Genomic DNA, 60,948 nt, shown 5'->3' on the forward strand with positions numbered 1-60,948 from the left:
TTACTTTTGCAGATGCCTGTAAATATTTTGTAATAATTAATTTTGTATTTGTTTCTGCTATTAACCCATATGCAATAAATCATTAATTTATTCATTCATTCACTGCTCTCAAAAGTGACGATGCAGTATCACCAACGAAATGTCTAATTTCATTCAAAATACATCAAAAAGACACATTAAAATAACACAATTGTAACAACAATGCGGTATGGTATGGCGTCCTTTTTACTTACCGCAGTTATTTTATATCTTTCATATCGTATTACAGAATATAGGAAACCAATAAATATGTTCCCGTATAGTCAGCAAAACACGCGGCTTTACTCAAACAACATCATTCGTCAGCATAAAACAAAGACCACCAACTAATTTCACTAAACTCATACCATTTTATAACACAGGGCCTACCACGAACACCAAAATTGCGGGCATCTTTCTCTGTCACTCTAATTACGCCTTAATTGTAGTAAATAATATTGTAGAATTGTTGATGGAGTCGCCATTGCCGGATACGGCAAGGAAGGAGTATAATTGTAGTAAAAGAGAAAGATGCGCGTAATTTGCGAAGTTCGGTATTCGCGGTAGGCCCCCAGAATATAAGTTTCATCGGAATATGAACCTTATTTACTTGTATTAAGGTTCGGTGTTTGTGGTTCGTTATAAAGTTTAAGTTACACTGTTCACATGGTTGGTGAAATGACGCCATGTGAAATGCCTTATCGGGGTGTTAGGTTACACAATGTGAATTCCGTATCTAACTGGCTTTGAAGAATCTTCACATAAGTCTCGTATTATACATACTTATGAGCGAGTTCCTATGTAGAAATACACAAATAATTATGTTCACGATACCAATCATGGGACATTTAAGAGAAAATTTGGAGTATTTTTGATATTTCACCGACACCTGCAAAATTTCTACCGCTTTATGCGTTAAAAGTTGAATCTCCTATTCGCCCTTCATGTTTTCTATGTATTTAATTAAAGCTACTGCAATTGGTTTTAATATTATTAACTAATTAAAACTATGGTTTTATTTTATGTTATTATTTTAATGGTTCTATTAAGTACTTGTATATTATATATATCGTTGTCAGAGCACCCACAACACAAGCCTTCTTGGCATACCTTGGGAATTAGTCAATTTGTGTAAGAATGTCCCTATAATATTTAGTTATTTATTTAAATATCAAAGTAAAGTATCGTCCTTAAACTACGTCCACAAGAGAGGTACGGGCATTGTGAATGTCATCTCGCTTTGTCTGGTAGGGCACAGCACAGCGGATGTCATTCCAGATCTAGAGCAGAGCCCAACTGGGGAAGTACCTCCACCTTACAGAAAATCGCAGCCAAATAACACTAGACCCTACTCATAGTGTTGTGTTCTTGCCGATGAGTAAGGTTGCCAGAGCTCAACGAGGGGCGGGAGGGGGTTAGCGTCGGCAACGCGCATGTAACTCCTCTGGAGTATAGGCTACGCATACTGCTTACCATCAGGCGGGCCGTATGCTTGTTTGCCACCGACGTAGTATAAAAAAAAACAGTACGTAACTAGGTAATAATTTTAAGACTATTAGTAATATTTCTGTATATAATCGTAAGTCTTATTTTCGAGCGTAGGGCGCGTAGAGTATTCTTATATACAACCAGCATAGCTAAGTGGATAATATGAGATTACCGTTTCGTTCACTGCGGCGGTAAACTATTGGGATCTTAGCTAGGCCCTCTGCTGTTACAAAGATGTCTGGACGGAGATGATCATCTTATAACAAATTGTCGACCTATTTCCTAACAATCTTATTAGTCATAACACGACAATAATAGACCATCCGGTTCACGCTCCACCGGCCGCCGACGGCGCGCGAAATGCAACTGTCCAGTCAAAATCATTTGACATGTCAGACATGTGACACGAGCTATTAATATTGACTTTAAAACAGTTGAGATTATGGGTAATAATTTTAAACGTATTAATTATTTTTTCAATTTGTTGTGATGACTTGTCAAAGAATACCAACACGTTCATCGTACAATAAAGTGTAATGCCGAAACTTAACTAGTGCCATGCTTCGAATTTCGAAATTTTATTTTTCATACAACATCGGATCGGGCCTTCAAAATGAGGACTACGTTGTTTAAAAAGACGATTTCGCGCGGGTAAGGGACCCGTCCTAATTTTAGCACAGTTTTACGTCCGTAATTCACTTATGATTAGGCGTAGTCGGTGTCCTACTAATAACTACTTTTCTATACAACTAGTATGACGACTTGGGTAGACTTTGGGTAAGAAAACAAATAAAACCTCACCCTTTTCTTGACAAATTAACACAAAATACTTCAAGTATTTTAAATGCAAAAAAATTGCAAATATCCATAATTAGTATGGATCGCAAAACATAAATTATGTTTTGCGATCCATAATATTGCCAAGAAAAGCGTAACAGTCAGACCAAGATAAGTTGGTAGCGATTTTGGCAGCCCAGACAGTGCGAGTGTTATTTTAAACGTCAAACTTCTATAAAATCTGACGTCTACTTAACACTTGCACAAGCTGGGCTATCAAAATTTCTACCAACTTATTTTGGTCAAGTCTATACTATTTGTGACTTTTCATACACTTAGGTTAATAAAATAAAATAGCTAAAAGTCAAACCTAACTAAAAAATAAAAAAACCCTAAAACCTACCTTCTAACTTAGAGGGAGGTAGACACCTAGCCAAGGTGCCTAGGCTTAGAAGTTTTAAGCCTAGGCCCCTTGGCTAGGTGCCCATCACGCACGCAGCGTTCCCGCGCTGAATAGCGATAGCAATCCTTTGCGCGAGAATTTGCTTATTATTATTTAATTACATACCTACCTAGTATGTAGGTAAATTTGAGTATGATGTACAGGACCGTGTCATGTCAATACCTCAATAAAACATGTACTAAAATCTTCTTTTCAGAGTTACAATGTTTTTCATGTGCAACCGATTGCTACTTATATGTAAAGCTTGACCAGAAATATATGATCACGCGCCATATTGCGGAATTTCATTGGAACTAAATTTTTCATACTAAACTGAACTGTCACCCTATACATGAGAATAACAGCGCCCTCTTGACAATGATCATATATTTCAGGTCGGGCTTTAAGAATGAAGGGAGCAACCTAAAAATGTACTTATTACAAAATTATAAATCATATTCAACGCAAAACACCACTAAAACTTAAAACCAAATTTCAAAACATATTCCCAACGTTTTAATCATAATTAACTCCAAATATGTGACAGAAATGAGGTGTGAGGACAATTTCAAAATGGCCGCAAAAACTAGAGACAAATTAGCAAAAAACTAACACGCTATTTCGCATTCCTTACATGACATGGAGATTCTTTAGGAATTTATACAAAAAACTACACTTTTTGGAGGAATTATTCTTTTTGTGGTATTTTTTTAATGTTCTATTGACACTTGACACCGACAACTCATTATAGCTACTGGGTAGGTTTTTTAGGAATGGGGTGGAAAGTTATTAATGATGATATTAAAGGGGATAAGCGCTGTAAATTATGTATGTATTACCGTTATATCCTTTCCGTCCGTCCGTCCGTTTATGTTGTATCCTTTGTCTTTTTGGTACCTTGTTGTACATTTTGCTGCATTTGTCACCCTCTTTTCACTCTCCTCTCATCTACTCAAAGGTTAACTGGAAGAAATCCCTCAAAGAGATAAGTTCGCCTTTGTACTTCTTACTAATTGTATGTTACTTTTAATTATGTATTTTTGTACAATAAAGAGTTTACTACTACTACTACTCATTTTTTTCATTTTTCATGATCTAAAAGTGACTTGTTGTTCTATATAGTGTGCAGAAAGAGATACGTTTTTGCTCTAGAGCATTGTTCTTTGCAAATACGTTTATTTATTTTACAACAAGCGATTAAAATTAGGTTTTAAATCGATTTGTTGTACAATTTCCATTCTAATGTTTAACTCACCATTCCATAAATAACAATACTTTTTAAATTGTTAATTGAAAGAACCCTTAAGAAACACTATAAAAGTTTATACTTAGACATGTTTTTTTAAACACATGTATTTTACTTTCCTCGTATTCAAAATGAAAATCATTTCAGCCTTGGACTATTGGATACGGTAAATATTTTTACACAATTCATTGTATATTAACCATATATATGACCTTTCGTTTGAGTTTTTTCGATTTTTTTATTATAAAAAGGGATAGGAGCGAAAAACTAATTCCATACTTAAAAGCTCATTATAATAAAAACGATTTCCTATAATATTCAGAGAGGAAAATTAGGACTACGTTTATATAGAGAAAGCTACACGAGCGAGAGCTCAACGAGGGGGGGGGGCGGGTTTAGGGTCGGCAACGCGAGTTCTGCGAGCTCTGGAGTTGCAGGCGTACATAAGGCTACGGAGACTGCTTACCATCAGGCGGGCCGTATGCTTGTTTGCCACCGACGTAGTATTAAAAAAAATATATATAAAGAAACGGTCGTACCCTTTCCTCTTAAGTAATGTCCACACTACGCTAACGCTCGAAAGTGCTTTTTGTGGCAATAAATCTATCACGCATGCGCCTGCGCACCAATTAAAGGTTAAACGTTATTTTCGTAGTTACTACATCCGGACGGATTTTAAAATACTATATAAATATTATAGGACATTATTGCACAAATTGACTAAGTTCCAAAGTAAGCTCATTAAGGCTTGTGTTGTGTAAATACTTACATACATAGAAAACACCCATGACTCAGGAACAAATATCTGTGTTCATCACACAAATAAATGCCCTTACCAGGATTTGAACCCGGGACCATCGGCTTCATAGGCAGGGTCCCTACCCACTAGGCCAGACCGGTCGTCAAAAATTGTATGTTTTGACTATTTTTAAAATTATTATTCGACTTATGTAATACAGTCAGACCAAGATAAGTTATTTTAAACGTCAAATTTCTACGAAATTATGACGTTTACTTAACACTTGCACAGGCTAGTCTATCAAAATCGCTGCCAACTTATCTTGGTCTGACTCTAATAGTTGTTTTACAAGGTGGCAAAGTTGTTATGTAAGCCCTCGTGCTAATATTGATACCCGAGCAAGCGAAAGATTCCAATATTGAACCTTCACCACGCCAACGTCAGGAACAACTATGGGCCCATAGATAAAATAGATAAATACCTTAAAACTAGCATACATATCATAAAATATATCTTAAAAACTAACACACGCTATCAAGGGCCTATTTTAGATTTTAGCTAGTTAAAGTAATCCTCTGTATATATCCATTATGTATTGTTGTTAATAAATATTTTATAAGACTATACAATACCCATATTTTAATATGTAGTAAGGAACCCTTTGTTAACATACTAAAATCAGGTAACGAAAACAATTACAAATTTCACGCCACAAGAGACAGTTCATTATAAAAAGCACATCCCAAACGCACTTGTCGTCAAAAGAGCTAATTAAATTAATGATCTGCAATTTCATGCCCAATTTCACGCCAAACAACCCCCATGCAGTGCTTCTCAAACATTAAGAGGGTGAACGTTCCTCAATACAGAAGGGTGAATGGTAATAAAATCATTGGTGCCAATGTGGCTATGGGGTAATGCACTAACCAGTCAAATCAACAACTGTTACCTTCTTTCATGCCTAAAAAATATATAATAAGTTTTTGCCAAAAAATTCATTTTTGGTAAAAGCTTTTATCGCTGACTGTACTTTTCTTTCCACAAGTAACTAATACTCATCGATACAATTCTAAAAACCCCAAACACAATTAGGTTACGTTGTTTTATCATAGAGTTCCTATGGCCACCTCCTGTCTCCATCATCAGGATCATCTCGATGGTACCATAATATGGCATTGTCACCCGACTTACATATGTATGCAAATTTTCAGCTTCATTGGAAACCGGGAAGTGGGTCAAATTTAACTTGCAAGATTTGATTACAAACAGACAACGGTCCGGTGAAAGTAAATAAAGGTGTGTAAAAAAGGTCAAGTACTTATTGAAAGATAGGACCATAAAATTTATAATTATTATTAAAATTTTCTAAAAGTTATGCGCAAAAGGGTTAAAACCCATTCGTATATATTTCGTTGTATATTTAAAACAAGTGATTAACAGAGATTATCTGTGCCATGAAAGAAATATGATACAACAATTGAACTTTTATTACTACGTTTAGAACCGGGACAGAGAACCCGTATTTTGCGCCATGAGTTGTTGTTTTGACAACAAACCATAGAAGCGGAGCGTGAATCTCGGGATCTAAACGCGTACGCGCCATGAATTTCTCGGCGCTTACGACGTTTTTGTCGCGTGGTACATTCGGCTCGCATAGAGTCGGCCGAATGTTAGCCGAAAGTGGCCGAAACGTTAATACAATTAACAATTATTCCCCATTAACCAATAATGGTTTATAAAAATTGAACCATAAACTGTAACCGTCCGTTACACTTATACTGATTAATTCTACATTGAATTTATAATTTGCATTTTTATTTTATTTCTGTATTCATTTATAATTTATAATAATAGTTTATAATAATTTAGTCAGCTTTATTTTAATCTGTTTCTGTACAATATTATGTTGTAAATAATTATCAAGAATACATTTTTTGACAGATTTGCATTTACAATGTCATCATTAATGTCATATTTCTAAGATGACAAAATAATGATGTTTATAATGACACATCCTCACTTTGTTCTGTTCAAGTCAGTGCAAAATTAGCTTAGACGGAGTCTAGTAATAGTTATTTGTTTTACAAGGGTCAAAGTTGTTGTTTAAACGCTCGTACAAATTTTGATACCCGAGCAAGCGAAAGATTCCATAATCGAAAAGTAGAATCTTGAGCGTTACGAGACTTGCGAGGGTTTCAAGGCACGAGGGTTAAAATTTGGCCACCGAGTGAAACAAAAATGTTCACTACACCAATACAAGGAAAATACTAATCGTAAAGTATCAAACAAAATCAAAGCAAATCAATTCAAAATTAATGTTATTAAATATTCATCATTCAAAATCATTATTTAAAAGTCAATTCTACCAGCCAACATGAGGAAACAACTCAAAATATGCATCAAATTACTTTACAGTACATATGGTGCTACTTTACCGCACTAGTGCGAAAATTAGCATATTACGTTACTGTGTCGAACATTTAAAGGGCCATATGTACTGTAAAACGTTGTATGATACATGTGCGAATAGGTAATTCGCAACTCGTGTCGATTTAAAACACTCCCTTCGGTCGTGTTTTAATTTATCGCCACTCGTTTCGAATTTCCTATTTTTCGCACTTGTATCGTAATGTACTATTTTCAGTAGTCTGGTACTTTTCCGCACTAGTGCGTAAATTAGCACATTATTTAACTAAGTGCCGAAACTTTAAAGAGCCATAGTATTAAAAATAAACTCGTGTCGATTTATCGCCACTCATTACGAATTTCCCATTTTTGTCGTACCTAATAACATCTTAGAAATGTTGAAAAACTGTATTTATATTTAAATTATCAAACTAATAAGTAATCATTAAGGTTGCCAACACCAACTAACAAACAAGCAATTTGGTGAATTTTCCGCGTAATTTCCAATTTTAACCCTTATTAGAGCATATGTTGGGCCTTAATCCTCAAAGGGATGAGCCCCAGTCTTATTATCCCGAGGGATGCAATGGTTGTCAAACTGTTAGACATTGTTATAAATATGTAAGTTTGTATATTGGCTGTTTATTCCTCTATCATGCATAAACAACTTTCCATAAAATTTTACATGCAAATAGTTTAAATCCTGGAACATGATATCACGGTATAGAAAATATCTTTGGCAATAAATAATGTTGAATCATATTTCAGTACTTAAAGTCAATACCGCGAAGAGCATACCAGGGCATGGTACCGTAATCGCTATTTAAACTTATATTTTACTAACTAAACTCCAAAAAATAAATATACCTGCATATGTCCCGTGTCTATCGAAAATCGTCTGTTACACTAACACGAACATCTATAGTTATTTGTGCCACAAGAGAGGAAAGTTGGTTTTTCTTGCGAGTGCCTCAAAAACACGAGATGTAAAATAACTTTGCTTTCTTGTGACACATACAACTTTTAACCTCAGTAGTGAGAACATATTAAAAGTTAAAAAAATCAAGATCAAGTAAAGTTAACCATATTTATTTACATTCATGAATGAAAGGCATCATCATTATGACAAAAGCTTGTTTCACTCCCTGGAGTGAGGAAAGTCGCACTTTCGTTACTCCCCGGAGTGACGAAAGAAGACTTATTCGAGCTGCTGAGGTGAAAAATGTATTTTCTTCTCTATCACTCTTGCATTTCGTGCATTCGAGTAAGTAACAGAGATAAATTCCAAGATTTTCGATTCTTCGGGCCCTCTGGTTCTACAACACTAAAATCAAGTTACAATAGCAATAAAGACGAAGCGATAAAAAACTCAACTGTCCCCCGGGAGCCAATTATAATTAGCGGACTGACAACCCATAAATCATGGCGTCGGGCGGCCGGGTCGGGTTGCGGGACTCTTTGGTTGCGGGTACAGAAGCTACTGACGAAAATGTACATAATGCCTTCCCTAAAATAAATCAATAAATATTTGGGGACAATCTTACTCAGATCGACCTTGCCCCAAACTAAGCCAAGCTTGTATTATGGGTACTAGGCAACGATATACATACGTAAAAATACACGATACAGTACGATATAAATACATACTTATATACATAGAAAACACCCATGACTCAGGAACAAATATCTGTGTTCGTCATACAAATAAATAAATGCCCTTAGGCAGGATCACTACCCACTAGGCCACACCGGTCGGTAAATAAATACTAACCCCCTGATTCAAAAACCTTTGCAAAGCCTCAAATAATTTGTACTTTATTGAGTTTTTTGTGAACTAAAGTTTTAAATAAATAAATACAAACGATTAATAGCTAATTCCGGCTTATAGCGTGTCTATGAATAAAAGGGTTAGTGTTTCCTTCAAGATGATCGGAAATGTTCGACTTATTGTAGCAAAAATACCCTGGTCAAGTCAACGGCAGAACCTACACTTGCAAAGTTTACATGTAAAATCATACAGTGACAGAGATTCACGTAAAAGAATTGCACAACCTTATTCCTCCGTCCCCATTTCACCATCGGCCTACCAAAGAATCGGCACTTCGGCATCGCTTCATGGTAGGTATTCCACAAATGGAGTGGAATGCCCTGCCCGAGTCTGTGTTTCCGCATGAGTACAATCTGAATCTCTTCAAGGCTAGAGTAAATAGATAAGCGTGCTCCACCATAGACCGCATCATCACTTACCATCAGGTGTGATCGTGGTCAAACGCCTGCCTACCCTCCATTGAAAAAAAGAGCTCATATTCTAATTACCGAATTTGTGGATTGCATATTTGTATGTACCCCTAATTAAAGAATAAATGGTCAAGCTTTCCAATGGTGGAGACCGGAATCAAACCGAATCGGATAGTAGTGCGCAGTGTTGGCCGAACGTTAATTAGAATTGACAATTAACCATTACAAATTGAACCGTAAATGTTTAGTATTAAGATACATTTACAATGGGTGCCATCTCATACCGGTCAAACTGGGAACAAATCTGCTGATAGATTTGCTAGGGAAGCTGTAACAGAGGGAATAGTTTGTAATTATTTACTGACTGTCTAATCATAGTAACGTTCTAAATTTCGAGATTTATCGAAGGAGCACTTCGATGAGAGGTCTCTGAACAAAGGAATATGGTACAGAACAATTCAACCTAATCTGTGTCAAGTGCCATGGTTTAGAGGATCTGGTATAGGTAGGTTAAAGATTGTAACAGCCCTCAGACTTCGATCTAGACACAAGTCAAGTAAATATTTAATAGGCCTAGCAACAAGCACTTTTAAATCGTAAAATTTTATAAATAGCATCTTAACCTAAATATCAGAGCAATTTATTGATGCAGCATATTATTATTGTTCTCAAAAACATTGAATTATTATAGATATGGCAAACTTAATAATAAGAATTTCACAAAAGGATCGTCAAACACCAACATTGTATTAAAAAACTAGTCTAGAAACTTTCTAGGATAAAATCTAAATGTCAAAAAATACGGTATACATACATTAAATTATCAACTTCATCATTATTAACATAACAATAAATAATTCATTTTTTACAATCACACTTAATCCCATGGTATTTCATCATTCATATCACATTCCACTTAACTGCTTTGCTTTCTTAAGGCGCAAGAGTCATTTACAAAACTATATGGAATGTGGGACAAGAGAAGATGCTACTCACATTATGATGGAATGTATCCGAAACCACAACGAAGCTGAAAAGCAAGCTATTATAATCAAGCATAAAATTAACATATTAAATTTGGGTACATATAACGATATTTTAGCACACCCTTTGTCTAAAATAACTAAAGATTTATACAAATTTAGGAATTAAGCGACGGTAAAATTGTGATTTTGATTTGTAACAATGGGGGTGACATCATCAAACATCATCAAATATGAACCCTTTTATTTAAATAATGATTTTTAAAAAATTGAACCGTAAATTGTAACCGTCCATTACGGTTTACGGTTCAATTTTAACGGTTCATGGTCAATTCTAATTAACGTTCGGCCATCACTAGTAGTGTGACTACTTAAACACAATTTATTCCCTAGGTTGTATATAACACTTATCACTTTACGGCTTTGTAAGAAAGCCTTAAGATTCATCAATAATCAATTATATTTACTGTTCAGGGCCTAGTTAACCTATGCAGCCCCCTCCACCCCCTAAATTCCAAGTGCTGTACCAAGTGCCTAGAGCCCCTAGCTCCCTAAATTCCGTGGCTGAGAGTATTGCTGCTAGAATATCACCCAATATCAAAGTAACCGAAACAAAAGGAGTTACGTTCTTGTACGTGCTTACCCTACGCACTCAAGTTTGCTCTTTCATTTCTAAGATTGTTAATAAAAATAAAATTACCGAAAGAAAGGAATATTAATTCTGTAACCTATCTGAAATATCATACTTAGTAACAATTTTTACTTCTTAGGGCTTGAAAACTGAATTAGTGATGTGCACGTTTTGCCTCATCGATACTATTCGGTTCTAGTCACGTACTACAGATGGCGCTGTTTTACATGTCAAATTATAAAATAAATATTTCTAACATTTAAGAATACTTTATGGATAATCACTAATTGTACCATTCCTAATATTTTGGACTAGTTAATTAGGTTCTATCATCATTTCGTATCCATGTTTTCACCTTAGATGCCCTTAGTATCTTCGTATTAGCTTTCAATACTCATGTTAAAGTATTTTTTAAACACGACAGATGTCATCAGTCATCACCATATAATTTATAACATATTTTCTTATTTAGATGAAATCTGTCAGCGTAGGTGCCTTTCGTGTTTCAAAAATACTATAGTAGGATTAATTGGTATAAGAAAAATTAACAACAACAAGTAATTTCGACGTCATTTATTCATAAAGACAATTCAATAAATGAACGCACTAAATTACAATAATTTGAGATATGTCACTTAGATATTATTTAGTGGTGAATGTTATGCTTTTACCAAAATATCTGTAATTGGTGTTTTGAGTTTATTACACTTCTTATAATTTAGAGTATTTAGACACGACTAAAGTCAATGAAGCGCCAATCACATCTACACTTCAAATCAGTCCCAATTTTGGGTCTGATGATCGTTTTCCGTTTCACGGAATATCAGAACATCGTTAACAATATTCGAAATGTAAAAAATACTTTGTCTCTAATTACCAAAAATGTTAAATGTTTGATATTTTTGCATATGAATTTTTTACATTTCAAGTATTGTAAACGATGTGCTAATGTTTGGTGAAACGGAAAAATACCCTTGCTCGGGCTCGAATTCGGGCCTGATTTCAGGCCTGATAAAGTGTGGATGTAAATGGCACTTAAGTCTTGCTCCGTCCTATCTTAGCAATCTACCATAACACCACCACCTTTGATTATGACCATAATTATGTATATGTATAATAAGCTACAATACTTTACGCTATTGTTAAGATCAATGTTACTGGAAGACAAATCGTATGGCATATAATATTTTTAGTACAACATTATTTTTTAAATACAAATGCACCGATACCTTCGTAATGCTATCAAACTATTGAGGAAAGAAACTACAGGAGTCCCATACAAAACCATTAGGAAAATAGAATATCTTTCTACTAGAAAATGTTTCAGAAATATTCAGAGTTTCTTAAAATGATAATTTGAAATACAAACCATAGTGCGATTCAAATCGAAAAATTCGAAAAGTGGCTTACGAGAGAAGAAATATTTACATTAGACGAAAAAAGCATCATGCCTGTATGTATAAATATATCGAAAAATCCAAGTAGATTAAATATAAAAGTGTAATTCTGTATTCGGCGAAACGAAAGCTCTCCCTATGTACAGCAAGCAAGACTGAGTGACTATATATCTAACTTAAGCTAAATGCAACCCTAGATGCATACAAACAAGATACAAACTTACACGACAGTGATCACAAAACGCATGTTACATTAACTTATATTAAACGATATGTATAATAGTAATTGATGAGTATTAGGTTACGATAAACAATAGCCATTAGATTCAAGCTTTAACACATAGCGCTTAACTAACAAAACTTGGCCACTAGTGTCTTTAACAGAGGCCGGAATTTTCGTGGCACTTTTGAAATGTCGTAATAACCTTTCATTTATCGAATTCCGATATACAATATATTGATACAATATAGAACACAACATATTAAAAAATTAATGGATATTTGACTGAAAAATATGAACACTTGTCACTACACCTAATAAAACAAAGACACCCGCCCCGTCTGTCGGTCTGTTCGCGATAAACTCAAAAACCCCTGAACGGATTTTCATGCAGTTTTCACCTATCAATAGAATGATTCTTGAGGAAGGTTTACATGTATAACTTGTTAAGGTTTTGTGTAACCCGTGCGAAGCCTGAGCGGGTCGCTAGTTAGCACTAAAACAGACTTTAACATGAATTAAATGTGACATTGTTAAGTATTAAGTTTTCATTGTTTTGTACTCAAAAGATATCTGGAAGAGCTCGCTCTTTAATCATAAAACCGTCAGTTGATTACCTCTACTTTTAATCTTCTTTAATATGTCGTGTTCTACATTGTATCGATATATGTAGGTATATCGGATGTCGATAATTTAGAAGTCACTATGGCAATTCAAAAATGCCACGAAAATTCCGGTATCTGGTCTTTAATACTAGTTATTTCTCTTTTGCTTATAAATACTTTTGAGTATAATATTACAAATAAGATATAATATAAAGTATAATTGTTAGAGCCTGTATGCCTCGTAATAAATACAGTTGTACAAAAAAGCGATGCTACTTTGCAGAGGTATACTGGAAGTATGGGGTTCAATGTTACGAAGTAAATATAAGACAAAAATGATACATTTTTGTCAAAACTATATACGTATGTTTGTATATTTTAGTCAATTATATAAAGTAGACACGTTAGTTTTATAATCAATTCAATCTTAAATAGATAAAGCACGTACAAAATAAAATTATATTGAACAAAATTATAACAGCAGGTCCAGGGATCCAAGAAAAATATCATCGTAATTTATTATTTCAAAGAAAAACGTTGCCAGCTGGTAACTACAGTTACCAAAAGCAATTGAGTGGTTATGCTGAGAGGAAAAACATATAAAGAAGCAGTTCATTATATAAAATTATTTCCTTACGAAAACTGAGTGACAAAGCTGTTTTTAACTCATCAAGGCTGGTAATGGCCACGTTTAACTTTTTAAAGTTTGCCATTTAGTTTTCGAGGTCTTCATAAACGCTGTGCGTAAATATATTCAAATTCCAGGTCTTTGTAATATAAATATTACAGTGATACTCTTGCATTTTGAATCCGAACTCAATCTGTGATATCCTAAGCTGCTGCTGTGATTGCTGCTGTGATATGCTAAATGCTTATTCTAAAGGACCACATTTAAGTTTCAGGCATTCATAAATTATGGTGTTCGTTACATATCTTGTTCACCAAGTAGTATACAAAAACTGTGAGCATGTAAGTCAAGAAAATCACTGTCCTAGAAACATATTATAATTGTTACCAGCACTGATATGCATTTTTTTAGATTCTTGATAAAAAGTTACAGATTTTTAGTATACTCTTGTCACACTGATGAAATTGATTCAGGCCCCTGAAGTACATAACCTTAACTCTAAAATACGATATGCGACACTAGTAACCCCAAGTTTTGCGCACAATACAACATCGATTCAGCCATGTGTCATACGACGGGCATAATAAAAACGTACTTATTGCTTGTACACGTACTCGTTATAGTGTCCGCTACCGCAAACAAATTATATATCATATATTCTCCATATAATTACAATGAACGCTAAATTATATAATTATTATCATGTGATATGTACCTATTATAATGATTATGATGCACTAATTATAGTCCTCAAGTAAATTGACTCTAAATTATAATTCCAATGAGTGTAAGCCAATTTTCTTAGTTCTTTTTTTTGTAAATAAAAGGATCTAACCTATGGGAACTTTGGGGTTATATAGGATGGGGATTAAATATTTTTTACATTAATAATCAACCGTCAACAACATTTTTAAATAACTATTACTAACTTTCTCGCAGACGTACTGCCTTTTTAGTTCATTTTTCGTCCATTATACTATTATATGTAGATGAAAATCTTTTAATTATAATATCATCCTTAGACGCCCTCGCTTTTAATTTTGTTTACAAAAAAAAATGGGTCAAAAACGATTTAGTAAAATCGATATTTCATTTCACATCACTAGAGGAACTGCGCTAAGGAAATTATATCGCATGTATGATATGGACATTTCAAATTCTTATTTAAAATACAGGCCTACCAACTTTAACGTGTAATTAAATTATGATATGGCAACAATGAATTTGCGCTTAGCGTTGGTAGCCATGCGAACCATATATTTACTTATCTCACTTGCGTACGTCAAATCTGACAACTTGTCAAACGTCAAATTGACATCAATTTGGTCTACCGCTCTAAAAAGGTATCGACATTGGCATAATTAGTTTTGAGATCTCACTAGCTTAGCTTACATACAATGCGTTCTGAACTTCTTCCACAAAAAACTACGGCCACAAAAAGTATTAAATCGTAAAATATCACACACGCATCAAAAAATAAAGTGTGAGATTAAAAAGTAACTCCTCCTTTTAACTCGTTTAACGAAGTTAAACATACCATTAGAACCGTTTCCAAACACTTACCTAAAGTTCCATCATTTTGCTAGCAATTATACAACATCAAACACAAAAAGCAAGTCATCATAACAACTAAAGATGTAAATCCACCAATAAGGGTTTTCAAAAACTTAGGTTTGCCTTAGATTGACGATGAAATATCAAGCTCATATGAAAGAGCGATTGACATCTCCGGTCAGTTAGTGAAAAAACTCCTGTCAAAAAACCCTTAAACTTGTTAAACTTTTTGCATCGTTTCACCTAGCTATCGATAATAAAAAAGCAGCAACAAAAACGTCCAGAACGCACCTAGCCTCTTCACTCCATCGTGTCATATTGTACCTTCTTGACCTTCAAATAGCGCCAGATAGCGTAACAGACCAGGGTACCAGCGGTGGCTATCGCGAGCGCAGCGCCAACGGCGACGGGAGCGGTCTCGGAGCGCGCTCGGGCCGAATCCGAACAGTGCCAGGGGGGACCGAATTCGCCATCGCGTTTGAACATGAAGGCTTGGAGACGCATTTGGCGGAGGTACAGCTTGGCTTTGTGGGCCGTCGCAGGACTGGAAAATTAAAAATGTAAAATTAGCAACATACAATGAAGATGTCACATAGTACAGGACAAATTAAAGGTAATAGAAACCCAGTAACGTTTTTTTACGATAAGGTATAGGAGGCAAACGAGCAGACAAATCACCTGGTAAGCGATTATCGTCGCCTATGGAAACCCGCAACACCGTTTCGTTTGCTACGGAGCGATAACGATTGGCGTGTTGTCTACGCGAAACTTACCTAAGTAGTCTCGTCCTTAGTGAGATCTATATAACTAAGTTCGGGAATTAGTTGAAAAAACTAAATCTAAATCTCACTTAGTTTCAACCTCAATGAGTTCTATAACCGTTTCCTCAGGGCAGAAGAACGATTTGCCGACCGGTGTAGGAAACAGAATATTTCGCGAATTGGTTGACAGAACGATTATTCTTCCTCTAGAAATTGCGCAATTCTGTTTAGTGTTTAGATTAGAAACTTATCTAAATAGTCTCCTTAGTGAGACCTATAACCCTCTGCTCAAGGCAGAACGATTTCCCAACTGGTGTACAGAGCAACTGATTTCGCGAGTTGATTGAAAATATTAAATCTAAATCTTACCTAGTTTCATCCTCGGTGAGTTCTATAACCGTCTTTTTAGGACAGAAGAACTTGTTAACTGTTGTAGTGAACACAAGATTTCGCGAATTGGTTGACGGAACGACTATCCTTCCCAGTAAAGCTGAGTACTCTAATTATTGCGCAATTCTGTCGATGTTTAGATGAGAAGCTTACCTAAATAGTCTTGTCTTTAGTGAGATCGACATATAACCATCTGCTCAAGGAAGAAGAACGATATTGCAACTGGTGTAGAGGAACAACTACTTAATTTCTCGAGTTGGTTGAAAAAACTAAATCTAAATCTTACCTAGTTTCATTTTCAGTGAGTTCTATGACCGTTTCCTCAGGGCAGAAGAACTTGCCAACTCGTGTAGGGAACAGAAGATTTCGTGAATTGGTTGACAGAACGACTATTCTTCCCAGTTAAGCTGAATAGTTCTAGTAATTGTGAAATCTGTTGATGTTTAGATTAGAAACTTACCTAAATAGTCTCTTCCTTAGTGAGATCTAAAACTAATTTCGCGAGTAAGTTGAAAAAACTAAATCTAAATCTTACCTAGTTTCATCCTCAGTGAGTTCTATAACCGTTTCCTCAGGACAGAAGAATGATTTTCCGACTGGAGTAGGAAACAGAAGATTTCGATAGTTAGTTGTCAGAACGACCCGTCGGCCTTGCTTGGCAGCGTGTTCTAAAATCCTGGCACTGGAGTTGTAGCTCAGTTTGATGTTGCCGGAATACCAACGCTCACCGCCTGGTGTCTGGAAAGATGATAGAAATTATGTTACGGCTTTTTTATAACCAGAGATCGGCGCGGGTGAGCTGTTTTCAGGTTTTGCATAACATGGACATACCTTGTCATTTAATTATTATGTGTAAATAATAATTATAAACGATTAATTGTAATTAATAATTATAAATGAAATTATTTTATTTCAGCTGCCTTCACGTCTTGCGACGTGACGCAATCTATGGAATGTGATTAATCTATTTTGCACAGCTTTCTGCTTAAGTGAGAAAAAAGTTTCATCTAGTATTAAAGCAAGCTTCCTTAGATAATATAAATACATTGTATATTCATTTCACTCGACTCACATCAATGGATGTAGAAAGATCTTTTTCTATATACAAATAAAGCTCAAATAAAACTCAAGGCGAAATCGTCTCTCGCCATGCCTGTGGGTTCTAAAGTAGCAGGTACAGAGACGGTAGCAAGCGACCGCCGAACCAGATCATTAATAGTGCCGTGGCGATATAATCGGCCGGCGCTTTTGGTGCATGAGAGGCCATGTTGGCCTAGCTGGTCCACGTCCTTGCCGCATGCACAGGTATGAGCGGAGCATATTTTGGCTCCAATTCGCAGGCGTTCAGCCAGTGTCCCGGTTCGTTAGTAGAGACAGCTAGTAGGCGGGCGCGATCTGAGTCGTCCGGACTATTTTCTATGATAGACTCAGTCGTCAATTCGCTCCGTGCAACCGCACCAGCTAAAGGGCCCTTAATGGAAAACGATGGAAGTTACCTTAGCGAACGAAAATTCGAGTGTGAAGTCCTTAAAGGAGATGACGAGCTGCTCGGCGTCCCCCTCCTTGCACACGCCCCCCACGTTCGCGTTGTTCGGCACGAATGTGTTCGCGTCCTGTAATGACAAATATTATTATTAATCGTATGGTATGCATAATGTAGGATGATCAGAGAGCTTTGAGATTGTTAAACCAGGTAACCAGGTTAGCCGTGAGGCCAAATCTTCAGCTAGTCCAGAATACGAGTGGAAGGGATACGGAAGAATATAATCGGTGGTGTGCTCTTCACCGCACTCGCTGAGTTGAGAATCCTATACCATCTAATTTGTGTTGTATGTGTTTATTTTATAATATTGTAGCCAAATTGTGATGTTAAATAAATTTATTTTCTTTCTTTCTTTCCTTCCAAACCCATTTGTGAGAATTGCAGAGGCCCAATTCTCACCCTATTTACACCCTATTTGCGGTGGAGGTCAAACCCTTTTGGTTGACAAATACAAATATAAGAACACCATAATCAGTCGAACACGCAGACAAAAAAGGATACTGGAACTTAAATTCTTTATTTTCAATTACTTCCTTGCACAAACGTTCTTAAGGATTTCTTGATTTATGGATGACTGACGCTGGAACGGTCCGGGTGCGAGCCGAGGCTTCTGACAACAGGTGATTCTATGACGGTTCTATAGCGTGAAAAGTGTCTCCCCGCCGCTGCCCTGCAGACGATATGTTGATAAACTCCGTTCTGTCGCCGCCTTCTATCTTTTGTATGTTGATGTGAGTTGAAGAAACAAGAGAACTTACTACTCGCTCGTTCAGCTTGGTAAGATAAGAGATATCATAAGCGCGTCTACTGTGGGCAGGATGCATGTCTCCCCACTACTGCTAGGCGATATGTCGCCGTCTGCTGTAAGTTTATCTTAGTGTGTTGATGTAAACTGGAACTTAAGAGTACTTACCGCTCGCTCGTTCAGCTTCGTAAGATAAGAGATATCTATAAGCGCGTCTACTGTGAGCAGGATGCATGTCTCCCCGCCGCTGCCCTGCAGGCGATATGTAGCTGTTGACAAACTCCGTTCTGTCACCGCCTCCTGAAAGTTTAGAAAGTCATTAGAATTAAAAGGAGTTTCGAAAGTTCCAACACGGGAATCAACGTTGTTCCAGACGTCTATTGAAACGACTAAAGACTGAGTGGGCGTAAAAATATTCGTTTGGAACTTTTCACCCTCTGTTTGTATTTATTTCATAATAAGAATGATTAAGAAAATTAATCGTAAAGGTGGCTAAATACATTGTCTCTTTTGTACGCAGGAAGCCAAGTAAAGGGTTGAATTTTTAAAAGAATTAGCGAGCGGCCCCGGCTTCGCAGGGGCAAAGAGAATTGAGTATAGAGGCGTATTGTCAAAGTAAGTTTTTTATTGAACTCACTTTACTGCCATCTTTCGACACAGGACTAAAACTCTTAGAATGACCAATGGCTATTTGACCCATGTTCTTTCACTGATATGTGTTAAATATCAAACGGTGTTGCCGTAAGCCCTCGATAAGACTCGAGTACGTTTAAGCCAAAGGTATATCGCCATCTATTCGAGCATAATTTTTTCTTGATTTTATTAGGCATCTTTTTCCTTAGACTTTATTTATCTTATACGAGTAGGTACGAAGTTACATACCTATATATTTGGCACGAGTTACTCAAAACCTTAATCAATTATACACTTAAACCTTCCTCAAGAATCAGTCTATTAATAGCTGAAAACCGCATGAAAATCCGTTCAGTAATTTTTGAGTTTATCGCGAATATTCGCGAACATGCAAACAGACAGACACGGTGGGGGACTTTATTTTATAAGACGTAGTGATCATTTGTACTTTTATAAAATGAGGTCTACTTCAACACCCGTAAAACAATATTACTTATTTTGTACTCTTTGTGAATAAAAGTAATTAGAATTCTTAAAGTTGTACCTTGTACCACATAAAAGGGGGTTAAAGTGAGAAACTTTTGAAACAAACAAATTGCTCTACTCGCTTGGGAAATTTCGTTGAGATTGCTTACTGTTTTTAGTGGTTAAGTGGTCGAACACTAATTTAAGCTAAACCCACTGTTCAACAATATTTACCAAAAGCTTTAGTTTCAGAGGATTTTCCCTAAATATCACATCTGCAATTCATTGATGAAAAAAATCAACATATAATTACTAACAACGCACCTGCTCCCGTAAACGATCACTAAAAGGAGTCGGAGCGGGACGTAAAATCAAAATTACATAGAATCGATCCACGCCAAGTTTTCATGCCAAGTGCTAGATCAAGTATGAAGGTATTTGTAAAATTGAAAATGTATGCATTCTTACTATACTGAATGTAGCCAGGACCTTTCCACAGGGAGGGACTTTTTTTTTGTTTTAAGTTAGTTTTTATTTAATTGTAATTTATTCTATAAGTCTAATTTTGGATATTAAGACATTATTGAATTAAAATAAATAAATACACAATTGCTCATCAGAAATGTTAATATTAAAATATAGAATTGATCCTTTATTACAATTGTTCTTCAGACATTGTCAATAGCGATATCGCAGGTTTTATATGCATGGTAACTCTAAAAAGTCTCCCTTGCGTAACCTAAATTCTAACTCTAAATACTGATGTACTTCTAAAGTAATTTGCATTTAAATGAGCAAGCTTTGGCTTGATCGGCCCAGGGCTTACCGAAGCTATTTGTAGTAAGTGAATATTACTAGTTACTAGTATAACTATAATCTTATTTACTAAATGTATAAAGTAAGTTAATAATATTCCTTTAATCAAAATTTAATAAAAAAACATTAATAAAATAATGCAAATTCATATCCCCACCGCAGGCTCCGTTAGGAGGGTACAACCATAAATCCGCAACAGGCGTCGTCATTGCACACAAACAATAAAGCTATCCGCAACAGGTTTCATCATTTTTAATTCACAGTCATTTCATTTAAAAAGGACCACCCCGAATCACATCCGATCCAAAAGTTCCTATTACGCTAGTAGCATTTCCACGTTGTATAGCCAATGAAATCCCCTGCACCAGATACGACCCGGAGCGTAATCACAGCCCGTATCCCTAAGTCCGCGACCAAGTTCTTTTATAAACACCTTAGCCTCTGTTCCCCACGGTCCCGCAGTCTCCAATGCAAGCACAAAATCGTACATTGATTCCAGGGCACTGTACTTAGCGTGCTTCAGTTTGACCGCATATTCAGCAGCTGCCCCAGCAGATATAAGCGTGAGGCTAAGGTGGGACGGTGCAAACGTGCTGACACACGTGGCGTCCCACAAGAGGCACCGTCCCTTTTGCCATGAAACCAATATGAGTCCGGCCGGCCTTTTGCCATGAGTGCGAGACAATCCTGGAGTCTCCAAGACACACGGAATGTTACAAGTGTTTTTATGTATTAGATCTCTGTATGTCACTGATAAAACTAAGTATAATAAGTAGCATTAGTAAGGGATTGAGAACTTTTTATTAGAAGTCATTACATGGCGAAAATGGCGACATCGATTGTGATCTCAAACTTTAATGGGCTGGACTTACCCTTGGTTTTTAAGGTTCCGTACCCAAAGGGTAAAACGGGACCCTATATTACCCTATTAATAAGACTCCGCTGTGCGTCCGTCTGTCTGTCTGTCTGTCTGTCCGTCTGTCCGTCTGTCCGTCTGTCCGTCAGTCACCAGGCTGTATGTTATGAAGACAGTTGAAATTTTCACAGATGATGTAATTTCTGTAGGCGGTATAACAACAAGTACTAAAAAGTACGGAACCCTCGGTGGGCGAGTCCGACTCGCACTTGTCCGGTTTTTTATAATCGACTTTAATTTTATGAAGAAGGTGATTAGGTGGTAGCTTTTCATTTGCAATTCGGCTAAATAAAGGTCTAAACTACCTTCTCTTTGATCAGCCACCTAACAATTCTAATGATTCTGATTAGGAATAAATAATTAATGAAAATAAAAAAATAAAAACACTACTCTAATCATAAGATTTTAAACCACTTTATGCCAAAAATACCTTATATAATTTTGGAAATGAGCAGGCTGCCTAGCCAAGATGCCACTCGTTCGCGCCGTAGCGAACAAAACACTAATGTGTCTCTGTCGCACTTATATGTATAGACGAGTGATAGAGAGACATTACCGTTTCGTTCGCTACGGCGCAAACGATTGGCATCTTGGCTAGGCCCTCTGATACTCGTCAAACTGCTGGATCGGCGTTTAACTTGCAAGATTTGATCCGTACGGAATTTTATACATGAAACATTGCAAGTTAAATAAAAGCTTGTAAGAATAGGTACTCACCGTCGTGCCTCCCGGAGCGACGGTCGTTCTGCTGTACTTCGTGACCCTCGGCCTTCGTGTGGAGGCCTGGCTGTCCAGCTGCAGGCCCTGCACCGAGCACACCAGCAGCGCTGCCGACACAAACCACATTAACACTTCCACATCACAATCGAGGGCCAAATTAACATTATAGGGCCAAAAATATCTTATATGTATTTTTGAAGTTTTTGTTCACAGAGTCCAAGGATTGGTTTGAAATGATCACTTAACTTGATGATTATATACTTCCGCTCTAGACCTTACAAGATGTGATGCTAAGTGGGTAAGTAGACCCAAATTTCTATTTCCACATCACAATCGAGAACCAAATTAACACATTATAGGGCCAAAAAAGTCTTTCAAGTCTTTTTCGAAGTCTTTGTTTACAAGGATTGATTGAGTCAAGGATTGATTTAAATGATCACATAACTTGATGTTTCTATAACTCCACTCTAGAATATTTGAAGGCGGTATGTTAACTGGAGTTAAACGCCACAAATTTCTATTTTCACATCACAATCGAGGGCCAAATTAACACATTATAGGGCCAAAAAAGACTTTCAAGTCTTTTACGAAGTCTTTGTTCACAGAGTCCAAGGGTTTAAATAATTATCACAAAACTTGATGGTTTCATAATCCGCTCAAGATATGTGATGATAACTGATGGAGTTAAAAGCCACTTTCTATTTAAACAGTCAACTAGTCATCATGAATCTTCAAATAGTCCAGAAAATACACAGTTGAAAAAAATTTAATAAAAAAATAGTGTCAAGTGAACTTTAAAACAATATGAGTCGAGTTTTGCTAATAATCAGACACCGAACAGCGAAGCGTTCCACATATGTTGCATTATATGACACACTGTGTTTGATAGATCGCACTTTAATGAGAAGTAATGGTCGATCCTCAATCTCATTTTAGTCACATGACATCATGTGAGGATTGACTACAGGATTGCTCACAAGTAAATGAAAATATCCGCAATATTTTATGAAATAATCAAGTTGCCTTGCCAATATTAGCTAAAATTAGGCTACAGAAATGCGCATAAGTGGATGAATATATCCGCAATTGTTTATGAATCAATTAAACACTTGGCTTGGGGCTATACGGACTAAAATCACAATATACGGTATCACTTATTATAAAACTAGCAGAAAAGCTTGTATGGAACTGATGCAAAAATGTATGTTGTATGTAGTTTGGATCGTTGTGAACTGGAGCAGGCATTGTTTGGTGACCAAGACGTCCAAGGCGGCTGCACAATTTAGTTGATTTGTGTAGTGATGGGAGTTTATATATCGACATTTGTTTCAATTGGGTCAATGTCTAGTCATTATGATTGAAAAAAATTCAAAAATCTTTCAATATAAACATTAAAATACTTTACTATATTAATGTTTTTTTATAATATTTGAATTGTTTACTTATTTTATAATTTAAGCAATGATTCTTTAATATGTAAGAATAGTCCCTTGTAATATTTAATCGGAATGCAATAAATAACTTTTATTTTCCTTGGAAACACCTACATGTGTAATAGCTCGAATTATCCTTTAGTAATTTTGCTTGCTCAAGCGGGACCCTGTAACTATATGTTGTAATAATGATGCATATAAGGCATACGTTGTAAGTAAAATGAAATTGAAATATTAATAATGACTACTTAGGAATAAGATAAGAAAAATATAACGGTATTTGGTAATGGATTTATAAAAAGAATAAAAAGAATATCTTTATTACTTAATTAAAAAATATTACTTATAAAAGATCTAGACTGAAAATGTACACTGCGTGAATATTAATTCAGGATCAATCAAGTACCTGTTTCTTGTTGTTATTCTGTCCTGTCAGCCAAGGATATGAGCAGTTTGTTAGAACTGTTGTACCGCATTCTACTAATGTGCTTAGTAGATAGCCCATTATGGAAAGGGTTTTTAAAATACCACAAAATAGAAACATGTTTGGTGATTTGTATATACCATAAAACCCGAGGTTTAAGAGTCCGGACTCCGCAGGAAGCTCAGTTCTCCATACAAAACAAACGTAGTTACGCTCTCATTTTAAACTACTAGCTAAACAACTTGCTAGATTTCTCTACTTTGTAATTATAATAGGTTAAGGTATGTCTATGCCTGTAAGTAGTTTATGTAGCTTCAGATACTACAGTAAAAAAAATATAGTGATTTTAGTTTGTCATACAAAACGAATTACAGGCATAGATGTACCTCATGTAATTGTGTGTGCAAAGTTTCATTACAAATCAACCCGTAGTTTTAAAATGAGAACGAAACTCCGTTTGTATGGAAAGGTGAAATTCGGCCGAGCTTGCTGCGGACTCTTAAGAGTGATCCAATGGTAACCATGGCAACGAGTGACAAGAAAAAGTTGTTTTACCCTTACATACGTGGTGTTCTCTTTTATAATTACTATTTTTATAAATAAAACTATCGATGTCGATAAAGTAAATTGCTCAGCACTACTGGCTGCTTCACCAATGGAAAATTATGACTGTGATATTCATCTGCTATTGTTGACATCCTAGAATTGGAATTATCCTATACCTACTTTGATATAAGATAAGATAAAATACACTTACTGGTAACTACCACAAAATATGTACGAACATGTACAGACAAAACTTGCAGAAAAAACAGAACATTTAAGTGTGCATCAAGTGTAAGATAAATTAAATACTGAAGACCGGTCTGGCCCAGTACCCTGCCTATGAAGCCGATGGTCCTGGGTTCGAATCCCGGTAAGGTCATCAATTGTGTGATGAACACAGATATTTGTTCCTGAGTCATGGGCGTTTTATATGTATTTAAGTATTTATATATTATATCGTTGTCTGAGTACCCACAACACAAGCCTTCTAGAGCTTACCGTGGGACTTAGTCAATTTGTGTAAGAATGTCCATATAATATTATTATTTAAATATATCTTTATTACAGATCCAGAAGGCCATGGAATGGACCCACCTCAACACTAGTGACCCTGTGAGCTGAGCTGTAGACCTCGCGAGCATAGTCGCGAGCATAATCGAACTTGAATTTTGACTTTCATTTTTTAATTATAATGATGATGATTTCCATTCGACTAATTTAATTAATACATCCATATTTTTGTTATAATAAACACAAATGGGTGGAATAACAATTAAAAACTTAAATTAAAAACTTATAAATAAAAAAATTGTCCCAGATCGAGACCGCTTGGCAGGGTGCCCAGAAGGCTGGCTGCATTGCCCCTCTGGATAGCAATGCTTATCCGCTGGGCGAAGTACAGGCCAGCCCTCTGATCACCCGAAGCCTCTATAAGGCGTTTTGCTAACTCCTTATAGAGGCGGCGCGCGCTAGGCCCCCACGGCCCTTCAACCCCAAACGCCGCAAATATGTAACTACTGCCGAGGTTGACATACTTGCGATGCTTGAGGCTTTCGGCCGAGGATGCAGCCGCACCAGCGTCAACTTTGGTGCCTGGAATATGGGACGGTGCCAGGGTATCTACGCATGTAGCATCCCAGACAAGGGGCCGTCCCATACTCCAAGGCACCAACGTTATTCCATCAGGCCTCTTGCCATCATCCCTGACCAGGCCGTTTGGCTCGAGGAGCGCCGGCACCTTGGCACTAACAAAGGCCCTACGGATGACGTCATTGATGCTGGCGTGCCGAGGTATCCTCCCAGCACTTCGGCTAATTTAATTTAATTTATTTAATAATCCTATATTTAATATTTCTGTTAATAATGAACTGTGTTTTAATGTACATAATGTAATTTGTATTGTAAATCCTACTGTAATCTTTAGCTAGTTTGTAAGCGATTTAGTGTACCTGTTAAGCTTATAAATGTCTAATAAATAAAATAAAAAAACAAAACAAACACTCAATAAATGTATGCTCCGCCATTTTGAAAAAAAAAAACAAGAACTAGATCGACATAAAAATCTACTTGTCTAAACATCGAACCTGCTCACAAAATGTCATGAGAATTGCTTGAGAATTGCCATCTGTAAAAATGAACATACGGACATACAAAACCATTTTCACCCAAGCTGAAAAGGAGACCTTCGCTAGCGCTCGGTCGATGAAGCCAGCGCTGGTTTTCCGTAGGTGTATATTTATTTTGTAAAGCGAGACATGACAGCATTTGAATTCGACCACCATGCCTGGGAAACCTTAGCAGGAAACCGTGATGGATGGCGTAAGCGTGTTGTGGAGGGGAGAAGGCTATGCGATCAAGCCTGGTTTGATGCGTTAGATAGCAGAAGGTGTCGCAGAAAGCAAACCGGGACTGGAACCTCGGTGACATGAGCTTTCTCTGTCAAAAATGTGGGAGGTCGTGCCGCTCACGCATCGGCCTCCACAGTCACCAAACCCGTTGTCAAAACAGTAATGCATAAATCGTCTGCAATAGACGCAAAAGTGTGATGATATTTATTTATAGATCTGTTAACCCTTTAACCGCTTAGAATTTTTCATCGAGCATCGAGTGTGCTCGTGTCGCCGCCGGCACGAAGTTACACGAATATTGTCTTATTAATCCGACTGCAGCGAAGTGAACTGGATATTGTATGTCTTACATATAATATTAGTCTACAGCGGTCAAAAGGTTAATTCGCATAATTTTAAAGATTTATGTGTTTTACTGTTGGAGTACGAACATATTTTCAACATATCACTCTAGTGTTATGGATGGCTTTATCCACGTGATAAAATTTAAAGGATAACTCACGCTGGACGGGACGACAGACCGGGACTAGGCCGGAGCTTCCGGCGCTTCGTTTTCTTAGATCAGCCGTCGTAGAAAATAACGTAACGGCTCCGGCCCGGGCCCGGGCCAGTCTAGCGCGAGTCATCCTTAACAAGTGCTACACTGAAAGTAATGTTTGCTTAATTACAGTTTAACAAACATATTTTTTTATACTCGTCGACTGAGATTTCGTATGCCACAAGTGCGTATCTTTTATGTATAGGCTCCAAACTCAACTATAATATTCATTTCCATACGCTGTAGTCAACTATTAAAAAATGACCAATCACGTGCCGCCGCGCTCCCATAGAACGGGGGACGGGCAGGCGGGGAACTTTGCGCGTTTATGTCTTTTTTTTTTAGTGCATTAGAATATTAGATTTAAGTACTCTACTAAGTAATTATATATGTGATTTAAGTACTCTATTAAGTACTAGTACTAAGTAAGTTGCATGTTTTTTTTATATAATATTTAGGTACTTTTATAATAATTTTGCATGCCAGTTTCTGGTGGAATGTGTGTGACTACTATATATTTTAAACATCTTTTGTACCACATTTTAAAGCGAAATAAAGATATTTGTATTTGTATTTGTATTTGTATATTACATTTTTGTCTACTGAGATACTTTTCATTAATCATTTCGTTTTTCATTAATCATTTAGATTTTATGCTAAAAATAATACTTTTTTTTATATGACTCGTAGAAAAAGTATTGTATACAATAGTGATACAAACAAGCTTTTCGATCTCGTACCTTACTTAGGCAACTCAGTAAGCTTCGTTGCCTAAACACGGTACTCGACTGAAAAGCGCTCCTATTATATTACGATTGTATACAATACTATTGTTAGGTACTACTTACAGTAAAAAGAGAGTAGAAATAGGTAACCCAAAAGTTGTTATGTTTTCGAAAAAAAAATGGTTTACTCTTTTCGGAAAACCCCCATCAATAACCAGTTGAGTTACCATTTTAGAAGTTCAAAAGGGCCTTTTTAAACCAGCAAGGTTAAAGTTTAAATCGCAATCAGTTCCATCCAATACTTTCTTTTCTGTTTCAAAACGAACAAAAAAGCCACTTCTGATTGGCTCAAACTAGAGCCTCGGTAAAGTTAATTAAATCAACTCAGTTATTCGTTTATGGGACTCGGTTGACTGCAGCCTGGAAGGCCTATTTGAACGTTTTTAACATCAAAATGATATCTAAAATGCCAGTCGCCCCTCGCGCCAATAGAAGTACGGACAGGTACCAGCGAAATGCACGCACGACTGACATCAATTAGATATCATTCTGATGTCGCAATGAAATTTTGAATTGGCCTCTGGGTCGAGTTAGGCATTTCATGTTCTTTCCACTACTATGCATTTAAATTCTACTAATAGAATTGAAAACTAGTGGTAGATTCCCAATTTCTACTGCTCGTATTTCAAAAAGCAATTCGCCATTTTCCACAAGATTTTCGAGTGACGAAATCGAGCGCTCGAAATTCAAAAATCGGCCCCCAGTTCATTGGTGCTTTGTTTAAGTTAATTAGGTGCTTTAATAGTCAAGGTTAGGGTGAAAAAAAGGATAAGAATGTTCAAATAATCATTAAAAGAAGAACTCTTTATTACGAGCAAATGTTCGAGCAGAAGTTCGTTAATAATTATTTATAGGAATGAACTACTTAAGACTATCTCCTAAAATGATTATGGTAGACTTTTTGTGTGTGACACAGAGTGTGGAATGGTTATAATAAATGTCAAACTTCTATGAAATTATGACGTTTAAAATATTTAACACTTGCACATGCACAGTCTGTGCTACTAAACACTCTGCAGAGTTAGCGTAGCTTGACATAAGAGGATTTATACACGAATTTCATAAAATCCAAGTGTATTTTCTATTTCAGTTCAATCATCATAATTTATGTAAGTAATAAAACATAATTATTCCTATGTAAATAGGCCTACTTAGGAGCTTACATGCTAATTTCTTACACGGGCGAAATATAACATATTCCGACAAAGTAGCAAATCTTATGCGGCCGTTAAGTTTAACAATGCCGTAAAACTCTTTACTGTGCCCTTACCATGAGTTTGCTGCGACTAGGGCTGCCATCTCGAATTTCGCCAAACCCGGACGAGTCCGAAAATAATATTTTTAAAAAACAAGACCTTTAATTTTACATGAAGTTTTACACTTCTTGACACCCACCCCCACCCCCACCCCCCCGGACGGCCCCCGGACGGCCTCCAAACTAGGACAAATCCGGGAAAACCCGGACGGATGGCAGCCCTAGCTGCGACCATTTCTCTACGGATTGTGTAAACTCACTCAACTCATATTTAAATAGCCTTAAAATGATTACTAAAAAAACCAACAACTGAATCCATTAACGGAATCGAGAAAAAGACATATACCTGGTGAACCCCCTATGGAACCGCTATTTTGAAAATGTTCCGAATCTAAATCGATAAAAAAGATCGATTTCATTCTTAAACGTCACAAAATTTCACGAGAATCGGTTGTGAACATCCGGACATACGAAAGCGTTTTTGTCCACGCTGAAATTCATCGAACCTACAGCTTACCTGAAATTATGTCGGCAAATTAAGAGCTTATGGGACATATTTTTAAGTAAGTTGTGTGGATCCAAATTTTTACACTTGACTGTGCCTAGCTTAGGTTAATTTCACGGAAATCCGGCTCGGAAAGAGATCCGACTTATAAAGCCGGACAGACACGGAAGTTTTTTTTTTATCCAAGGTGAAACAGAGATGCTTCACGGTCAAATATCATATCATTTTAAAAATAATAATATTTCTACATTACTTAAATTGACTTATATTTTGAATTACTCAATGTTTTTTTTTCTGTGTTGGTACACGACTATTATACGAGCGCTAGCGATCGACTATAATCGCAGTACCCATGGTAAGGGTCCTGGCGAGGATATGTTGAAGGTTAATCCTTACTTTCATTGCGACCTTTAGCGTTCAAGCAGCAGTTTTTTTTACAGGAATATGATAAACTCTGGTTTTGTACTACCTTAGCTAGAACGAGTACGACTACGAATAATTGGCCTAGGAATCATAAGCCCCCTCCAGACTATGCGCGTGAATCGCGGCGCGACTTCGCGGAGCGAACATACCGCGATGTTGACGTAGACTCCACACTCGCACAACTTCACGGTGATTTCGCAGTTTGGTTCGCGGAAAAATGGCGCCGAAGCGTCAGCTGATCGGATTTAGTTTGCGGCAGGGCACTGATTCAAACTGGGAACTGTCAAATTGATTTTTGGGTTATCAAGTTCGCACCCAATATAACCAAGTAACTGCCATAGAAGGTAATGACAGTTCAGATTAACCGACTCGTGAGCGAATCGCGACGCGAAGCGATCGCGAGTGTGGGGTCTTGCAAATTCGCGCTTCGCGTCTCCTTTGACGCGGGCCAAATACCGACAAAAAACGGGGAATAAGGGTCTCCCCAAACTAGTCGACGCCGTTTCGGCAAATCGCGTACGGAAAAATCTGTATGTCAACGCAATAAGAGCGAATAAGTCGTAAATCGGCTCGGCCCACGCGAAACGACGTCTTTCGACGGGAAAACGGCGTTTTGCCGTAAAGCTGTTCGCATTCGTACGACGCTGTTTGCAGCCTACCGCACACGTTCGCATTCATAAATCTCCTTATACCGCCGTACGGTGCCGGCAAGAGTTGAACGGCTCCGATCACGGCCGAGTACCTACGATAAGGACCGGTCAGAGCTGGCGGAAGCCGATCAGCGTCTTCGACGGCCGAAGATAGCTGACGACGGCCGAACAGAGCCGATGACGGCCATAATAATCGTAAAACATTTTTGGATCGAGTCTCAAACGAGGATATCGTAAATTAAATTCACCTTCACTTAATCTATATTGTCACAAAGAATCAACCCACGGTCGCCTCCGCTTTTTCTGGTGTAGGTGCTTTTCTCTTCCAACAAGTAGGCTACGATAAAAATGCTGGTAAGCCTTTTTTTCCATGCCCGTCTACGTAAAATATCCATCATCACAGGTTATTATATAATATGTAACAATTACCAAGGAAAATAATCTTACAGGTCTGTTCAATTTCAAACTCAGGTTGTTACTAACAACCAGTCTCCAAAAATGAGATTTACGATTGCCGATCACCCGCTGTCCTACATCTGTTCGTCGGACTCAACGGCTGTTGTACGTGTGCTGTCTGACGTCTCGACGGCAGGACGGAGCACGGGAGAGCCGACCGTCGTTTACAACTGTTGCGATAGCAAGTCGCAGGCGATCGGGCGTCTCTACGGCCGCAAGGAGGATGAGACTGCTAAACGCAGGTGTCCAACCGCGGAGACGGTCGATCGGCTAAATGCGAATAGTGTGGTGTAAAACACTCGGCGAAAGCCGACTCCGCGTCGACTGGTTTGGGGAGACCCTAAGGCGCGAAGGCGTGAACAATCTGCGAAATCGACGCGAGGGCCCTCCACACTCGCGTTCGCGGCTTCGCGAAACTATTTTTGAAAAGAAAATCCCTGGAATTTACCCCGCATAGAGTCTATGAATCTTTCATATGCAACTTTTACTATCACAGCCTAAATATCGCGTGAGGGATTTCCGAGCCTCACTCGAGAATCGCTAAGTGAATAAGTTGCTCTAACTTTGTCCATTTTAGGTTTTTTCAGGATTTATGGGACCAAAATATTTAAGTTTATTGTTGTGTAAGCTGCGGTTCGTTTTGTTTCTAGCGATATTTATGCGTTTCAACCGATTTCAAATTTTAACACGGCATTCTTGTCACGTAAAATAGTTATTTGTTTTACAAGGGGGCAACGTTTTTGTTTAAACCCTTGTACTTATATTGACACCTGAGTAAATTAAAGATTCCTAAGTAGAAACCATGAGCTTGTAGTTCGAGAGTTAAACAAACATTGCTATCGAGTGAAATACAAAAATGTTCAGCACACTGACGCGAGGAAAATAGTAACTGTAAAATCCAAATCAACGCTTAAATATTTATCATTCAAAATCATCATCAATCAATAAAAGTCAATTATAGCAGTCAATATGAGGAAACCGACCGACCGACAAAATAATAACAACACAGTGTACCTACAGTGAGCTGCGAAATGTCTTTCTGCGAAATTCATTGATAAAGTCGCCATATTATATTGATTTTTATATTAATATTTCCAGTGCAACTTTTTTGATGTTTTCTGCAGTAATGCGACCGGTGGCAATATAGCAGCGTGACATTACTGGCGACTGCATTGCTGCCGCAAATGTCAAATGTCGCAGAGTAATGTCGCGCTGCAAAAATTCTGTCGATTACATTGCCTGCAATGTAATAAATCTGGACCCGGGTACGTCCTTAAACTACGTCCACAAGAGAGATATGGGCATTGTGAATGTCATTTCGCTTTGTGTGGTAGGGCACAACATAGCGGATGTCATTCCAGATCTAGAGCAGAGCCCAACTGGGGAAGTACCTCCACCTTACAGAAAACCGCACCCAAATAACACTAGACCCTACTCATAGTGTTGTGTTCCTGCCGATGAGTAAGAGTCAGAGATCAACGAGGTGAGGGAGGGGTGCTAGGGTCGGCAACGCGCATGTAACTCCTCTGGAGTTGCAGGCGTACATAGGCTACGGAGACTGATTACCATCAGACGGGCCGTATGCTTGTTTGCCACCGACGTAGTATAAAAAAATATATATTTCCTGAAACATTAAGAGGGAAGTATACCACGGGATCGTCCATACAAAAGGAGAAAACGTTTTTTCACTTCTAAATATTTTCCATGCTCCATGATTTTTTTAGTATGTTATTGAGTTCTAGCGTGAGTTATCCTTTAATGATGACGTTACCACCTACATTTTGTCATTGAAAACGCATGCAATTATACGAGGGTTAAATAATAGTTATTTGTTTTACAAGGGGGCAAAGTTGTTGTTTAAACGCTCGTGCTAATATTGATACCCGAGCAAGAGAAAGATTCCAAAATTGAACGAGTGATTCGAAAAGTGGAATCTTGAGCGTTGCGAGGGTTTCAATGCACGAGGGTTAAACAAACTTTGCCTCCGAGTGAAACATAAAAATTTTCACCACACCAACACGAGGAAACTACTAACTATGAAAAACCAAAAATTGAAATGAAATTAAATCCAAATGAACGTAATAAAAAAATAAGCATTCAAAATCATCATTTAAAAGTCAATTCTACTAGCTAACATAAGGAAACAACTCAAAATTTGGATCTGATTACTTTGCCCCACATGTGGATAAAATGCAACTTTCTCATTCGTTTTTGAACAATCAAGAGGGCCTTTACCAGTTGGTGTGGTGAAAAGTATATTATGTCCACATGCTCATAAAAAAATGGAAACCTTCGAATTTAACCTAAATAATTGTTTAAAAACATTTTATTCGTGTAATTGGGGCTTAATTAAAGTAATTATCTAAATTAACTATGAGGCCGCCTGTGTGACGTAATCATGTGGACATGTGTGACATTTAACTGTAACTATAAGAACAATTCGAAATTGTGTCTTTTGACACTCGACATAATGCTATTAAAATTCGTAAACATTAGTAAAGACCGCAAAAAGTGTAACATACGGCATGCTTCATAAGCGCACCCACTTGCAAGACTGAAACCGTAAGAAATTAATCGCAGTGCGTTCTAAGCCTTAAGAAGATATGACAGATATGCCTCCGTGACGTGGGCCAAAGGTAAAGACCAGATTCGGCCCGCGGGCTGTAGTTTGGAAATCGATCTATGCTACGCCGTAGACCGTAGCGGATATTTTTCGTTACGTAGCGGAAATATCGCTTTCCGCTGGTGACCTTTTAGCGGTAAAAGCGTGTGACTTGCAATCCGGAGGGCGCGGGTTCAAACCCCGGCTCGTACCAATGAGTTTTTCAGAACTTATGTACGAAATATCATTTTATATTTACCAGTCGCTTTAATTTACTATCGTTACCTAAGCATTAATATAACTTTAGAAGCGAAAGGGATCGTAGCTTACACAACAATAAACTTAAATATTCCCATATAAATCCGAAAAAAACCTGAAATGGTCAAGGTTAGTGTAATTTACGGCCCAATTCGAACTTTAAGATACGTCAAATACTGTATATTTTGTTTGTCACTTTTGACACTAACATATCCAATACCTATCATATCTAAGTAGACCTAATATTTGACGTATCGGGCCGTTATTCGCTTACCCCCTTATTCATAAACGTGTACTAAAGTTAATGATCGTTTGTCCCTTTCCATCATACCTATACGTCGGAAAGGGACAAACGATGATTAGCGGCATCGTAACTTTAGTACACGTTTATGAATAAGGGGGTTAGCTATTCTCGAGTGAGGCTCAGAAATCCCAAACGAGACATTTAGGCTGTGATAATAAAAGTTACATAGGATATAGGTTTTCTATAACACAGAAAAACCATTAGAGAAATTAAATGAATGTGTGGACCCAAGGCATCTTTGAACACATGATTTATTTTGCAAAATGACGACAAAATTAATTAATTAAAAGTGAATGGTTTTTCAAAGAAATGTTAGCTATTAATTCATGTTACTACTTCTACTACTATCTCCCGTTCTACTACGCTAAGGCAAAGGCAAAAGTACTTTTGCAGCGGCATCAAATAAACCCCTAGTATCTTTGTGTTCCTCGTACACAAGAAATGCTTCCTCATCAACATAACGGTAAATTTGGTCGAAACTATTCATCAAGTAATTGAAGCATCCAAAATTCTTTATACAGGTATTTTCCGCGTAGCCGTAAGCCCAGTACAGCACTACATCTTGACAATTGCAGGACATTAAATCGTAATAAAACCTCCCCGTAGTTCCATTTACAGTGCACTCGATACGATTAAGAATTTCATCCAACTTCAGATCTGATTCCGTGTCATCGCCTTTTTCATCATCAATTTCATCAGCTCTTAACATTACTCGGTTCTCGTGATACAAACACTCCGTTGAATTGTAGTATGTTGAATTTCTGAACGAAACCTTGATGATAACACCGTTATGCGTCGACTTGCCGTTCACCACCGCAACTTCGAGAACCTTGTTGTTGAAGACCATCATGTAATGTTCCGCCATTCTGCTTGAGGGAATTCTACAGGAGATAATATCACCCGTGCGAGGCCGACGGCGGACAATCGATTTAAAAGACTCCTTTAGGTCACCATCCAACGTGCCAAAAACATCTTTGCCCTCGTCGGTTTTGAAAATATTGTAGCTTCGTATCGTGCCCTCCACAAATTCTCCATGAATGATCGGGCGGTACAAATTGCTCGTCTTCAGTGTATCTATTGCAGCCTCCACTTTGCTCATGGTAGCTACGAAGTCTTCGCTGGCGCTAGTGACGCTACCTCGACGTTTTCTTATATTTCTTCTAGTTTCTTCTTCAGCTCCTTTAATGTCGAAGCCATCGTTATGGACAATTTCGGAGCTGGAAGCCTTGGAAATGCTTCCTGAAACTTGAAGTCCACTCGCTCCACAAAACAAAATGAAGATAAAAGCCAAGCCGTTCATGTTTGCTGGTACTGGTGATCGTTGATGAGTGGCCGGTACGTTATATAGGGGCATCTTATCAGTTGATTCACAGGTCACGAATAATCTGAGTGAAGTCAGACGGATATGGAATTCCAAATGAAGTTATACGATTTCATGCTAACAAGACCTTATTATAATTGTTTTTGTAATAATAAATATATTTAAGCATTAGAAGTTATTTAAGAAAACAGGCAAAAAATTATCAAAATAGAGGGAGGCTTATTCTCGAAACGACTAGGCCCAAAATTTAGGAAACAACACAGAAAAAAGTTATTTACCAGGTATAAGGATAGCAGGAAAACATATAAGTCAAGCGTAAATCGGACTTACGGAAACAACATTGTTAAAAAAAATAGAGAAGTAGGAAACCCTTGGGCCGCGATTCTGACTCGCAGTTTTGGCTATTTCTTTGTAAGAAATGTAACCCGCCACCAAAAACCGCTCCCATACAATGGAAGTTGCGCTCTCAGTATAAATTACATAAATGGACTATGGATTATCTTGTCAAAAAAGTGCAGGACGTTTTTCAAGACATGCGTCGCTTACTAACATTATGACTGATGACTCTTGCCAACATCAATGTGCCTGCTCCTCTTGAGCCGACTGACATTATCAGGGATTGCGGCAAGAGACCTGATGGGGTGTCCTTGGTTCCTTGGAGCTTGGGACGGATGTTGGTGTGGGATGCTACCTGCGTAGACACAATGGCACCGTCCCACCTCTAACGGACTAATGCAAAAGCGGGCGCAGAGGCGGAAAGCGCCGAAAAAAAAACGTAATAAATATAAGAGCCTCGGTAGAGAGTACCATTTTATACCATTTGGCGTTGAAACCTTAGGTCCATGGGGCCCCAACGCGCATAAGATTTTTTTGCAGAAATCGCAAAGCGTCCGGTTGACATAACTAAGAAAACTTGCAGGAAACTATAATTTAATCGGTGAAAACGTTTTAGAGATATACATAATGAGAACATTTGTTTGTGCATAAATTAAACAAGATTGCACATGCTGGAAAATACTTAGGCAAGATAACGTATCAAATAACTTTGAAAGATAATTAATGTTGTTAACATAATATAATTATGACATTATCTAATACTTACTTAGCAATATAATCTTGGGGTTAAAGTATCTAGGTTATAAAACACCCATGTTCTATCTCATGTTATGTAATATTTCTTTTTTCTCATACAATAAAGTGTTTACTTACTTATTAGCGAGCCAATACAATTATTTTATTAAGTATTTTAATTTGTGTTTTTTTGTAATCACACTGCTATAAACTATAAGCTGAAATAGATGTCATATACCTACATATTATAGAATTCGTTTTGGCAAAAAAATCCCTTTTGGGACAAGCTTTTGTCACTGACTGTACTTTTATTATCGACTCATCGAGACAATTTTAAAAACCCCAAACACGGCTGCGTTATTTTATAACAGAGTTCTTATGGCCACCTCCTGTCTCCATCAACAAAACAGCTCGACGGTACCATCATATTGCATTGTCACCCGACTTACATATGCAAATTTTCAGCTCAATCGGAAATTGGGTAGTACCTATGTCAAATTTAGCTTTCAAGATTTGACACTATTTTGTTAGTATCTTCATATTCATATAACTCACAGCTCATAGGGCATAAGTGGCATAACATACTAACAGGGCAAGTTAAATAAAAGCTAAAAAAGTGCCAAGGCGTATTCATGGCGTCTCGGCCACTTGACTGGAGGGCTTAATCATTATTTCTTTAATACAGCGTGTATTTTTGATACGACCACGTAATCAAATGGTAGTTAGTTCAGGCTGTAATGACCACACTTCCACAGGTTTTATAAAAAATGGACGATTTTTATTTTTCCATATAAAATATCAATCCATTTTTCGTGTTATGGCTCCATCAAGGTGTTGATGATTCTGCCAATATCGGGGTTGGATAAGACACGGCTAGTATATGAATTTTATCAAATTACGGTCATAGAGAGTGTTCGGTGGATCCATATAAAATAAATCAGCAAGCAATGTATCACTACACTACATTGTTTTAACTCAAAACGTCTCATTAATGACGCGTCGTCAGAACTGTCACAAGTGATCATGATGTACGAAATACACTGCCACTCGAAAAAAATCAAAAATTAATTATGCTCTGGTGCTTAAGACTAAATTAAAAAATCATTCAGAATTGTTTTATAACACTAAAACCTACGTCTAGTTTAAGTTTGTGATTATATCAAAAACTAGCTGTGCCCGCGGCTCCGCCCGCGTGGTATTCGGTCTGTGTCAGTAACCGGCTCATTCACCGCTAATTTCTCTGCCTCTCTCCTGGAGGTGGAACTTGAAGTAAAGTGGACAGATGGATACGCTAGAGGACTGTAGTCTAGATAAAATATTTTACAATTAGGTACCACTTAATAAAACTACACTCCAAAATCAATTGTTATTTTTTTCAAATTCGTCCTTGACGTGATTTAAACGACATAGAGTAGTAGATGTATATCGGACAATACAGTTCCACTTTTGTATTTTTTTTACGTCCTTGACTGTACCTATCCAAATCATGTCCATGGAAAATATCATCCAAATCGGTGCTCCAGACGAATCAGTCTAAGCATGAAAAGGTAAGAAATATACCCATAGAAATCCATGCTTCCGAACACTATCGAATTTAGGTGTAATACCTATTAGTTAGAAGTAGGATTAGAGGAAAGGAGAATACTCGTAGATATCAAAAACTTGAGGCCGAGTATTTACATTTTGTTTACAGTTCTGTTTATGTATGCACAACTAAATGTATACATATAATTTTATTTACAGTTACATACTAATAAGTAGGTATGTTTACATAACATTGACATTTTACAATATTTATTTGTACACCACATTGCGAGTCTCTCCGGCGGGCATCAGCACGAATAGCTCCGTGCAGCTGGTAACGCGCGAGCACGCCACGTAGAGCTGCCCGTGCGAGAAGCAGCCCGTGCGCAGGTCCACGCCAGCGGCGCGCAGCGTCTGCCTCTGCGACTTGTTGATGTTCATGGCGAAGCAGACGCTCACGGAGAACTGTAGGCGCTTGAAATGGAACGGGAAATTGCTCAGGATGAGGGGGATGCGCGGGATGAACACGACTTCTGCGGCGCCGCACCCCGTCAGGATCTGCACCTGAATGAGGTTTCGCTGCAGCTGCACTACTTTTAGCTGGGTTCCGTTGCATAACTTCGGAGGCGACAAATTCCGAAGAAGCATGATTGGAACTCCAACTTTCAGGGTAAATGTGTGTGCTGGGAGTCCTGAAGCACTCAATGAGCTAAGGAACTAAGGAACTCTACCGGGCATGTTGTGACATTGCCTTCATCCAAGACAGTGTTAATGGAATTATATACTGCATGTTCACTTTCGATTTCCGCCTGCTCATTTTTCTGCGTGAGCATGGACCGTTCCTCTATGGGCGTGAGTATGGATCTCTCACAAACCCAAGAATGGCTCAGGTCTCCGTACACGCTACGAATGAGGTTTTCAATGGATGGAACGATCCTGCATAACGTCTCTGGTAGTTGTGGCTACGCCTAAAATCACGATCGTCGCTATAGTTTCGTAACCTCAATGCGTTGCGGGACTTTCGTGAAACGTTTGCTTTTTTTCGGGAAGGCATTTTCAGTTTTTAGTACTTCTGGCATTTTAACGCGTATAAAATGCGAGGTCCAAATCTTTGACATTTACACCGCAAACATCAGAGATTTTTTTTTTCATAGTACCCACCTTTGTAGCCATTATTAAGTGCTTAAAAGAGGCGATACGTATGAACATGGATACGATAAAATTACGATTAGGTACATTCATGACGGAGAAAATATTTTTTTAAATAATTATGCAGTTATACGCGTGTTGATATGTGTGTTGATTTTGCCACTACTTAACTATGTAAGTAAACTCATTTTTAACCAACTTCAAGATTTCAAAAGGAGGAGAATCGAGGGAACTCTTCAAATATGAAAGTCATACATATAATGATTTTTGTATTTTCATTTACAAATCTAGCATTTACATTAAAAAAAGTGACATTTCATGAAGTGGAACTGCTGATGATGATCAGAATGGAACTCTTCAACGATACACAGTACACGTTTGGCGATTTGTCCTCTTCGCTGTGTTTGTTAATTAAATTAGATTTTCAAGACAAATTTTTGTCAAGTTCGACTTCTGACGACGAAGGCATACATATAGTGATTTTTGTATTTTCATCAACAAATCAAGTATTTACATTTGTAGAAGTGACATTTGATGAAGTGGAACTGTTCATGATGAACAGAATGGAACTCTTCAACGTTGCATAGTTCATGTTTGGCAATTTGTTCTCTGTGCATGTTTGTCAAGCAGTTAGGTTTTCAACACACATTGTTATATTTCTATCCTATTCAGTTTTTTTTAATAATTATCGGGTGCTTTATTTCATGCATGGTGTGAAATAATTTATCTTAAATACAGTCGAATACCCTATTGCGGGTATCTTACCAGTCAACCACAGGGCAAATCTGAAATGTGTCAAGGTGGGTGCAGTGACAAAAAAAACATGTTACCTCCTTTTCTACATAATTAGGCCTAGGACGCTGTCTTTTTAATTTAATTGTATGAAATCAAAAATCATCAATAATCGTTCTTTCACCGGTCTACCTCATTGAAGTCGGTTTTTTTTTTTTTTAATTATTAGTTTACTTGATTACTAAATTTTTACTCAGTTTCCCAAAAGATGGCACTGTGCAATGTATGGCAATTAATTTACTGTCGTTTAATTTCATTGTATTATTACATCAACACAATTGAAATTGAATTGATATCCGTACCCGCCTCTTCTAACTTTAGAGTATATTTGGCAAAATCCTTCCTCGGTGGCTTAATTTCAGCACCATATCTGTTAGTTTAGCAGGGCACTCGATACTTGTAGCACATATTTTTTGTAAAAGTTTGCACCTCCTTCCTAAGTAGCGCCATAAGATTCAGGTGCAAACTTAACTCAATCGAGTGTAGTGGCTACCCCCCCTTCTAGGGGTTGAATTTTTATAGCCTATAACTTGGCCGGGCATTTTCTCGACAGATTAGTAAAGTTTGCATCAAAATCCGTTCAGCCGTTTTCACGTGATGCGAGGTCAAATAAACAGACAAACAGAGAAACAGACAAACAGACAAAAATTCTAAAAACTCTTGGAACGTGTTCAGTTAACGATTCTTAGTATCCCCAGCCTATTTTTTTTCGAATATCTTCCATGTACAGACTTTCGACCCCCTTCAGCTTTATTATATGTATAGATATAGATACACACTGTATATTACATCTATTACAGCAACATTTAAAGTTCAACCTAGTTTATAAATGGCGAACTCAATTAAGAAATTGAATAAAAATTATACAACGCCTTTTCTCCCCCAATCTAAAATGCCGCCAAATTGTATTACACCAGTCTGCGACCTACGTCAAAATTGTCTCCGTTTTTGTAGCTGGCTTAATTTAGTAATATTACTTTAATCTGCCTTTACGAGCATAAGATTTTGACGATGACCTTGGGGATAATTTTGTAGCTATATCTAAATTGATTTAAAACTATTTTCGTCACAAGACTACGTATATATATAGAACTTACGTCATTCAAACACATTAAAAATTAGACATAGCTTAGACAAGGAAAAGTAGTTACTTACACGGCAAGAAAAGGGACTCGCTCTGGTCGCATAACTACTTTTGACATATTTTTAATTGTCATAACACTTTATGCATAAAATTGTAAGTCATAAAAATCTATCGTCAGAATTATTCCTGAGCATAATTGGGTTTTTGTCATAAATGACTTAAATGAATTATGTCATAATTTTTATAGTCATAAATTTAATTCGCATAAAATTTTAGGTTAGGTTCGTTAGGTGTCAAAAAATATATGACAACTGCTATGTATGTCATCAAATATTATTAGCCGATTCAACGGAGCCACGCCGTTTTGTCGCCTAAATAGTGTTTAGTAGTAATTTTATAAAATTTATATGTATGTTAGTCTGTAAGGTATTTGTAATATGGGCCTTGTTGCCTGAATCAAATTTTAAATAAATAAATAAATTATGCTTAAAAATGTATGACACAATATGATATGACTTTTCATTTGTATGCGTAATGATGATTATGACACAAGTTGTTATGCGTATCAAAGAATATTACTTAAACTTTTATGCAACCCAATATGGACCCGCAAAAAATACATTGATAACACTCGAGAAAGAAATACGTTTTGAAATCAAACTTTGTGTTTCCGGGATTCAAAACCTGGGACCACTAGAGTTAAATCAATTGATTATCTTAAGATAAGTCTGTAACGATTTTGATATCACACGCAGTGCTAGTGTTATTCATACGTCATAATTTCATAGAAGTTTGACGTTTAAAATAACACTTGCACTGCGTGTGCTATCAAAATCGTTGCAAACTTGTCTTGATCAATACCCCTAGTGTAAATTTTTCGTCGAACCTGGCGTTGTCCTTATCGCACTAGTTTAAGGTGTCGCTTCCATTAGATATATTCACCTAAAATATCGATATATTCACATAAATAATTAAATCTCAGCTCCCGTATCCTCTTAAATACACCCGGCAGGATATGATACACTATCAGCGAATGCACAAAAATATTGTCATTGTTTACATGTTATTATTATTATGAGTCATCCAATCCAAAGGTTAGTTTAAATTAACCGGACTTTTACGTGATTATGGCTGCGACTGTGCGCTTTACTTTTACTTCTACGTCGATATCATTACTATCATTGGCACAAATGGAAACCCAACCTAACCCAAACGCACCGCAAAAGCTACTTTGCTCCAAATTTCGAAATTAAATTAAAATTATTATATTGTGTATATGTTAATATACTTGCCGATTTAAAGTACACTATCGCTACTATAGTTTGGCTAGTCATTGCCGTCAGTAGAAAAGTGCCAAATAAAAAAAAAAATGTAGGCGTGAAAAATTATCCTCCCAAAGAAAATTTCAATTTCGCGCCTTTTTCTGCTGACAAAGTGGATGCGCCAGAGTATACCATGTTGTAACACTCAATTGTGGTTGTAATATAGTTTTCATATATAAAAACTGTTGGTGCACAATTAGGTACCCAGTAGGGAGTAAAGTAGGCACATTTTACGGTAATTCAACTAGGATCTAAAACACCGCACCCCTAAAATCATGCCGGCGTCATTGAACACTGAATGAACCATTGATTGCCACTTGACCCAGCGTAACCTCTAGATTATTTTGGGCAATTTGCGTGTCTTGACGTCATAAACTCAGGGGTGTTCGAGACATCCACATTTAAAGGGGTTGTTACATCTACCTTTTAGTCGGACTTCTCGTCAGACAGAAAAAGGTTTAGCTATCGTCCTCATGGTGTTTCACAATGGGTGCATGTATATTTATTTACCTATGTTTATTTATTTAGTAGGAATATATTATTAATCTATGTAACTATGGAGCGTAAATGGCTTGAGCAACTTGTACCTGGCTATTTTCTGCCGAGCCACTGTTCCCTCCTTACCCTACAGTCAAATCTTCAACTCTCTCTATTTCCTTTGTATAAAATTGTTTAGCAAAAATAATATAGTACCCGACATAGATACCTATACAGTCAAGTGCAAAAATATGTATCGAGAGAATCGTCTCATAAATATGATACTATGCTCTTATTACACTGGAATAAGATGCTATGGGACATATTTTTGAGTAAGATGTGTACACCCATATTTTTACACTTGACGTACAATAGCGGCAAATAATCAATCATAATTTTTCAGATATATTACCATTTTTTTATAATATCTCAAAAACGGCTCTATCGATTTCGTTGAAAATTACAATATCCCCTATATTATCTCGATACGTATTAAAACGAGAATTCGATCAAACTAGGGTTCATTTATAAATAATTAGGGTTTGCCCGAGTTTTCGCGGCAGCCCGGTGGGTATAAAATTGTAACGTAATAATGAGATTTAATTTTCAAAGCAGAGGCTAACGGGCGAAACATCGATCCATACGTTTTATTGTTGGTAAGGTTCGCTTTGAAGTATTTTTAAATAAGAATTTCAATATTAACATACAATATTAACTGAGTTGTGTGAAGTCCCCAATCCGCATTGTGCAAACGTGGCTGACCACGTTGCCACTTGCAGTAGGACATAAGTATATATACATATGGTCATGATCATGATCATTCGAAAATTCGTGAAATTAGACTTTATATCAAGTAAACAATGATTTTTTTTTTTTTTTTTTTTTTTCAAACATATTTTCATAACATTACAGTCGCAACCAATACGTCATGAAATTATATAAATTAAAAGCGTAAAACTACACAACAACAGTTGAGGGCCTAGCATCCATCATCTCACAGAATCTCAGGCATTCCCTTCTCACAGCCTCCCATCGCCACGCAATCAAGTCGCACTCCGGTGCTAATGTCAAGAGCGCATTCAATTGTGAGAGAGAGCGAAGCAATGGCGAATTCATGCGCGACACGGTGCGCGCCGCCGGCAGATATGATTGTATCATCATCACGACTTCATGACCAGTGTTGGCAGAACGTTAATTAAAATTAAAAATATTGAAAAATAACCATTACAAATTGAACCGTATACTGTAACCGTTCGGTAAGGTTTACGGCTCAATTTGTAATAGTTAATTTTCAATATTTTAAATTTTAATTAACGTTCGGTCAACACTGGTCATGAAGTCGTGATGATGATACAATCATTGTTTACTTGATATAAAGTCTAATTTCATGAATTTTCGAATGAACGCCTGCAAAAAAATAGCAATATGATAGATTTTTTCCGCTACGGTACATATATGTATATTACATGGGTGGCTCTGTGAGCTGTAGACCTTGTGATCCCACAAGACTGTCATTTTGAAAAATCCAAAAACTGAATCGACAAAAAAACGTATTTAACCATCCAACCTGCTCATAAAACTTTACAAGAATCGTTTGAGAATTGCGACCTGTAAAGAAGAAACAGATAATTATCTTCGCTAACGGTCAATAAATGTTGATGGCAAGTTTCATGTAATTTAAGCATGTTGTTTTAAAATAATAGCGTAACTTCAATTTTATTCATATTTAATTATAGGTTTTAATTTTAAACATAATTTTAATTTATTTTAGATCTCACTTGTTATTTTAATGTATATTTTGATCTTGATTTTAATTTCTGATCTCAATTTTAATTTATTATAACTGTATTTCTATTTGTTATTTTTAGACGTGTAAACTGGCTTTGTTTTTAATTTTAAGTTAGATTTTAATTTAGTTGTAATTCAATTTTGACATGTAAATTGACTTTACGAATAAATGAATATGAGTATGACTACATAAACGGCTTCTGGCTGGACCCTTTTACACTATAGCAAAAGTTCAATAGGGACGCTAGTCCGCTAAAATTAGTGCATCAATCAAGCCGCGCATATTTCAGCCCAGCCCACGATATCCAGAAATGGCGACAAAGTTCAACTGCATTAATTTCCTCTGATGGTCGGAGAACTAATAGCAGTATATTCTACCTGGAAGCCGCCTACGCTTTTCTAAATTTGACGCAAGTGGAAAGTCCGTTGAACGTTTTTAATCTGCTGTACTGTATGTAAAGTCTCGTATAGTAGATGTAGATCAAGTGACCATCCGCGATGGACGCATGTTGGGCAGACGCAAGTGCGTCCTTTTGAAACGGCATATTATTAACCGGGCAACTAAAATATTAAACGGGAACTTTCATTGGCTATATAATAATATAATTTGGCTGTGTATTCATATTTAAGCACCGGTACCGGTTTGGCCTAGTGGGTAGTGACCTAGTGACCTTGCCTACGAAGCTGATGGTCCCGGGTTCAAATCCTGGTAAGGGCATGTATTTGTGTGATGAGCATGGATATTTGTTCCTGAGTCATGGGTGTTTTCTATGTATTTAAGTATTTATAAATATTTATATATTATATATATCGTTGTCTTAGTACCCTCAACACAAGCCTTATTGAGCTTACTGTAGGACTTAGTCAATTTGTGTAATAATGTCCTATAATATTTATTTATTTAAGCGCCAAAAAATTTATATTAGCCCCAAAGGTAAGTATCATATTACAACAAAAACCGGCAGAAAACTCAAGCCACCAAAAAAAATAAGGAACTTGAAATGATAGTCGGCGTCTAAAATAAAAAATTGGCACCTAATATTGTAAAGCGTATGATTTTTAATATTTGTTGCCCTATAGTCGTTAACACTTAAATAATCATGTTGAGCACATCGTTTCAGGTCGTATTAAAAAAAAATGTTTTATTCAGTATCTTAATTAATTACAGTCTGAACTGTATTTAAATGACGGAAACAGCAAAATTTAATGAATATTGGTTATTTTTTTATAATAAAACAGTTTGTTTATGAAAACGGGTAAGAATACTAAGAGCGCAAACATCATATTTGTTCGTAAAGGTGCTCCCAGATTGGTGTTATAGATTATACAGATTGCCACAAAACATATACATTTTTTAACTTAATCCATTTCAATAAGGTAAAAATATATTGATATATATTTATGAACTTTCTATCTAACGCGCTTGAAACTGTCGCGGCGCACTACTAAGCCTAACAAGGTTAGGGATTACATTGGACAACATTGAATAACACTATTTTTAACTAACCTAACCTAACCCAAAATTAGGGGTTATAAAGCATACCTAGCAAAAACATTTAAAAAAAGTAAGATGACGGCCGATTTTTTTTATTTTGACCACGGATTCATATTAAAAGACCTTTTGGAGCCTCAGATATCAATTTACGACACAATCAGTATAAAAATGAACAAATTAAATATGGCGACCGTTTTATTTATATTTTGACTACGTCGGAGTCGTAATTCGTATTAAGCGGTGATTCAGATATTCAGTTACTTATCAATTTTTGTTCCATTTTTATCACTTGTCACTATGCCCGTCACTTTCGCGCTTACATACTTGTTAGAACGTGACAGGCATGGTGACAAATGATAAAGAGCCGACCATCTTAAATAGCCTTACGGACCAATTACGAAGAAATTCAAGATGGCGAATTGGCCATTGTTGACCCCGTTGTATTAAACGGCCAGTGATACATCTACTAATGTTGGATATGCCCCCCCAGACAACAACAACGTTAAATAACTCCTTTGCCTATCGTGTTCCCATAAACAAAACTTTCATTTAAAACGTAATTTTCCCTGACAGCGCAGATTTACATAACAAAAAGATATCGTTTAATCTCGACTAGAAAACCAATATTGAACTGTTACGCCACGTTACAGCTAAGAGCGGTATTAAACATTTAAAAATCTCAACTTGATTTGATAGTCAGACCAATATAAGTCGGCAGTGATTGTGATAGCCCAGACAGCGCAAGTGTTATTTTAAACGTCAAACATCTATAAAATTATGACGTTTACTTAACACTTGCACAGGCTGTGGGCTACCAAATCGCTGCTAACTTAGCTTGGTCTGACTCTATAGTATTTAGTTTTTCATTTTGCCTTGAATAAATAAAATAATACCGTTGAATAGTACTTACCTGGAAATTGTAATGTAGAAAAATATAGTAAACGCCCTTTTTCTATTACATATTTAAAAAAAAACTCTAAAACATATTGGACTGGTAATTATTGTAATACTGGTACCTAATATATTTATTGTTCAAACCGGTAGAGTCAAATAGGCGCTCGACACACTGGATGCGAGCGGTATGTCACTATAGTACGCGCATGGCGTTGTCTCGCTCAAACATCGGAGCGACGTGCAAATCGAATCCAGTGTACAAAGCGTCTAATTTAACATTCAAGAATTTCATGATGTAATTAACAACATACTTCATTATCACGATTTGTAGTTACCCATCCAATGGCATTGTGTACTTCCCAAGCCTCCACTTTTCAAGCGTGCTATCAGCAGTAGCTTCGGCTAAGGCAACAGGCAACAGCCATAGGTTGGAGCGAAACATAGCGATCGAACCTTTCGTTCCCACCTATTGTTGTCGCCTTAGCCAAAGCCAGTCGCGCAATGTCGTCGCCTAGGCGTAAGGCCCAGTAGGCCTGTGCCTAGGGCGGCCAAGCCGACCCCAGAACCCCACAATAACACAAGAAACCCCACACTAGCGTCTGTTAAGCGTCAACGGTTAGTCAGCGTTGCGTCGACCAGAAGCCATAGAGTTGACTACACGCCGACGCTCGGGAAACACTAGTGTGGGATGACTGCAAATCCGCCACTAACTTTCAGTGGATTCGCCAAACCGAATATAAAAATCGAATAACCATCGCATGCCGCAAATCAATAAATATAAAATCAAGTTGAGATTTTTAGCGTTCGAATACCGCTGGCAAGCAACTGGCACACAAATGAAAGTTTCTCTTTTATATGGAAAAAGAGGAAAGCTGTTTTCAAATGTGACTTTGAACTCAATAATAGTAGGTACTTGTGGTAGCCAATGAACGCTTGCGTCTCACGGCGTATCACATGCGACTTACCAAGCCTTTTAAAACATGTCCGCTACAGTTTTCTTTTATACGTATAATTGGACGTCACTGGAGATGTCGACACCGAGGATCCCAATAATCCCTGACATGGTAAGCGCTGCGTCTTGGAACTGTGGGACCACAGTAAATGGGGTTTTCTTAGCTGTAAACGCGCAAACTTGTGTCTTTGTGGGGTTGAACCGGACTAAATTATCCCGACCCACACCGAAACTCTGGACAGAGTGCTCCATAGGCTACGGTGACTGCTTACCATCAGGCGGGCTGTATGCTTGTTTGCCACCGTCGTGGTATAAAAAAAAAAAAGTCTCTTCTAAATTTTGTGTTATACTTATCTACTAAAAGAATTAGGTGCTTAAAAGCTTAATAGAAGCTTAATAGGTAGATAACTTAGTCTAATAAAGATGTAGTCTAAACGTCCAAACTTAGTGTTTTAGAAAAATAAAGTGCCTAGAAAACTTTATATTACCTATCGTAGCTATTTTACTCGCAAACGTGTCTAAACTTGTTTAATTTCGGTCCGACACAGGCGAAGTTGGGTCGCTGTTTTGTAACTTCGCTGGCAACTATTGTTTTTTCTTAGTTTATTTATCTATCTGGCCCGTGTCTCAGGGGTAAAACTGTATGTTGCCATGGCGTTCTTATACGCGTATATATTTAAGTCTGGCAAACACGTTTTCTAGCATTAACGATCACAAAGTAACAGACATACTGACAAACGGACATGGCAAAACCATAAGTTCTTAAGAGTTGAGTAGTATTTTTTGTTGGTCCTTCGAACCGGATAGTAATCAGGTTCGAAGGACCAACAAAAAATATTTTTCTCATATTTATTTTCTGCCGAAGGTTGAGATCCCGGGTTCAAATGATTGACCACAACAACACAAGCGCACAAGCCTTATTGAGCTTACCTTAATTAGGGTTCCGTACCAAAAAGGTACAAAAGGAACCCTTATGGTGCGACTCTGTCCGTCCGTCTGTCTGTCACATCGCTTAATATCTCGAGAACCACTTAAGCTATCGATTTGAAATTTAGAATGGTTGTAAACAACGCTAACTCAGACACATTGAAAGTATTATTTTCTTATTTAATTTTTAATTATTATGGGAAATGCCCGATGAAGAGGGGCAAAATTTCAAAGTCGAGTGACTAGGTCAAGTGGGGTATTATTTGAAAAAGCTCATATTGACCATTCCAAAACATTTCCGAATTTAGTTTAAAATTTAACTAACTTTACGTGAGTTTATTACACTTTAAATTTCTATAAGATTACATTAAAGACACCTTTTTTCAAATAAAATAACAATTTTTGAAATCGGTTCACATGATAGAGAATTATCGTCGAAAAACCAACATACATGCATTACATCGCGCAAATTAGTTACACAATTTGCCGATAGATGGCGCTGTACACAATTATACTTAATATAGGTACTTCTAATCAAAAGTATGATGATTCAAAGTTTGTATGGAACCCTCGGTGCGCGAGTAAAACGAACTCGCGCTTGACCGGATTTTTTTCTATCTGATGTTTCTATTTGTTTTTCTCGTACAATAAAGTGTTTATTTACTTACTGTGGTGTGGGACTAGGCCTACTAAGTACGAAGTAGCGGCTGTAGCATGGTCGCATTCTTATCACCTGTCATGGGCCTGTCACGTTCTAACAAGTATGTAAGTGCGAAAGGGACAGGCATAGTTACAAATGATAAACATGCAACCATGCGGCTACCGTAGGACAGGGTAAGGTGAAACGACATAAACCGATTTAATGCGTAAAATCATTTTGTTTACTTAGGACTATAACAAGTGCTCAAATTTCAAACTGTTTTGTTTTGAGTGAAGTCATTTCTAATATTAATACGACCTCTGCCACGGTTTATACCCAATTTAGACTACAACGCAATACAACAAATATAATTCTTACTGTCAATACCACTACTGTACTGTTCTGTTCTCAGAACAGTGTTCTGGGCTAAGATAAGAAGACAAATTTGCCACTTTCGCTTGCTTGGATATCAATTCAAGCACGAGCACAATAGCTGTTTGTTTTACAAGGGGGCAAAGTTGATGTATAACCGCTCGTGCTAATACTCATACCGGATAATTTTGCAATTCAACCCCTAACGGAGTAAAAATTTTGCTGAATTCTTAACGAATTCTTCGATAAATATCTAACAAAAAATAGTTTATCGTTTATATACATACTTTATATTATGTCTGTCTGTCTGTTACCTCTTCACGCATAAATCGCTGAACCGATTTAGTTGAAATTTTGTATAGAGATAGTTTGATTTCCGGGGAAGGAACCAGGATAGTTTTTATCCCGAAAATCATCCCTTAAGAGGGTAAAAATTATCTCACTTCGTCCCCAAAAGAGAGATCATGCTCAAATCGAATGATTGCCTTTACACTTTATCAAGGCGTCATAATTGTCTCTCAAATAAGGAATTTTGTATAGGGAATCAATAAAAAGGCCAATTTATAAAGTTTTTGACGACTTTTTTTGTCAGATTTTGATAAAAATTTGGTTTGAAAAGCTCCTCATTCTGGTCGAAATACACATTAAATCCAAATTTGGGACTAAAAAATGTATGCAATTTCCTTGAGTTACTGAAGATTCCATACATTTTCCGTAACTCAATGGAAGATTTTGTAGGACATACAGTGAAAAAGAAACTCTATCTATCCTCAAAATCTGAGAAAAATTAAAAAACGACAACAAAATAAAAAATAACCCACAAAAAGCAAATTGGATAAAAAAGAAGCTTCCTATATTACTAATTCCAAACAGACGAAGTCGCTTGCAAAAACTAGTATAGTTATAAATGGAGCAGCCTGCACCAAGTATGCGGCGACCGGTTCATGTTTGCTTGCCGGTGTGATAACAGGATGCGCTCAGTTTGTGATAATATTTTTTGCAATCATTATGTTGTTTACGAATTAGATGTGTAAGTATTTAATTGTATTATTAGTTATTTAAGTACTGCGGAATGGAGTAATAATAAATATAAATAAATCGTCTAATAGTTATATACAGATGTACAAATACTAAACTAAATTAATAACTACAGTATGGGGTTCTTCAAAAAAGGAGTGTACAGGTTTTTAAAGGGTCGGCAACGCGCATGTGATACCTCTGTTGTTGCAGGCGTCCATAGACTACGGTGACTGCTTACCATCAAGCGGACCGTATGCTTGTTTGCCACCGTCGTGGTATATAAAAAAAACTAGCTTAAATCTAAAATAGGCTCAAGGGCATTTTTTGTGTGATGAGCACAGATATCTGTTCCTGAGTCATGGATGTTTTCTATGTACATACTTAAGTATTTGTATATTATATATATCGTTGTCTGAGTACCCACAACACAAAAGCCTTCTTAAGCTTACCGTGGGACTTAGTCAATTTATGTGAGAATGTCCCTATAAGATTTATTTATATTTATATCATTCCACGCAGACAAAGCCGCGGACAGAAGCTAGTAATATCAGAAATCGTTTCCTAGAACACACCCGTTTACAAGTATCATATCATACCTACATCCTACAGATATTGATTTGTTTTTGCAGCGCCGCGGGAGCGCAATAAGGTCAAAATGTAGGCAAGATAGGAAGGCCGGGACCTTGACATGACGTACTGGGCTATCTTACCCTTTCTCTTGGAAATACTCCGTGGAAATAATTGACAGTGTAAAAATAAATTGTATGACAACTATACACATAAACGCAATATTTCAGGGTCAAAATGGCAATTTCCTTCATCTTCCATACATTTAGGACAGACTTGTATGATGTGACGTCACATCACCTTATCATTTTGTTAGAAGCGTTTCAATCGTCGAGTGCGAGCGTCAGACTTTAACTCTCATTTCTGACCTTTGTGGTGCTTAAATGCTATGAGTCCTATATAGACATTTGATCCTCAGGAAAATCAAGATCGTTTGACATTATTTACAAAAAACAGTCAAGTAGCCATTTAAAAGGGGTAAACTCGTTGTGTATGGTTTCGATAGTAACCGTTGCGATACCTATATACATTTTTTACTTTATTGCACAAAATAGAAATGGCGAACTTAATGCTTAAAGACATTCTTTGCCATTGGACCATAGGGCTAAACAGAGACGTAAAAATGATGCAAGAGGGTCATTCTGGTTTTTAACTGCAGTTTTGTGCGATTTGAAAGAACCTTGAAATATTAATATTCGTAATGCCTTTCAACTTACACTAGCTACTAAACCATGATATGCACAGAAAAGGCATCAATATTTGACCTTTTAGGTTTAGAATTTATAGCCTGGAGTATGAAAACATACAACTATGTTACCGTCCCTGCCCTTTTACTCATAATGACAAATTTGTTAGTTATAGCAAAATATATACGATAGATAAAAAAAATTTGGTTACGTTAGTGTGTCATTAAAATGTCATTTATATTGATATACAATTTAAGAGGGAAGTATACCACGTGATCTATAAAGAAAAACGTTTCTCCATTCTAAAAATTTCCATTCTCCATATTTTTTTAGTATAGTATTGACACAATGAACAACTAGGTTTATAGGTGTTCCTTTTTTTTTCAAAATTTTCAAAACAAAAATAATATTTAAAGCGAAACCTCTAAACCCAGAACATATTAAGAAGCGATCGACATCAAAATCAAAGTGATTTTTCAAGATTTAGTTAGTGGAAAACATTTTCTCCTGAAATGGACTTTCATAGAAAAATTACCGTTATTTCGTAAGAATCGAAAATCTATTCTTACCTTTTTTAAAAAATACATAATTTACAAATATACAATAAACTTTCTTCTGGGGACCCAAAAACCCGCAGTAAAAAGCAGAATGACCCAAGAAAAAAAGTTTTAACATTTTTTTTAGTCAGCTTTATTTTAATTTACTGTTTCTGTACAATATTATGTTGTAAATTATTATCAAGAATAAAGGTAATGAAACAAATAAAAAAAGAAGAAAAGTGAGTTTAATTTGGAACTAATTTGCAAACAATTGGAAAACATAATAAGCTGCATATACAATACACGTATAAAAATATTATAATATAATAAATATACTACTACTTATTAATATATAACGATGGATACTACTCAAACTCTTGTTTCAGCAGATGCTTGTGTAGCAACTGCGTATATATAAATTTATATTCGCTTTGCACCTTTGCATACAAATTTCTGTGCAAGGGAAGGCACTTTTCTCTGCCGCTGACTGTACCAATTTTTTGTAATAATTAATTGATGAAAAATCCTAGTTTAATAATGGTTGTCATGGAAATCTGGTACGGTAATGTAGTGAAAGTAAAAGCCTTTTGGATAGATATATTATTTAACAAAACCATATCGATATTAGATATTGAAACAAATTGAAGTGATGGCCAAATATTACAAGGATTTGGAAAAAGAAAGGAAATAGAATATAGAATTGATTCTTGTTTTTTATTCTAAAGCCTTTCAGTTTTTTACGTAATTTCACCACAATTTTTTTTTAATAGTAGCATTCAAATAACACAGCATTTTTTAATTTACAATTGAAAAATAGGTGATTTGTTAATAAACATCCAGAAATAATATGTAATTTTATTATAATTTCTAGGCTGCCTGTGTCTTGGTGAGTGATAACGTAATATTTTCTTTAAAATGTTTTTGTTTTTAATATTGTAATGTTAAAAATTGTAGTATGTGATCGAAATAAAATTTTCGTAAGACATATTTTAAAATATTTAAACAAATACGGTAAGCCTGAGGAAGGTCTCCCGATGGGTTCAAAATATGTCGACAATAGCGACAAATTTACTAAATTACGTAAGGTAAACTGTATTTGTGTAAATATGTTATGGTTTCTGTAAATTATTGAACAACACCTTCGCTAAATATTTAATTATTATAAGATGATGAATCGTAATCGCAAAATCAAAAAGCGTTTTGACAAAATAACATACACTTGACAAAAACCAAATAAAAACAAATGCACACAGTAATAATCAACAGTACTTACATAAACACATTAATTTCAGTAAAACAGGACACGTAGACTCCAACATTTTCATAAACTTAAGTACAACAGGGTAAACCATCTCGAGTTTCCTTAACTACCAGTCACTGTGTACACAAATCAAATAGCATTTAACCGAACCAGCCACCGCGTTGTCCCGACGCGAATGAAACAATTTCTGGCAGAATCAGCCTTTTGGACAACCAACCTTTGCCTTAATTTTTAGTTTTTATACTGAGCGACCGCGTCGACCATTTTGTGACGTCATTTTGGGAAATCAATTCTTCCACGCATGCGTTTCGTGTCCCCTTGAATGCGCGGCATTGGTATCATTTCGTTTTAAGGCCATTTTAAGCAGAGGCCATATTTTTCATGAATGAATTTCATTCATTTATTATATTTAGGTTATCGTCAATCTATAATTAGGCGGATTGTCGATCGGCATGTTTTACGTTGACGGGGTAAACGGGTGTAATGGCACGTATAGTTTGCATGTCATGGCGATTATTTTCGGCTATATTTCAAGTCGCCTGTTGCTTTCTATTACAAAGATGGTTTATATTAGCAGCGATCGTTATGGCTGATTTCGTCCGTGAACCTTTTTGTGTTTCCACGCCTTACAACTACTAAACTGAATAAAAAGGAGGTCACTTATTAAATTAAACTGTTGAACTTTATTTGGTTCGTGCCCTATCGATAGTTTATTTATTTTAATTGATTTTCGTTTAGCTCATTCTGCTTTTCTCTTGTACTTATACAGAGTGTTTATTTAGTCACCTGCAATAATTAACGGGCTGAATATATAGGTCATATTGAGCAACTTTTACTAAAGGACCAATCCCGAAATCCCGAAAATAAATTTACGCTCCTATAAAAAATGTCAAGGACGGCCAAAATGTATGAAACAGCCAATTATATTTTAACTAAAGTTAGTTTTAGAACTGGAATTTTAATACTATTTATGCAACAAGAGAGCAAAGTATGATATTTCTTCGAGTGCTTATGTTGAATACCGTGCAAGCGTGCAAGCGAAAGATTCTATAATAGTCAATAATCTTGATCGTAGTCAACAGAGTAACGGACTCAAAAGCGCACAAAATGTCTAATTATAAATATCAAGGTTCGCAGCGTCGTTTAAAAAAGCACGTAAATTGTTGATCGTTCATCCCTGAATTCGTTTCAGCGAGATATTGCAGAGGTTTTATTCCAGTTTTTCACTGAACAATGGCGAATCGAACTTTAAATAAACAAATAAATATTGGACATTCTTACACAAATTCACTAAGTAAGGCTTGTGTTGTGAGTACTCACTACTCAGACAACGGTAAATATAATGGATATATACTGAAATACATAGAAACACCCAAGACTCGGGAACAAATATCCGTGCTCATCAGACGAATAAACGCCCTTACCGGGATTCGCACCCAGGACCATCAGCTTCATAGGCAGGGTCACTACCCACTAGACCGTCGTCAAATAGCATTAAGAGGGGGCTCATCTCATATCCCATAGCAGTATAATTTTAGAGTAAAGCAGCTAGTGATATAGGCGAGGGATCACAGATATTTATTCCTGTCATGGGTGTTTTCTATATACGTATGTATGTATATCGTTGCCTAGTACCCATAGTACAAGCTTTGCTTAATTTGGGGCTAGGTCGATTTTTGTAAGATTGTCCCCAAATATTTATTTATTTATATGAGATAAAAGGTAACATCCCGCTGCTGTGTACTTATCAGCCGAAACTAGAGCAAACCTGAACCTTTCGATTTCGGTAAAAAAACTGGTTTCGGTCGGACAGTAATTGGCAGTGACTCTAGAGTGATTCTGAGAGACAGATAACGAAATTTTGATTTTCGACTCTGCAAAGCTATATCTATGCACGAAAATGTTCATTTGTGTTTGATTGTGTGAAATTTCGATTCTCGGTGCTCGCGGTAAGCCCTCTGGTTAGCTCCAGCGCTCGACTCTGCAAAGCAATATCTGTGCACGAAAACTTACATTGATTTTTTGATTGTGTGGTATTTTGGCTCTCGATGCTCGTTGTAGGCCCTCCGGTTAGCACCAGCGTTCGACTCTGCAAAGCAATATCTATGCACGAAAACTTTCATTCATTTTTGATTGTGTGAAATTTCATTTTCTAGCACTTACTGAACAAACATTTCTAAATGCGCCAAAAACTTTCATTTGTTTTTGATTGTGTGAAATTTCGATTCAGTATAGCTAAGATGGTCGGCTCTTTATCATTTGTCACCATGCCTGTCACGTTCTAACAAATACGAGTATGTAAGTGCGAAAGTGCCGGGCCTAGTGACAAGCGATGAAAATGGAACCATGCTGCTACTGCTGGCTGCTAGGCTTGCGGTAGGCCCTCCGGTTAACCCAAACGTTCGACTCTGCAAAGCAATATCTATGCACGGAGGTCTTCATTTGTTTTTTATTGTGTGAATCCATTTATAAGATTAAACGTTAACTTGAAAATATGGGTTAAGCATAATATAATAGCGGGATAATAAACAGACCTGTTGGCTGAGTGAAATATGAAGGACACTCACCTCAGGCTTTTTAGATAAACGGACAATTATGGCTGTGAAATAAAACAAGACCTGCTTCTTCGTTTAAAAAAAAATGGCTTCCATCAAATTTATGATGATTTCGCCAATGTCAAAAGTATACTCGTAGAGCATGAAGTAGTTGCTTTTAGTAAAGTGATAACTGCACTGTACCCAGTTAGCCACAACGGATTGCTATCAATATTACAATAAAAGCAACACTAAATGAATAAAAAACAAAAAACAATTTCGAGACGACCTACGAGGTTTAACCTTAAAACTTTTAATAGCTAGCCCCCGGTACGCGTAGCTATTAAAAGTTTACCGTAATAGTTTACCGTTTAGTTTAGTTTACCGATAAATTTATTCGATAGCGAAACGTGACGTAAGCGTTTGCGTTAAGTCACATTAAGTATGGGATTTAGAAACTGCGCACCAAGCGGAACGTTTTGGAAACTCAAAATCCCCTACAAAATGAGACTTAACTATCTTTCTACACTTTACAGAGGCGGTGACAGAACGGAGTTTGTCAACAGCTACATATCGCCTGCAGAGTCACAGCAAGAACATATTGTGCTGAAGCGATCGACACCAAAATCAAAGTGATTTGTTAAGACTTAAATCGACCGGGATATAAACTGTGATTACTTTTCTTGGTCGATTTAAGTCTAGTAAAACTAACCGTGTATCATTCAAAACCGTGATTTGTTAAGATTTAGTTAGGGGAAACCGTTTTCTCCCGACATTGAATTTCATAGAAAAATTACCGTTATTTCGTTAGATTCGAAAAGCTGAGGGCCTACCGCGAACCACGTTCGACGTGTTCCCTCCCTGTCACATTTACGTGCGAAGTTACAAGTGCGACAGAGAGGCAACACGTCAAACGTGGTTCGCGGTAGGCCCTCTGTTCTTCCCTCTTAATAGTACCTAGGTAACGGATAGAACTCGAGTATCTGTTATACCTACGCTCATTGATTTAGATTTAGAGATTTATATCTTTTTGTAAAATACTTTTGCCGCGTCGTCTTTTCCGCTATTGATGCTGAATAATAGATCTAACATACCTAACCTAACTTATTGAGAGCATTTTCACATTGTCCGATCCTATATCGGATATAGGATCCTACATTCGCTTCCGCAGTATCACAGTATTCCGCAGTATCGGATGTAGGATCTACACGTGCCGAGGTGTAAGTATATGGTAACGGCACCAATCATGGGACATTTAAGAAAAAATGTGGAGTATTTTTGATATTTCACCGACACCTGTAAAATTTCCACCGTTTTATACCTTAATTTACGCCTATTCGTCCTTTATGCTTTCTATTTATTTAATGAAAGCTACTGCAATTGGTTTAATTTTCCATTATTTTCAAACTAACAAATATCAATGAAAAATTAAACTTAAGCAACTCTTTAGCTCTTGTTTATAGTAAAATGTTGGCAACATTTAAAAACTGATGGTAAATACTTGTTTTACAGGATGTGTCTATCTATAGGTACCATCCCATTACTGGTGCCAGTTCCATCATAGGGGCGTATAGGTAGGTATACTATTTTTCTGCTAGTCGGACCCGAAAAACGGCAACTTCGTTTAGCGATACGATAACGATAAAACTCGAGAATATACTGCCAATATGTTAGCTAATTCATAAGATACATCACCAAATATAGCTTTCTCAGTTCTCAGCATTTTCAAAAGTATTAAAAGACTGGCATTTCCTAAGCGTCATTCTCGTGGGTTGCCCATCATAATATAGGTACGCGAAATTTCATACTGCTCTGATGAGTGATGCTATCAGTCCGTCGATTATCGTTGGTGCAACTGACCCCGCCCTATGAGTCATAGAAAAGCCCCGCTTGCCCCCAACCCCGTGCGTATTTTACGCGGTTCTCACACGCAGTTCCGCATCACTCCCGAGATAGCGCTTTGCACATGTAAATTAGTAAGTTATACTTCGTGTCATCCACGATGACGTGCTGGATTGTCAACCTTTATTAAATAACATGACAATTAGTCAAGGCACGCCACGCGTCGTCGTGAATGACACTGACACGATTTATAGAGTCCATGTAAGTTAACTTTGCACTTTGCTCTGGCTTGTACAGGTTAATTATGACATTTATGACATCGCCACACTTAGTCACTGCAAATCTCATGCAGCTAGCTTAGTCAGAGTCAATTTCGCTGACCAGCTCGCTTACCGGATCCTTATCCAATGTGAAGAGCGCCTTATTACCTATTACGTTTTTCGCTGCCTATAGAAAACACCCCTATAATGGAACAGGCACCAGTAATGGAATGGTAGACAAATCCTGTAAAACAAGTATTTACTGTCAGTATTTAATCGCTGGCAACATTTTACCGTAAACAAGAGCCAAAGAGCTGCTTAAGTTTAATTTTTCATTTATATTTGTTGTTTTGAAAATGAATGGCGCCATACAATACATTCCGTGACTGGAGCAAAAAACCACAGTTTTAATTGGTTAATAATATTGATACCAATTGCAGTAGCTTTCATTAAATACATAGAAAACATAAAGGACGAATTAGACATTCAACTTTTAAAGCGTAAAGCGGTAGAAATTTTACAGGTGTCGGTGAAATATCAAAAACACCCCAAATTTTCTCTTAAATGTTCCATGATTGGTGCCGTTAACATACATATTTCGTTTTTCGTGGTAGGCCCTCTGGATACCGCTCGGCAACTACTCCCAAGAACTCGCACAGGCACAGTTTTCTGGGGTCCGCTTATCAACCTGATTTCAAGGATGGACACAGGTAATAGTTTTTACGAAAGCGACTACCACCTGATCCTTTAACCTAAAGAGCTAGTACCCTAAGTATTAGGATTAATTTCATTTCCTCAAGCTTTTTATACATCGAACGTTTATAACGCCAGTGTCTGACAGTCGCAGACCAATAGACAGTTCATATAATTTACATGTGTATGGTATCGTGCAACTCGACTAACAAAGAAAAGGCATGCTTTTGTTCATCGCTGCTGCTGCATGTGATTGGACAGGAACTTTTACAATCGCTTGTTCTTGTTACGTTAGGCAGGGGTATAAATTAGTTTTTCATTCCTCATGCTCTGAAACTGAGTCATTGTTGTTGTAAAAGGTGTGCAGAAAATATTACGTTTCTGCTCTAGAGCACTGTACTTTCTAAGTACTTTTTTTACGATAAGCATTATGATTTTAAATGGCTTAATTTATTGTAAAATTTCCTTTCTGATAATTAACTCCCCAGTCCATAAATAACGATATTTTTACCTAAATTGTCAATTGAAAAAACCATCAATAAATAGTACTGACTTAGTCGTGTTTTTAATGCACATTTATTTTACTTTCCTCGTATTCAAAATGAAAAGTAGAGTGTTTAACTCAAGTGAAAGGCACCATTCCAGTCTCGGACTATAAACTACGTCGACACAGATGGGTACCTTTCATCCCTTGCTTAACAATCTACTATTTATTTTGATTTGCAATATAAGAAAAACTTAGGTATATTTGGGTATCAGATACTGTAAATTATCGGGTTATTCCGAAAGAAGACTGTAATGTGATGGAATCATTGGTGATTTTCGCAATTACCTGACATTCTGGAGTAGTCCTTAGTAAAACTTTGTTTGTAATATATATATATACAATATAATATATATTTATATATATTTGTAATATATATTTATGAATGTTATATTGTATGTACTCGTAGATATTTATTATATATTTAATTATTCGTAAACTTTTATGTAACTATATTGATAACTAAATGTAAAGTAACTTGTTGTTGTTTTAACTTTTTAACCGACTTCAATTCTAAAGAAAAGGTTCTTCATTCGTTTTTTTATGTATATGCACCGATTAGTCTGTGCCGCGTCGTACGATTTGAGTACCGTAAAATGCTGCAACTTTGCCATTTAAGCTCAATTTTGCCTATTTCATTTCAATTACGATCTCTCGAATTTGCTTAGTTTTTCCTTGTTTTTTACCATTTGATAGTAATTTTCATTATTCTGGCAACACATATTTTATATTTTTACAATGGTAACTCCATTGTTGCTCCTTTGGCAGTGGAGTTTGGTATATGTACTTAGGTGTTGGGATTGTTGC

The 60,948-nt window shown here is 36.8% G+C and overlaps 1 protein-coding gene across 1 annotated transcript; it reads right to left on the reverse strand.

Moving 5' to 3' along the window:
* Nucleotides 1–11,526: 11,526 nt before the first annotated feature.
* Nucleotides 11,527–54,557, reverse strand: LOC133530890 (uncharacterized). The gene is made up of 6 exons (XM_061868946.1): nt 54,281–54,557; nt 22,359–22,468; nt 18,980–19,111; nt 18,020–18,136; nt 17,059–17,261; nt 11,527–15,916 (listed from the first exon to the last, which is right to left on the reverse strand). The coding sequence occupies exons 1-6, from the start codon at nt 54,357–54,359 to the stop codon at nt 15,673–15,675; spliced, it is 885 nt and encodes a 294-aa protein (XP_061724930.1). The 5' UTR covers nt 54,360–54,557; the 3' UTR covers nt 11,527–15,672.
* Nucleotides 54,558–60,948: the final 6,391 nt, after the last annotated feature.

The sequence above is a fragment of the Cydia pomonella genome, chromosome 24 (assembly GCF_033807575.1).
Source record: "Cydia pomonella isolate Wapato2018A chromosome 24, ilCydPomo1, whole genome shotgun sequence".
Classification (NCBI taxonomy): Eukaryota; Metazoa; Arthropoda; class Insecta; order Lepidoptera; family Tortricidae; genus Cydia; species Cydia pomonella.

Bases quoted from the DNA above. Each gene is read 5' to 3' on its own strand.
- LOC133530890 (XM_061868946.1), bottom strand. From the start codon at position 54,359: ATGGTTTACCCTGTTGTACTTAAGTTTATGAAAATGTTGGAGTCTACG. The intron at 18,137-18,979 runs GTAAGTACTCTT...TTGTCATTACAG, and splicing joins CGAAGCTGAACGAGCGAGCG to GACGCGAACACATTCGTGCC. The intron at 17,262-18,019 runs GTAACTTCCATC...TCATCTTTCCAG, and splicing joins TCGAATTTTCGTTCGCTAAG to ACACCAGGCGGTGAGCGTTG.